At 41.1% G+C, this 72,089-nt stretch overlaps 2 protein-coding genes across 11 annotated transcripts in view; one reads left to right on the top strand and one right to left on the bottom strand.

The window, feature by feature from the left end:
• Positions 1 to 7,952, top strand: part of sybl1 (synaptobrevin-like 1) — a 19,531-nt gene extending 11,579 nt beyond the window's left edge. For 7 of the 8 annotated variants that reach the window (XM_068047611.1, XM_068047615.1, XM_068047613.1 and 4 more), the window contains exons 6-9: positions 1,126 to 1,193; positions 2,564 to 2,656; positions 5,414 to 5,478; positions 7,559 to 7,952. In XM_068047611.1, coding sequence (XP_067903712.1) covers positions 1,126 to 1,193; positions 2,564 to 2,656; positions 5,414 to 5,478; positions 7,559 to 7,640 — 308 coding nt within the window. In that variant the 3' untranslated portion in view covers positions 7,641 to 7,952. Of the gene's footprint in view, positions 1 to 1,125; positions 1,194 to 2,563; positions 2,657 to 5,413; positions 6,671 to 7,558 lie in introns of those variants that run through there. The other variant, XM_068047617.1, reaches the window with a different exon arrangement.
• A 22,554-nt stretch (positions 7,953 to 30,506) lies between these two features.
• Positions 30,507 to 69,264, bottom strand: zgc:66447 (SLAIN motif-containing protein-like). Of its 3 annotated transcripts, XM_068047605.1 has the most exons (8): positions 68,675 to 69,264; positions 63,236 to 63,381; positions 47,468 to 47,617; positions 38,373 to 38,513; positions 37,865 to 38,170; positions 37,336 to 37,473; positions 34,349 to 34,673; positions 30,507 to 32,928 (listed from the first exon to the last, which is right to left on the bottom strand). In XM_068047605.1, exons 1-8 carry the CDS (start codon positions 69,154 to 69,156, stop codon positions 32,862 to 32,864), a joined length of 1,755 nt encoding a protein of 584 aa, XP_067903706.1. In that variant the 5' UTR covers positions 69,157 to 69,264; the 3' UTR covers positions 30,507 to 32,861. The 3 variants fall into 3 exon arrangements, with proteins under 3 accessions (XP_067903706.1, XP_067903707.1, XP_067903708.1); XM_068047606.1 differs by lacking the exon at positions 37,336 to 37,473; XM_068047607.1 differs by lacking the exon at positions 47,468 to 47,617.
• Between the last annotated feature and the right edge of the window lie 2,825 nt (positions 69,265 to 72,089).

Here is a 72,089-nt window from a genome sequence, read left to right as displayed (position 1 = left end):
ACCTTTTCCTTCCTCTTCCCAATGCTCCTGACCCACCTATAATCCTCCTGTAACTATGCAGTTTTTCTCCCATTTCCTCCTTCTGCTTTAAGCTCATCTCTTCTGAGATTCACCAGCTGATTCTGTTCCCCATTGAATTCTTGATCACTCAATTGGGCTTCCTGAATCTTAAATGGTTTATCTCCCTTTTAAAACTAGGGTATTCACCTCATCTTCTCGGGTCTACCCTCATATATGTGTACAGTTCAATTAGCATGCCACCTCGAACATCCCTTCCATCTCTATGGCCCTCAAATGTGTTCTGCCACCACCCAGCTCCATCCCTGTCTCTCCCAAAACTCTCTTCAAATCCCTTCTAACCAGTTTCTGTCTTGCTCACAGCACCAAGATTACCCTTGGCATATCAGCCATCTGACCTGTCCATAGCTTTTACTAAATTCAACCACCATACTTTCCTTCATCACCTCTATGTTGCCCAAATCCATGGGCTGAAATAGCATTGTTGCACTTCTACATATCTGAACTCAACGAACATATCTCCCGCCATGCCTTCTCTTATTGTGTTATCCAGAGATGCATTTTCCCCCATAGAGGGCCGAAAATCTTGCTCTTTATTTAACATAGTGGCACTTCAAATCCAACCTCTTAATCACCTTTTTAGATTTTTTTTCAAGTCCTCCTTGCTGGTCCCCATTCCTACCCAAACGCTGTGAATTGTCAAAACTCACCTGCCTGTAGTCACTCTCACACTAAGGCCCACTCCTGTCCTTACAGACCTATGTTGGCTCCCTGCCCAGCAGTGCATTGAATTTTAAACCCCTCCTCTTCAAATCACTCCATGGCCTCTCACTACCCTAATTGTGCATCCTGTCCTGCACCCTTCAATATTCCCCCACCACCCCTCAACCAAATAAAGCACCATGGTATGTTTTCTACATTTTAAGGCAAGTTTTTAGAATTCTATTTTAAAATCTGTTAGCATAAACAAGTTGTTGCAAATTATACACTGGGTAAGAAAATTAGATTTCAATCTGAAATATGTTAAATGATTTCATAAATCTTTTAAAACTTTGCTTTGATTTCTTCTTAATATGACTTGACCTGGAAACTTTTCCAATGTTCTAGATTTGGTGGCACAAAGAGGAGAAAAATTAGAGTTGTTGATCGACAAAACTGAGAACTTAGTAGATTCTGTGAGTATCAAGTGTCTTTCTTATAACTTGCACTAAAATACAAAGTAAACTTTTGAACTCTAGGATTCTTTCACTCAAGTAAGTACCTTCTAAAACTGGGTGAATTCTGAATAACCAATGTTTATACTTGAGAGGGTGGGCAAGAGTATATTATTCAGTGTTGTCCATTAATGGAAGGGGGCCACTTCTGAGTTTTCAATACATATGCTCAGTTCCTTTTATAAAAGTTATCCTTTGGTCTCTGATCATTTAAGCTATGAAGAGAGGTTGGATAGGCTTGGGTTATTTTCACTGGAGCAGAGAAGACTGAGGGGTGACCTGATCGAGGTGTACAAGATTATGAGGGGCATGGACAGGGTGGATAGGGAGCAGCTGTTCCCCTTAGTTGGTCAGTTACGAGGGGTCACAAGTTTAAGGTGAGGGGCGGGAGGTTTAACGGGGATTTGAGGAATAACTTTTTTACCCAGAGGGTGGTGACTGCCTGGAATGCCCTGCCTGGGAGGGTGGTAGAGGCAGGTTGCCTCACATCCTTTAAAAAGTAACTGGATGAGCACTTGGCACGTCGTAACATTCAAGGCTATGGGCCAAGTGCTGGCAAATGGGATTAGGTAGATAGGTCAGGTGTCTTTAATGCATTGGTGCAGACTCGAAGGGCCTCTTCTGCACTGTATTATTTGATTCTGTGATCATTTTCAAAAACTTTATTTCCTATGGAACAGGGCAAGTTATAATCCTGTCCATTTTTATGGCACCTCTCCATTACCAGGCTGGCACTACCTTGATTTACAGTGCTACTACCAGCGTAATAAGGTGGAACCTTGCCTCTTGAGATGGCAAGAATTACCTCGGTGACATCACTGCAACCCCTCCCACCCAAACATCTCTGGAGGCAGCCAATAACTGCAAATATAAATATTGGTTTTGTTTTCCTCTTAATGACTGCAATCTTCCCTCAGACCCTGGGAAGTTTTAGTGGTCAGAAATCAAGTCATGCATTCAGACTTTTAAGCAACTGGATATTCTGTCTGTATAAATACAAGATTTGTCCACTTATTCCCTTTGAGTTATTTTGAAGTGCCACCGTGTTCTGAAAATGAGGATTGAGGGTGAGAAAAGAGTTTGAAACTGCAAGTGTCTACTACATTATTTTCTTGCCGTGTTGATTTTTCTCCTTTTGTAATCTGCACATTCATTTTATTTGCGTTTGCCCTTGGTTTTTCAAGCACTAAAAGAAAAGGTGACTAGAGAACTAATTCACCGCCCCCCCTCACCCCCCAACTACCGCCACTGCTCCCCCAAGCATTCATTTTACATGTTTTCTGCTCTGTTTGCAATCAACCATCAAATGTAACTTTTAATTGTTTTTGTAGTCAGTCACATTTAAAACCACCAGTAGAAACCTGGCCAGAGCGATGTGTATGAAAAACCTCAAGCTGACTATTATTATTGCCATTGTAGCAATCGTAAGTATATTTCTCTATTGTTTGTAATGTGGGTGCCTTTAGGGTTTACAAACAATGTTAATGAACTCTCACATTGGACAATGCTTCTTCTATGAAATTAATTAGTATCAAAAGGTCTCATCTAAAATTCTGTGCATGATGCATGGAGTGTCAGGCTAAAAATGGCTACTCAGCTGCATTACAAAATTGGTGATCCTTCCTTCCCCTTATGATGTGACTTGCAAAGGGGCTTGAGTTGCTCATAGAACAGAATGAGTTTAATTTTAATAAACAGCTACAGGTTCACAGTCTCCCGAATTTGTACAATTATCGAATGACCCCAGTTAAAGAAAAAAATCTGCACTCAAATCACTTTCCATTCATCAAAAGTGCTTATTGACTGTGAAGCAATTTAAGATGTCCTGAGATCATGAAATGCACTATATCATTTGCAAGTTTTCTGGATTTTTTTAAATTGTAATTTTAATTTTTTGTAGTCTGTAGCTCAAAACCAATATTTCTTTATCTTCCTGGGAAATGGGATTGCTACGAAAGCCTCATTCAGAGTCTTTGGGTGGTGGGGGAGCTGGTGGAGATGTAAACAAGGGCTGTCTCGTGCTGACTCATGTTGGTCAAAAGACTGCTTGCTCCAAGTTAGAACTTCAGCAGTCCCTCCTTGGAAAAATGCTAAAGTTATTTTCTGTAGCAGGGGTGTCCAACCATTTCACGTAAGGGGCAGCCACATATTTTTACCAGTGAGAGAATTTCAGAAAGAATATAAGCATTAAAAAAAAAAAATCTTGCTATTAAGTAAAACAACAACACATTGCATTTTTGTGAAGAAGCTTTAAATGAGAAGACTAACTTATTGACTTACTTTCTCATCACTATATTGAACACTGATTTAGTGACATAACTGGCATTGTTTTTGCTCACATAAGTGGTCAATCTCGGCCCGCACACTTGATGTAACAATGTAGAGTATCGGGGAGGTGGGGAGATAGAGACACACGGGGGAGGAACTCCCTCCTCCCTCCCCCTCCCTGTGTGTGCGTATCTCCCTCTCCTTTCTCCTTCCCTCCCCCCTTCACTGCATGTTAAAGCAGAGCTACGTTTGACATTCTAATCAAAGGAAAGGACAAAGCAATTGGCTGAGTTCAGACCCTACGCAGCCGACCAGATGGAAACCTATAGCAGGCTGGCTTCTGGCCCGTGGCTGAATCTTGGACAACCTTGCTTTCAAGCTCCCATGTCCTCACAGCTTTGTAATTTATATTTAAATCCTTCTTGTAATGGGATTGCTTTGAGCCTTTAAAGTGGTATTTTTCCCTTTTTCAAAGATGCCTGATTTCCTTGGTGCTAAATGGAGTGGGACTGGGAAAATAAGTAACTATGTAGAGAAAAGCACCAGCAGGAATATTAATTTTTACCACTACCAAGTTCCCACAAATGTTATGAAAGATGTTCTTGCTGGTAGTGAAATCTCTCTAATGTTAAGCCACCCAAGTGTTAGTTAAGTCCCTATTCAAAATGTTGGGCTTTCCTCAAACATAACCAGTATTTGAAGTCAGTTAGAGTTTTAAAAAATGCAAAGAGCATTAAAAAAGAAACATCCTTCAATTCGTTAGGCTTGTCAACTCTCTTGGCTGCGTGGGTTTTCTCCGGGTGCTCCGGTTTCCTCCCACAAGCCAAAAGACTTGCAGGTTGGTAGGTAAATTGGCCATTATAAATTGCCCCTAGTAGAAGTAGGTGGTAGGGAAATATAGGGACAGGTGGGGATGTGGTAGGAATATGGGATTAGTGTAGGATTAGTATAAATGGGTGGTTGATGGTCGGCAGACTCGGTGGGCCGAAGGGCCTGTTTCAGTGCTGTATCTCTAAAACTATCCAACTCTTAAACAGAGTGAACAACTGGCAGTTTTATTAACTACTAGTAGAAGAAGCAACCAGTTGTTCATGGCTGAAGGTTCTTTAAATGTATCAAGTTCTTTAGTAGGGACTTTTTTATTGGGGAAAAGTGCAGTTCAAGAAGACAGGAAACATGGTGGTAGTATTTCTCAGATTCAGCAGTAAAATATTAGAACTTCACAAATTAGTGCTGTGGAACTTCAGTATTTGTCTTGAAGTTGCGCAATCTTATAGCTTCCAATTGTATGATTTGCTCCTACTTTACATGTAATGTTGACAAGTGTTTTCTGCTTTCATCTCCAATGTGCTGCTCATTTGTCATGTTTTTTATTCATTAGTGCGAGGTGGGTGCCGCTGGCTAAGCCAGCATTTATTGCCCATCCTAATTGCCCTCAAGAAGGTAGTGCTGCCCTGAACTGCTGCAGTCCTTGGGGTGTCATTGGTCCGTCCAGTTTCATTCCTTTTCTCAGACTTTGATACAACTAAGTGGCTTGTTAGGCCATTTCAGAGTTAACCACATTACTGTGGGTCTGGAGTCACATGTAGGCCAGACCAGGTATGGACAGCAGATTTCCTTCCCTAAAGGACTTAGTTTTTACAACAATCGACAATGGTTTCACTGTCACCATTAGACTAGAACTTAATTCCAGATTTATTAATTAAATTCAAATTTCACCAACTGCCAGGATTTGAACCCATGTTCCCAGAGCACTAGCCTAGGCCTCTGGATTACTAGTTTAGTGACATTACCACTGTACCACTGCCTCCCCTGTTGAGTATATTGTTTAGTGAAGATGGTAGGGTGGGTGGAGGAGAAAGAAATCTATGTAAATCTGCTTTGTAATACCAACAAAATATCTTGTGTTGCAGGTTGTCATTTACATCATTGTGTCAGCAGCATGTGGTGGCCTCTCATGGCCAACCTGCATCAAGAAGTGAGTAAGAACCATTGTCCTATTCATTGGAAGGAAAAGCTGAGAAATCTAGTTTTAACCACTGGCATAAGGATTTCACTGGAGATCTGCGTGTAATGTTTCATCTTTTCTGCCTTCAAATACCAAGCATTGAAAGGGTCTAGTTTCTGCTTGCCTTATATTTCAGACATTTTTATACTTTTCATAAACTGAAGGAGTTACTGCATTACAACTGAAATACAAAACCATATTTTATTCTTGATTGTATTCAGTGATTGTGAAATAATTGTTCTAATTACTTTTAAAATTAATATAGTGCATTACTTTGAGTGACTTGAATCAACCTGTTGAGCACTTTCTAAAATTGTGTGCAGGGATTCTCCTGACATCACTATCCTTTAGAGTAGCACTAAGTCGATTGTGATTTGTCTTTCTTTTCTCTTCAATGCCCCCTCCCTAACCCCAGTAAAATCTGAGAATTATGTAACATCCTGAGTTGTATTGGTGAGAACTGGTAATAATGCCAATGCTTCCTCGGAACCATCCAGGGGTGTTGACCATCTATCCACCTCCCAATGCAAGTTGTGGAGCTGTAATGTTAAATAGGTCTGTTTCACAACTGTTTGGAAAGTGTATGAAGTGTTGCATATCTTCAGAACTGAGGCACAGTGTTAAGTAAAAGTAAGGACATGCGGAAAGAAGCCGTAACGAATGGAAATCCTTACTGGACCAATGTAAAAATGTAAATAAGTTTCTTACGCCGGTCATGTGGCCAGTATTTATGTACAGTACATCCGAGGAAGTTATAACAGATGTGGTACAAATACTGGGTGATTGTGTATCCAAAGGGTTACTAGTAATGCTGCTGTACGTAGAGCTTTTGTTAACCAAACTTTGTATATTTTTTATGCATCACATTGTGTGTCTTTGTGCAACTTTGATCCCTTTGCAGACTGTGTCAATTTAAATGTTTATGAAACTGAACCTGAACTGGCTTCTGAGCAGCCTCCATGATGCAGTCTCTATGCATAATTCTAGAACCAGACACACACAGCTCCTTTTATAAAATCATGAAACCATAAGTTCCTATCATTATATGGACTTGAGCAAGTCACTGAGCTCTTAAATAGATAAAGATTATCCAGGGATTCATGGTTTCATTTTTTTTTAAGCAGAGTGATGGCACTGTCTTTTCATTTCTTTGATCTGGATTTGCATCGATTTCAAGAGAAGTGAAAGTCATCCCTCTCTTCAGCTCTCCATATTTCTGATGTGAAGGACTGGATGACTGTGGATAAGAATGCTGCTCCTCAAATATGTGGAATATGGATTTGTATCTAGCCCAGCTACATGAGATGGTACTAGTAAGGCTCCTAGCTAGAGTGGGCTTGAACAGTTTAATCCAATTCCCAGGGCATATATTATGCTGATGTTGGAATCTCATCAGGACTAAGTGCAAGAATGTCCTTTTATTTCTCATTTGATTTGTATCGTCAAAACACTTGGGTCACAGTTGTGCCAGTCGTCAGGTAAAATGCTATGGAGAATGGTTCTTAGCCAATTGGTCCATGTTGGGTAGAGAGAAATGTAGCATTTATAGAGCACAGTATAAATTTTATACTGTGTTCTTTCAATATTGGATTAACAAAATGGGAGGGTTGTATCAAAGTGTCAACCTGTAATTATAAGCATTATTTCTTCAGAGCTATTGTCGAGTATAAATCATAGCCTGCCTACAACTGGGTTCTCACAGTTGGAGCTAAAACACTTTTTCACAAATACGATACGCTTGTATTTTAGTTCTGTGTTTTAATGGCAAATCTGTTAATGAACACCCACCTCCTAAAGAACCTGCACAATAGGCTGTCATTAGTTTTGCAACTTGTGTTTGAACTGCCATATTCATAGCCTTTTAACAAGCACAAATTTACAGAAGGAAGGCTTTGTTTGAGTTAACTTGTGATTTCTGGAGCAAGTCAGTGACTTATTTGCTTTACCCAGATTTATCCTTGCGTTCCTTCTATTTGTATTCTTCATACTTTGCGGAGTGTAGACCAAAGCACTCCTAGATGTCATAAAAGCTGTCTTTTTTAATTTACAGGGTAATAACCCTACTCCTTCATGTAACTCGCTGGTACATCCCAAGCCTCATCTTACTGATATGTCCAGACCCTTCACTGTAACACTTTCCAATATACTCCATGGTTTATGGAATATGGTCTTCTCGCTAATAGAAGATTCGTGTCAAATACTGTCCTCTGTAACCAAATTCCACCTATCCCACACCAGACTCGTATAAAGGATGAGTATCCAGATCACTGGCCAAGTTTTAAAACTGCATAAAATGGGAATATATTAAATAAAAGAATCTTGTTAACATGTATTAATCACAACTGTAATTATATATAAATTGTGGCTGTGTACAAGAAGCTTTTGCTCTTGTACTTTGCATTATATTGAATGGTAAAAATAAATGGTTTAAACATAAAACTTGTGTAGATTGAATTTCAGTAGTTTTTGTTTTGACAATTATTGCTGTACAGTTAAATTTAAGTTTGTGAAGCTGTAGAGTATAAGTCCCATCTGGACACTCTGGATTTTCTAGACAGCATTGGTGACACTATATAGAGTAAAAACAGAAAGTGCTGGAAATACTCAGGTCAGGCAGCATTTGTGGAGAGAGAAGCAGAGTTCTGATGAAAGGTCACAGACCTGAAACTTTGTTTTTATTTCAGATTCCAGCATCTGCAGTATTCTGCTTTTACTGTATATGGAGTGTTGTCCAATTCTGCACTTAATCATCCTTTGTGGGGTAATTTTATTACATAGCCACACATTGGTATTGGTAATAGCTATTGCTACAATCCATCTTTTAATTTGTTTATTTGTAATGTGCAGTGTCAATTATTGAGGTATTTCACAAAGCAATGATCTTTTGTGTGCCTGAATATCAAGCTTCCAGCAGGATTTAATATTGCCTCTCTTCACAGTTGATGTGTGCATGGACTTTCAAAAGGCTTTTGATAAAGTGCCACCCATGAATAAAAAGGAACGAGCATAGTAGTTTTTCAGATTGGAAGAAGGTATATAACGGGGTTGTTCAGGGGTCGGGCTTTTTTACTCTTTCAAGGGATGTGGGCGTCACGGCCAGCATTTGTTGCCCATCTTTATTTGCCCTTGAACTGAGTGGCTTGATTGGCCATTTCAGAGGGCATTTTAAGAGTCGGTTACATTGATGTGGGTCTGGAGTTACCTGTAGGCCAGACCAGGTAAAGACAGCAGATTTCTTTCCCTAAAGGATGTAAGTGAACCAGATGGGTTTTTATGACCATGATAGTCTCAGTAATGCTGACATGAAACTAGCTTTTAATTTCAGATGTTTTTAATTAATTAATGTAAATTTCACCAGCTGCAGTGGGATTTGAACCCATGTCCCCAGGGCATTACCCCAGCCACTGCAGTACTGGTCTAGTGCCATTACTACTATGCCACCATCTCCCATTAGGGTCACAGCTTTTTTTAAAGGTGCCATGAGGAAAAACACTTTTACACTGAGTTGTTAGTATCTGCACTGCCTGAGAGTGTGGTGGAGGCAAATTCAATCATGGCTTTCAAAAGGGAATTGGATAATTATCCGAAGAGTAAAAATTGAAGGGCAATGGGTAAAAGGCAAGGGAGAGGGACTAGCTGAGTTGCTCCTGAGAGCTGGCAGACAGGCTGGGCCAAAAGGCTGCCTCCTGTGCTGTAACCATTCTATGACTCATATATAGCTGTTAAATCTGTGCCAGTTTGAATTATGGAAATTTGAGACTCCTTGCAATCTCCAATGTATTTGTGATTTTAGCAGCTTGAATTTCAAAATATAGTTAGATTGCTGGAAAGCATGAGGGAATAATTGAGTTAACTGGTTTTGTAAGTTTTCAGTATGTGCAATGACAAACTGCATTTACACTACAATTGTAGCATCAATGTGATAGCAGTGCAGTTTTGCACTAACCCTCTAAATATCGCCTGAATCCAGAGTCATGGCATGACTTGATGGATGAGGGTGAAGCAGGACTACATGGAGGAGGACATCTTGGTCTGTTGATTTCCTTGTTCTCAACTTTTCTTTAGCTTTCAAAACAGTTGACCACACTATGCTCCAATGTCTGTCCTCTGTTGTCCAACTCCCAGGAACTACCCTTGTATGGTTCTACTACCTTTTGCAGAACAGCTCCAGCAATTACTTTTTTACCCTCCTTTTTTTCCCACCATTACTTCCAGATCCCCCAAAATTTATCCTTTGTCCTATCTTGCTTATCCACATCCTACCCTTTGACAGCATCTATAAGTCTGTAGTTCACTTTCACACAAACAATGATGCCTGGCACTATATCTTCTCCACTTCTCAATCTTTCAACTAACTCCATGCTGTCAGATTGCTTGTCCAACATCAAATTGTATTTATATAGTGCTTTTAACATAGCAATGAACCACTGATTCCTCCAGCTGAATGTCAGGAAAACTGAAGCTATGCTCTTTGAAGTGACCCCTTGCTGCTCCATTGTGGGGAGGCCCTTCTGTCTGACCAAACTGCAAATATTAAGAAAAGAGCCTATAGTTGCTGCCTCCCTAATGTCAATTGATTGCTAGAAGGTCAATTGCTATTGGGCAGGGGGGAAGCATTATGTGTCCCACTTGCACCTCTAACTTAGATTAAATTAGGTTACACATAATTGGACAACACAAAACATAAGACGACTCGATTGTTCTTGTTAGGGGTCCATGGGCATCAGGCACTTTTCCCCTACTGGTTGTGGTCATTACTGATGTGTGAGTATTAAGTGTTAGGAGTTTGACAATTTGGGGAGATTGAATTTCTTTTAAAATAGTAAGATTGGATTACTTGACAAATGAAAGCTTATTTTCATGTAATTTCTCTCCATTTTCCATATATAGTTTATCCTCAACATGTCCCCTTTCTCATGTCCTCTCTAAGGCATTACAACTTGTGAATTATTTGTTTCTCAACCTTCTGCATTGAAGATAATGGGAACATCCAGTTATTTTACATTAAGATGTAACAGCTTTCAATGATGTATGCACTTTTTGTTTTAACAAATGGTATATTTCAATTCAAAAGAGTGGCATTCAGGAAGCTACAGTAAAACTAGGCTGATGATCCTATAGCAGTCTCTGATAATGGCTTGGAGCAAGAAGACAATGTCTTGCATTACATAGTATGTGCAGTGCAAAATGAGGCCATTCAACCCACCTGGTCCATGCTGGTGTTCGTGCTCCTTACACCTTTATTCTCTAACCCTGTTAGCATAGCTTTCTACACCTTTGTACCTTGTGTTTATCTAGCTTTGCCTAAAATTCATCTATTCTGTATGCCTCAACTAATCCTTGTGGTAGCAAGGTCCACATTCGTTGAGTTATTAGTGATTATATTTATGGCCCCTAACTTTTTGGTCTCTTCCCCTTAGCTTCTCCCAACACTCCTCTCTCTTCCCCCCACCCACCCCACTTCCCTAGCACATGGGAATATCATCTCAACACCTACCCTATCAAATCCTTTCATAATTTTACAGGACTAGTAATTCAGAGGTCTGGACTAATCCTCCAGAGGCATAGCAGTTGGGAATTAAAATTGAATTCATTCATTAGATCTGGGGCATAAAATGCTAGTCTCATTAATAATCATGAAACTATTTTTTTTTTGTAAAAACCCATCTGGTTTACCAATGTCCTTCAGGGGAGGAAATCTGCAGTCCTACCAGTCTGGCCTACATCTGACTCAATCCCACAGCAATGTGGTTGACTCTTAACTGCCCTCTGAAATGGCCTAGCAACCCATTCAGTTGTATCAAACAGCTACAGAAAAGTCAAATAACAGATGGACAGACCACCCAGCCTCAACCTAGGCACGAGCAATGACATAGGCACACCCTACCCCTCACTAACGTCAGGGGACTTGTGCTAAAGGTGGGACAGCAGTCCCACAGACTAGTCAAGCAACAGCCTGACATAGTGTGAGGATGACTATCATATCTTACAGCCAAAGTCCCAAACACCTCCATCATGATTCCTGGGTAGGTCCTGTCCCACTGAGAGGACAGACCCACCAGAGGGGGCAGCGCATTGGTGTACTGGAGAGAGGGTCTCCAGCCCCCATGAAGTCTGATGGCATCAGGTCAGACATGGGTAAGGAAACCTCCTGCTGATTACCACCTCATTGAGCTGATTAATCAGTGTTCCTCCATGTCGAACACCATTTGGGAGAAGCACTGAGGGTAGCAAGGGCACAAAATGTATTCTGGATGGGAGACTTCAATGTCCATTGCCAAGAGTGGCTCAGGAGCACCACTACTGACTGAGCAAACAGAGTCCTGCAGGACTTATCCGCCAGACTGGGGTAGTGGAAGAACCAACAAGAGGGAGAACCTACTTGACCTCCTCACAAATCTGTTGCAGACACATCTGTTCATAATAGTATTGGTAGGAGTGACCACTGCACAGTCCTTTGGAGACGAAGTCTCATCTTCACACGGAGTATACCCTCCGTCATGTGTGGTACTACCACTGTGCAAAATGGGATACATTCAGAATAAATGTAGCAGCTCAAAACTGGGTATCCATAAGGTAATCTAGGCCATCAGCTGCAGCAGAATTATATTCAACCACGGTCTGTAACCTCATGGCCTGGCATATCCCACATGCTACCATTACTATCAAGCCAGGGGACCAACCCTGGTTCAATGAGGAGTTTAGGAGAGCATACCTGGAGCAGCACCAGACATACCTAAAAAATCATGTGCCAAGCTGGTGAAGCTACAACACAGGACTACATGCACTCTAAACAGTGGAAGCAGCGTGCAATAGACAGAGCAAAACAATCCCACAACCAACAGATCAGATCAAAGCTCTACAGTCCTGCCACATCTAGTCGTGAATGTGATGGACAAATAAATGGAGGGGGAAGCTCCACAAATATTCCCATCCTCAAAGATGGGAGAGCCCAGCACATCAGTGCAAAAGACAAAGCTGAAGCGCCTAAAGCAATCTTCAGCCAGGAGGACCGAGTGGATGATCTATATCGGTCTCTGCCTGAGGTTCCCAGCATCACAAATGCCAAACTTCAGCCAATTCAATCCACTCCACGTGATATCAAGAAATGGCTGAAGGCACTGGATACAGCAAAAGCTATGGGCCCTGATAACATCCCAATTATAGAGTCAGAATTATACAGCACAGAAACAGGCCCTGAGGCCCAACACATCTGTGCCGACCATCAAGCACTCATCCAATCTAATCCCATTTTCCCACACTTGGCCCGTAGCCTTGTATGCTATGGCATTTCAAGTGCTCATCTAAATACTTCTTAAATGTTGTGAGGGTTCCTGCCTCTACCATCCCTTCAGGCAGTGTGTTCCAGATTCCAACCACCCTCTGGGTGAAAAATGTTTTCAACTCCCCTCTAAACCTCCTGCTCCTTACCTTAAATTTAGTTTAGAGATACAGCACTGAAACAGGCCCTTCGGCCCACCAAGTCTGTGCCGACCATCAGCCACCCATCCATACTAATCCTACACTAATTCCATATTCCTACCACATCCCCACCTGTCCCTATACTCCCCTACCACCTACCTATACCAGGGGCAATTCATAATGGCCAATTTACCTATCAACCTGCAAGTCTTTGGCATGTGGGAGGAAACCCACGCAGACACAGGGAGAACCTGCAAACTCCACACAGGCAATACCCAGAATTGAACCCGGGTCGCTGGAGCTGTGAGGCTGCGGTGCTAACCACTGCTCCACTGTGCCGCCCATAATCTATGTCCCCTGGTTATTGACCCCTCCGCTAAGGGAAAAAGTTTCTTCCCATCTATCTTTTTCAATGCCTCTCATAATTTTGTATACATCAATCAGGTCCCCCCTCAGCCTTCTCTGCTCCAAGGAAAACAACCCCAGCCTGTCCAGTCTCTCTTCATAGCTGAAATGCTCCAGCCCAGGCAACATCCTGGTGAATCTCCTTTGCACCCTCTCCAGTGCAATCACATCCTTCCTATCATGTGGTGACCAGAACTGTACACAGTACTCCAGCTGTGGCCTAACCAGCGTTTTATACAGCTCCATCATAACCTCCCTGCTGTTACATTCTGTGCCTTGGCTAATAAAGGCAAGTATCCCATATGCCTTCCTAACCACCCCTTATCTACCTATGCTGCTGCCTTCAGTGATCTATGGACAAGTACACCAAGGTCCCTCTGACCCTCTGTACTTCCTAGGGTCCTACCATCCATTGTATATTGCCTTGCCTTGTTATTCCTCCCAAAGTGCATCACCTCACTTCAGGATTAAATTCCATCAGCCACTGCTTCGCCCATCTTACAAGCCCAACTATATCATCCTGTAATCTAAGGCTTTACTCCTCACTATTTACAACACCACCAATTTTTGTGTCATCTGCGAACTTACTGATCAGGCCTCCTATATTCACATCTAAATTATTAATGTACACTATGAACAGTAAGGGTCCCAGCACCGATCGCTGCGGTACATCACTGGTCACAGGCCTCCAATCGCAAAAAAACCCCTCGACCTTCACCCTCTGCCACTAAGCCAATTTTGGATCCAATTTGCCAAATTACTCTGGATCCCACAGGCTCTTATCTTCTTCACCAAACTCCCATGCGGGACCTTATCAAAAGCCTTGCTCAAGTCCATGTGGACTACATCAACTGCTTTACCCTCATCTACACATCTAGTCACCTTCTCGAAAAATGCAATCAAATTTGTCAGACACGATCTCCCCCTGACAAAGCCATGCTGACTATCCCTGATTAATCCCTGCCTCTCAAAATGTTTTCCAATAGTTTCCCTACTACTGATGTTAGACTCACTGGCCTATAATTACCTGGTTTATCCCTGCTACCCTTCTTGAATAATGGTACCACATTTGCTGTCCTACAGGCCTCTGGTACCTCTCCTGTGGCCAAAGAGGATTTGAAAATTTGTGTCAGAGCCCCTGCTATCTCCTTCCTTGCCTCACATAGCAGCCTGGGATACATCTCATCCGGGCCTGGGAATTTATCCACCTTTAAGCCCGCTAAAACAGCTAATACGTCTTCCTTTTCAATGCTAATTTATTCAAGTATATCACAATCCCCCTCCCTGATCTCTACACCTATATCATTCTTCTCCATAGGGAACACAGATGAAAAGTAATCATTCAAAACCTCACCTATGTCCTCCAGCTCCACACACAGATTGCCACTTTGGTCCTTAATAGGTCCCACTCTTTACCTGGTTATCCTCTTGCCCTTAATATACTTACAAAACGACTTGGGATTTTCCTTTATCTTGTCTGCCAGTGTTTCTTCATGCCCCCTCTTCGCTCTCCTAATTACTTTTTAAGTACTCCCCCTACACTTTCTATACACCTCTAGGATCTCCGCTGATTTCAACGCTCTGAATCTGCCATAAACCTCTTTTTTTTTTCTTATCCAATCCTCTATATCCCTTGACATCCAGGGTTCCCTGAACTTGTTGGTCCTACTCTTGAGCTCTATGGGAACATGTTGGAAGTGAACTCTCACTATTTCCTTTCTGAATGACTCCCACTGGTCTGATGTAGACTTTCCTACAAGAAGCTGCCCGGTCCACTTTGGCCAGATCCTGTTTTCTCATATTGAAATATGCCTTCCCCCAATTGAGTACTTTTATTTCCCGTCCCTCTAAGTCCTTTTCCAGAACTACCTTAAATCTTACAGTTATGGTCACTATCCCCGAAATGCTCCCCCACTGACACTTCCACCACTTGTCCAGCTTCATTCCCAAGGATTAGGTCCAGTACTGCCCCTTCTCTTGTAGGACTTTCTACTTGCAGGCTCAAAAAGCTCTCCTGAATGCACTTTAAGAATTCTGCCCCCTTTAAGCCTTTTGCACTAATACTATCTCCTCTAATATGGGGGAAGTTGAAACCCCCTACTATTATTACCCTATTATTTTTACATCTCTCAGAGATTTGCCTACATTGCTCCTCTATCTCTCCCTGACTGTTTGGAGGCCTGTAGTACATGCCCAGCCAAGTGATTGGCCCCTTTTTGCTTTAAGCTCTACCCATATGGCCTCATTAGAGGAACCTTCTAAGATATCATCCCTCTTTACTGCAGTAATTGACTCCTTAATCAACAGTGCACTGCCACCTCCTCTTCTACACCCTCCCCTATCACATGTGAAGATTCTATACCCTGGGATATTGAGCTGCCAGTCCTGCCCTTCCCTCAACCATGTCTCTGTGATAGTAATAATATCATATTCCCACGAGTTAAACATCGTCCTCAATTTATCTGCCTTACTAGTAAGACTCCTTGCATTAAAATAGATACAGTCCAGCCTTGTATTATTCACTTGTGCCTTAACAGGTCTATATTTACTCTGCCTTCCAGACTGACTTAGTTTCTCTTCTATATTTGATTGTTCATTGCCCCATACTGTACCTCCACTCTGTATCCCATCCCCCTGTCAAATTAGTTTAAACCTTCCCCAACAGCACTAGCAAACCTCCCAGCCAAGGATGTTGGTCCCGTTCCGGTTCAGTGCAACCTGTCCAACTTGTACAGATCCCACCTTTGCCAGAAACAGGCCCAGTGATCCAGGAAACTAAAGCCCTCCCTCCTGCACCATCTCTTCAGCCATGCATTCATCTGCTCTAACCTCCTATTCCTATACTCACTAGCCAGGCAATGACCATCTCCAACAAGAGAGAATTTAACCATTTTCCCTCGACATTCAATGACATTACCATAGCTGAATCCCCCACTATCAACACCCTGGGTGTTATCATTGACCAGAAACTGAACTGGACCAGCCACATAAATGCTGTGGCTACAAGAGCAGGTCAGAGGCTGGGAATTCTGCGGCACATAACTCACTTCCTGACTCGCCAAAACCTGTCCACCGTCTGCAAGGCACAAGTCAGGAGTGTAATGGAATACTCTCCACTTGCCTGGATGAGTGCAAGAAACTTGACACCATCCAAGACAAAGCAGCCTGTTTGATCGGCACCCCATTCACCAGGTTAAACATTCACTCTCTCCACCACTGGCGCACAATGGCAGCAGTGTGTACCATCTTTCTACAAGATGCACTGCAGTGACTTACTAAGGCTCCTTTGACAGCACCTTCCAAACCCTTGACCTCTACCACATAGATGCATGGGAACACCATCACCTGCAAGTTCCCCTCCAAGTCACTCACCATCCTGACTTGAAAATATATCGCTGTTCCTTCACCATCGCTAGGTCAAAATCCTGGAACTCCCTCCCTAACAGCACAGTGAGTGTACCTACACCACATGGACTGCAGCGATTCAAGAAGGTGGCTCACCACCACCTTCTCAAGCGTAATTGCGGTGAGCAACAAATGCTGGCCTTGCCTGTGATGTTCACATTCCAAGAATGAATAAAAAGAATCTTACTAACCACCATGAGGTCACACCTCAGCCTTCTCTTGACTGGAGAAAAAAGCTCTAGCCAGTTCAACCTTTCCCAATACAACCTCTTAGTTCTGGTATCATCCTTGTGAATCTTTTTGCATTTTCTCTAGTGCCACCATATCCTTATAAGCTGGAGAACAGTATTCTGAACATATTTAAATGTCTGAATTTTTATTATTAAGAACTGATTATCAACAAAACTGCTATCAGTTACAGCAATCTATTCTGTGCCCATATCAAGGGAATACTAAAAGTACATTAACAAGTTAAAATTCTACTGAGACTTTGTTTTTGTACTTCTGGTCTTAAGTTTATTTTACAAACATAATGATCTTCTCTTCAATTGTAATTAGCTCCATTCTATAGCACTTTTTATATCTCCATGTTATTTTGTATATTTCTGGTGACGTGTTTAAACTCAATTTAAGTAAAAACTGTGGGCAGTATTAAAACTTAACTGCAATTGGCCTTCTCATGCTAATGTAACAAAGTATATATATATATATAAATAATTGATAATAGGACTAATTCAAACGAGACACCCTTTATCTATCTCCCTTTCCTTTTCACTAATCATTGCCATTAAGCTCCTAAACCAGGGTTTGTAACAATTGTTCAAAGTACCTTCCCAATCTAAAGTGTTATTTTCTGCTTGAGACAAAAGTAAGTACTAAGATATTAACTAATCCAAAAATGTTGCCAATTGAAGCACATATCAAGAGGTTATAAGTTGAGAACCATAACCACTTTTGCATGAAATTAGTCAGACCTTTTAAGGAAGATCCAAGTCAGCAGTTGCACCAAGAAAGTTCAAGCTACATTAGGTTCTGTTCGAAGTGGCACCTACCAGTTCAGAATCTCAAAACCAGGACATAGTCATGCTTCAGTTCCAATTGAGGGTCAAGAATGATCTGGGTAATAATAACTACCTTTATAAGTAAAATGCTGACTTAACTTTGCAGTTGGGATGCAGGAACTGTGTGGCACTAATTCCTTGATGGAGACCAAACATGATCAAAAAATTTCATTATTGCTTTGTAATATCGGACACTGAACTAACTACGTAGTTTAACTGGCCGAGTACCACACTTTAAATGGCTGGTTTGAAGGCCATACAGAAGTCTCCAAAGAGCTTTTGCAACTGTTAATACAGTTGGAATTTTCTATTGGTGGCACACTGGAATACAATTTCTATAGAATTTGTTTTCATATGTACTGTACACTGAAAATTTCAGCTTCTGTGTTTCAACTATTATTTGCTGAGAGATTATCTGCTTGTCTTCTCTCAGCCATTACCAGACTGCTTTAGGATCTTCACACAAAGTAGATTTACAGACACTTTCTGGATGTCACTGTCTTCATGGATGAATGTTTTTTTTAAATCACAGGTGCTAATATCAATGTTGTAAACCTAATTATATTATATCTTTCAGCTGGATGTTCCTGTTTTAATCCATTTTACTAGAGTATGCAAGGAATCATCTTTTATCTAACAGGCTTGGCTACATTCATCAACAGCTGAAATCAAGTTAAACAAATTGTCTCTCTCATCTCTGTATAAGATGTAGATGTACCATGCCAAAGATCTGCCATTTTAATATGCCATCCTCTATGTTAGCCCCAAGTTTAAATTCAGCATTGGTACAAGTCGGGTTTTTTCCATTTCCTAGCTGCAGTGCAATTCCGAAAAAGGGGGACATTTTCAGCCCTATTCTTAAGAAAAAAAAAGTTCACAGCTAAAGCAGATTAGTACAAAATATTAAGGAATAGAGTACAAATCAAACATTTAATCAAAATATTCAGAATTTCACTTTCCCTTCTCCAGTTCCTAAGATAACTTAGCATTTATAAAGTATTGAAACTTTAGCGGTGGTGTTATCTGATTGTTTTACAGTTCAATGTGCTATAATGAGGCCATATTCTGAAGTCAGCAATGAGTGCTAAAGCTAATCAAGAAATGACAAGACAATTAAACAAAATGATCAACAGTAAACTAATGAATCTTCCACCCTCCATAAGCTTGAGTGTATCCTAACTCGCACCAAGTCCTATTCACCCATCGCCCTTGTGCACGCAACCTACATTGGTTCCCACTCCACGAACACTTAGATTTTAAAATTCACAACCTCATACTGAAATGCCCCTTCTCTAACCTCCTTCAGCCCACGAGAAATCTGCATTTCACCAACTCTGGCCTCATGTGCATAGCCATTTCCTTCACCCGACCTTGGTGCCTGTGGATCAACTGAGCTGTGGAATTCCTTCCCTAAATTTTTTCACCCCTCCCTCCTCAAAATCTAGCACTTTCATCAAGTTTTCAGTCACCCATCCTACTATCTCCTTTGTCTCAGTATCAGATTTTTGAATGATTACACTCTTGTAGAGTGCCTAAGGACATTTTACTATGCTAAAGGTGCTATATAAATGCAAGTTATTGCAAACTATTTCTGTTGAATAGCAAAAGTTCCGGTAATCATTACAACTTTTAAGTTTGTTACTTTTTCTTTTAAAAGGATTTTTAGTTTGGAAGCTTTAATTATAAGAGCTTAGAGTGCCTCTTAAAACTAAGAAAAATTGTATCCATAAAGTGCATTTCATGTCAAGTGTTATGGAGCCAATAAATTATTTTTCCAGTATAGTTACTGTTATGTAAGCAAACATACCCTTGCACTAGTATGGAATGACATGGGAAGAAATAGCAATAAGTCTGAAGAAGCAGACCAAATTCTTTTCTTCCTTATCTGGCAAAATCTAACAACCAATTTTGGAAATGAAGAACCAGAACCAGAACGATCTTGGACAATGCTGTCAATTTTAATCTCAGTCAGTAATGCACTTTAGCCAAGTTGGGTTATCAGCTAAATGACTCAAACATCAGGTCCACATCCATTGAATGACAGGGTAAACAATATCCACACTTGAAGATGTGCAACGTTTGGTGTTTTAGGAAAAAAGGAACACAGGAACAGGAGTAGGCCATTCAGCCCATTGAGCCTACTCCGCCATTCAATTAGATCATGGCTGATCATCTACCTCAATGCCACTTTCCCACGCTATGCCCATATCCCTTGATGTCATTGGTATCCAGATATCCATCAATTTCTGCCTTGAACATGCTCAATGATTGAGCTTCCACAGCCCTCTGGGTGAAGAAATTCCTCCTGATTTCAGTCTTAAACGGCCTGGCCCTTATTTTGAGACTATATCCCCTGGTTCTAGACTCACCAGCCAGAGGAAACATTTATCCACACCCACCCTGTCATGCTCTGTAAGAATTTTGTAAGTTTCAATTAGATCAACTCTCATTCTTCAAAACTCTACAGAATACAGGCCCAGTTTCCTCAATCTCTCTTCACAAGACAATCCCGCCATCCCAGGGATTAGTCCGGTGAGCCTCAAAGAACAAAGAAAATTACAGCACAGGAACAGGCCCTTCGGCCCTCCAAGCCTACGCCGATCCAAATCCTCTATCTAAACCTGTCGCCTATTTTCTAAGGGTCTGTATCTCTTTACTTCCTGCCCATTCACGTATCTGTCTAGATACATCTTAAAAGACGCTATCGTGCCCGCGTCTACCACCTCCGCTGGCAAAGCGTTCCATGCACCCACCACCCTCTGCGTAAAGAAATTTCCACGCATATCCCCCCTAAACTTTTCCCCTTTCACTTTGAACTCGTGTCCCCTTGTAATTGAATCCCCCACTCTGGGAAAAAGCTTCTTGCTATCCACTCTGTCTATACCTCTCATGATTTTGTACACCTCAATCAGGTCCCCCCTCAACCTCCATCTTTCTAATGAAAATAATCCTAATCTACTCGGTTGCACTCCCTCTATGACAAGTATATCCTTCCTTAGATGAGGAGACCAAAACTGTTCACAATACTCCAGGTGCGGTCTCATCAAGGCTCTACACAATTGCAGCAAGACGTCTTCACTTCTGTACTCAAAACCCCTTGCAATGAAGGCCAACATACAATTTGCCTTCCTAATTGCTTGTTGCACCTGCATGCTAGCTTTTAGTGACTCATGAACAAGCACCAAAGTACCTTTAGACATCAAGACTTCCCAATCACTCACCATTTAAGAAATACTCTGTCTTTCTACCAAAGTGGATAACTTTACTTATTCATATTATATTCTGCCATGTTCTTGCCCATTCACTTAGCCTGCCCAAGTCCCCTTGAAGCATCCTTGCAGCCTCCTCAACTTACATCCCCACCTAGTTTTGTGCCATCAGCAAATTTGAAAGTGTTATATTTGGTTCCCACATCCAAATCATTTATATAGATTGTGAACAGCTGTGGTCCCAGCACTGCTCCTTGTGTTAACCACTAGTAACAGCCTACCATCCTGAGAATGACCAGTTTATTTCTACTCTCTCTTTTCTGTCTGTTAACCAATTCTCAATCCATGCCAGTATATTACCCCCAATCCCATGTGCTCTAATTTTGTTTACTAACCTCTTGTGTGGGATCTTATCAAAAGCCTTCTGAAAATCCAAATACACTACATCCATTGGTTCTCCTTTATTTATGTTACAAGCAACATCCTCAAAAAACTCCAACAGATTTGTCAAACATGATTTACCTTTCACAAATCCATGTTGACTCTGCCCAATCATATCATTATTTTCTAAGTGTCTAATTATCACATCCTTTATAATAGATTCTAACATTTTCCCTACTACTGACGTCAAGCTAACATGTCGGTAGTTTCCCGTTTTCTCTCCCTCCTTTCTTAAATAGTGGGATTACATTCGCTACTTTCCAGTCTGCAGAATCTACAGAATTTTGAAAGATAACCACCAAAGCATCCACTAACTAGAGCCACCTCCTTCAACCCTCTGGGATGTAGCTCATCTGGTCCAGGGAATTTATCAACCTTCAATCCAGTTAATTTTTAGAGTCCTACTTATTTATTAATACTAATTTCTTTCAATTCCTCATTTTTACAAGTCCCTTGGTTCCCTAGTATTTCTGGTAGATTTTCTGTATTTTCCTCCATGAACACAGACACAAAGGGTTGGATTCTAAGAGTCCTCTGCCAAAGTAGGCAGCATTGTAAAAAAATTCAGCCTGCCCACATGGGCACTGCGTCACGGAACCACCACGATTTCAAATGCGGCTTCTCATTTGCATGGCCGTGGCGTCCGCACCCCGCGATGATGTGGGGGGGGACGGGCGAGCCGCCATAGGCAATGGCGTCCGGTGCCAATGTGCAGGCACTATCACCATTTTTAAAGGGCTTACAGCCCTTAATGGACATTTAAAAATTAAAGGGCCAGATAAGTTACATTGCAGCAAAACAGAATTACATGATCTATGATTGCATTTTCCCACCACCAACAACCCCCCACCCCGCCCCCAGTGGCATTTCCAGCCATTCGTGCCCTTTCCCCCCACCAGAATGCAAATACTGAGAATTTGCCCTCCCCACCCCCCCCTCCAAAGTTCAGCAACTTTGCCCTTTATCCCTTCCCACCACCACACCCCCCCCCCCCCCCCGACCAATGAGCATCGTTTTAACCTCGATCCCTCCCCCACACCCCCCACCCCCAACCCACCCTGAGAAAAAATCCTCCTACCTCCTCCCCACACCACGTTTCCCCGAATAGTGATTCGAAGGCGCGGCATTGTCGGCCACCCGATTGAAGATCAGTACAGCGATACAGGAGGCGACAGGACCCTCATTAAATCAGGTATGTAAATGAGTTTACATATTGAAATGGGGGTCCCGTCGCTGCGCAGTGGGGTGGCTGCCATGAAACCTCGTCACCGCCACCAAGATCAGCATAAGGCCTGTCGCCATTGGCGTCGGGCCTCCGCCGCACCGATCTTCAATGCCCCCCCACCAATGCCCCTGACAGCGGAGGGGCTTTAAAATCCAGCCCAAAGTAATTGTTTTGTTTCTCTGCCATTTCCCTATTCTCCATTTTTAAATTCTACTGCCTCTACCTGTATTGGACCCACAATTGTCCTTGATAATCTTTTCCTTTTCACATACCTAAAGAAACTTTTACAGTCTGTCTTTATGTTTCTCACTAGTTTGCATTCATATTCTCTTTTCCCTTTATCAGTTTTTTGGTCATCCTTTGCTGGATTCTAAATTGCTCCCAATCCTCAGGCTTACCATTTTTTCTGGCAACCTTATAACCCACTTCCTTCGATCTAATGCAATCTTTAACTTCTTTTGTTAGCCACGGTTAATTCACCTTTCCTGTTGCGCTTTCGTGTCTTAGAGAAATGTATATTTGTTGTAGACCATGTAATACCTCTTTAAGTACTAGCCTTTGCCTATCTACTGTCAAATCTTTTAGTGTATTTTCCCAAACCACCATAGCCAACTTGTCTCTCAAACCTTCATAGTTTCCTTTGTTCAGATTTAAGACCCTAGTTTCAGAATGATCTATATCACTTTCAAACTTAATGCAAAATTCTATCATATTATAATCATTATTTCCCCAAAGGCTCCTTTACAGCAAGGTTATTAATTAGCCCTTTCTCATTACATAATACTAAATCGAAAATAGCCTGATCCCAAGTTGGTTCTTCAATGTACTGCTCAAGAAATCCATCTCACATACACTCCAGGAATTCATTACCCAGAGCATTAGTACTGATTAGGTTTACCCAGTCTACATGCAAATTGAAGTTGCCCATTATTATGGATTACCCATGTTACATGCACCTCTAATTTCCTGATTTATACTATGTTCAACATTACCGCTATTGTTCGGTAGCCTATAATGAACTCCCAATGTTTGCTGCCCCTTGCTGTTTCTTAGCTCCACACAAACTGATTCTACATATTGATCCTTCGATCTAAAATCCGTTCTCACTAATGTACTGATCTTGTATTACCCCACCTCCTTTTCCTTCCTAAATGACACATATCCTTAAATATTCAGTTCCCAATCTTGGTCCCCCTGTAACCACACCTCTGTAACAGCCTATTCACTTCCATGTTCATAAAGTACTAACTGCTTTTAACTATTAAATAAAATAGTGGAAGTTATAACTACTCTTCCAGGGGATTGAAACCTGAGTTGTGTGCAGGGAAAGCCATGTTTGTTTGGTGCTCTATAGGCCAAGGTAATGTGAGCCTTCCTTCCAACCCTTTTCTTACCCCTCGTGCAGAGCCACCCTGTGTCGGATGGAAGCCACTCACACATTTGAGAAGAGATCACTTGATTAATCAGGTGTTTGAGATGGGGAGGGGGGGTCACTGCTAATGGAGTGCGCGCGCTGTATGACCTGGGAGGGGGAAGGGGCAGAAAAAAAGAGACTTTCCAGGCTTGTCCTATAGCAAGGCTGCAACTTGTGTTGGGATTTGGTATGAAATAAAAAGAAACAGTGGCTTTGAAACCAATTGTAGCATTGCTACTGCCACTACAGCTCAATCTGCTAACTCCGCATAGGCCAGATATTAAATGCAGGCACCCTTCTGCTCTAGGAACATAGGACTTAGGAGCAGGAGTAGACCATTTGACTCCTCGAGCCTGCTCCGTCATTTGATAAGATCATGGCTGATCTGGTTGTGGTCTCAACTCCACTTTCCTGTCTTCCCCCATAACCCTTGACTCCCTTGTTTATCAAAACTCTAACTCAGCCTTGAGTAAATTCAATGACCCAGCCTACACTGCTTTCTGGGGAAGAGAATTTCACAGACTAACGACTCTCAGAGAAAACATTTCTCCTCATCTCTGTCTTAAAAGGGAGACCTCATTTTTTCTTAAACTGTGTCCCCTAGTTCTAGTCTCCCCCACAAAAGGAAACATCTTCCATGTATCCACTCTCTCAAGTGCCCTCAGGATCCTATATGTTTCAATAAGATCACCTCTCATTCTTCTAAACTCCAAAGGGTATAGGCCCAACCTGTTCAACCTTTCTTCATAAGACAAACATTCATCCCCAGAATGAGTCCAGTGAACCTTCTCTGAATTGCTTCTAACGCAATTATATCCTTCTTCAAATAAGGAGACCAAAACTGTACACAGTACTCCAGATGTGATCTTACCAAGGTCCTGTACAGCTGCAGTAAAACTTCTCTACTTTTATACTCGATTCCCCTTGCAATAAACACCAACATTTAATTTGCCTTCCTAGTTACTTGCTGTACCTGCATACTAACATTTTATGATTCATGCACAAGGACACCCACATCCCTCTGTACTACCAAGTTCTGCAATCTCTCTCCATTTAAATAGTATACTATTTTTCTATTCTTCCTGCCAAAGTGGACAAGTTCACATTTTCCCACATTATACTCTATCTGCCAAATTTTTGCCCACTCACAGAACCTATCTATATCCCAAATGAAAAAGGCATGGCTAGAGGTGGCAGAGATAGTGAGCAGCCGTGGGATATTTCCAAGTACCTGGATCTGGTGCAGGAAGATATTTAATGACCTGCTGTGGGCTGTAAAGGTGAGTGGCATTTAGAATTGCAAACTGGAAGCCCAGCATGAATTAAAAAGTGTCCATGAAATGTGAGCCCAGGTGATCGGCCCATGCATGGGGCAACATCAGGCACCATGTCCACATTGAGGCACCCACTTCACGTGCATCTGAATCCCATGGTCAGTGATGGCTGATTGGCTGCAGCACCATGCCATCCCAGTGGTGCAGTGCTGCACACAGTGCCTTAGAGTGACCAGCATAGACTGGCCATGAGTCAGGCGTGACACTGCATATAATAAAAGCAAAATACTACAGATGCTGGAAATCTAAAATAAAAACAAGAAATGCTGGAACCACTCAGCAGGTCTGGCAGCATCTGTGGAAAGAGAAGCAGAGTTAACGCTTCGGGTCAGTGACCCTTCTCCGGAACTAGCAAATATTAGAAATGTCAAAGGTTATAAGCAAGTGAGTCGGGGGTGGGGCAAGAGATAACAAAGGAGAAGGTGTAGATTGGACAAGGCCACATAGCTGACCAAGAGGTCATGGAGCAAAGGCAAACAATATGTTAATGGTGTGTTGAAAGACAAAGCATTAGTACAGATAGGGTGTTAACGGACTAAAAATTGAGCAAGTACAAACATGAAAAACAACAGTGGGTAAGCAAACTGAACAAACTATGATGAAGTGAAATAAACAAAAGAAAAAAAATGTTAAAAATGTAAAAAAGAACAAAATAAAAGTAAAATGGGGGGCCCGTCATGCTCTGAAATTATTGAACTCAATGTTCAGTCCAGCAGGCCGTAGTGTGCCTAATCGGAAAATGAGATGCTGTTCCTCGAGCTTGCGTTGATGTTCAGTGGAACACTGCAGCAAGCCCAGGATAGAGATGTGAGCATGAGAGCAGGGGGGAGTGTTGAAATGGCAAGCAACCGGAAGCTCAGGTTCCTGCTTGCGGACTGAGCGGAGGTGTTCCGCCAAGCGGTCACCCAGCCTGCGTTTGGTCGCCCCAATGTAGAGGAGACCACATTGTGAACAGCGAATTGTGACACTGCATATGTCTGTGTTTACTGGAGAAGCATGTTCATAATGCCAGGGAGCATCAACGCATGGGAAGTGGAGTGCCGTTCATTACTGTGGTGACACCGATGGAGGAAGAGGCCATTGACATTGGATGGTTCATAGCAGGGCAGCCTGTCGCTGAGGGTGAGGCAGGTGTGAAAGCAATGGAGAGCAAGTAGAGCAATGGTTGCGTCCATCATTTCCTTGATCATGTGTAAGTTGTGGCATCTGTGTGAGCCTTTAATGCCACTGGAAGCTACTGTTCCATGGGAGGAAGCAGGGTTTGGTTGAAGGAGCAGCTGTTTCACTTAGATCTCTGCAAAACTCATACGCAGTGAGAATGGCCTTTTTGCCATCTCAATCTGCAGAAGCCACCTCAGAATATAGAACATGAACTTCATGGTGCTCTGCCCACCAACCTGCTTTGCATAAGCAGTATCCAGCTTTGGTCACTTTAACTGTTTGGCCATCTTTTCAAAATAAATGAAACATGCCTCTAAGCCCCTTTCCTCAAAAGTAGGGAGGGCTTGTACAAATTTAAACAGCTCTCCACTGGGTCCTGGGCTAGAGTCAGATCTTTCCTCACCAAAACTTTTACTTGAGTCAAGGCCACTTTTATCTTAGTTCCATGAATTTGAATTTAAAAATTACTTTCCTGCTCATTCTTTTTCCTCAAGTTCAAGTTTCTTCATCAATTCTCTGTCAAGTTCTTTTAATTATTTTGCCTCCTTTTTCTGGTCAAGCATAAGTTTTTCTATTTCCTGTTCCTGCTCAAGTTTTTTTCAATACTTTTTCCTGCTCAAGCTGCTTCATCTGTAACTGAATTTTACCTAATTCAATTGCACTACCCTCTGGTTTGCTTTCTTCTTCCAATTGCAAATGTTATGATAATACTTCAATTATGTCTGCTTTCTTAGCTCCTGGTTTTAACTCAAACCCCAATTTTGCTGCCAATGCCTTTAGCTTGACCTTGGTTAAGTTTGTCAAATCACTCATGGATTCATCATCCGTCCCCAGAAACATTGCAGCAACTGCTAAAGACATTCCAGTGTAGACTTTAGTCTATTACACAAGAAACCTGGTTCTTTTTATTTTTCCTTTTTCAATTATTACTACCCAACTTACAATTGTACGTAGTCAGCATTGGGTTGATTCCGCAAAGAGTCCCCAATTATATGTTACGACCGAGGGGGAAGGCGTGCACTGTTTATTCTAGCTCCACTTCTCCACGGGTCACAACATATATTTAAATTTTTTCCCCACTTACCGACATGGTCAAAGACTCTATTTTTATCCCAGAATAAAACACACCAAACAAGTTTCTGGAATAAATAAAATTATCAATTTATTATAAACCAAGCCTTAACCAATAATTAAGTAAAGCATAAACACCCAGGTTGAAGTGTAACAGTTCCTTTTTTACCTTAGCCCTTCACACACTCACACATACACCGGTTAACCGAAAAAATAAAACTGATTTTTGTTTAGAGCTGTTATTTAAAAAAAAACCCACTTAGGCTGAATACTTGCTTATTCTTGAAGAAAAACAAGATATGGAAAGATGTCCTTTGTTTTGGTTTGGCGTCCCAAATGCACATAGACAGCTGTCATTAGAATCTTCCTAGAACAGTTCTTCCATGTGATGTTGAAGATCAGTTTGGGTAGGCTTTCCAAGAAATGCAGGTACAGAGGCTTCAGACAGGCCTTTCAGCAGAAATGCGACAACAGGGGTTCCAGTTCCCACACGTCCGATACGCAGAGTTTCTTCAAATACAGGAGGAAAGAGGAGACTGACACACTGGATAAGCAGGCCTTCTTTTGAAGAGAGAAATGAGCTAGGTTCTTCTTGGCAGGCAAAAACCATTGACAAAAAACTAGAAAGATGCCCTGAATGGCAGGTTATTCATTACCCTTAAATTCCAAATTATCCAATGTAATTTTCTGCCAAAACAACATACGGTGAGAATAGGAGCCATTTCTGTGAAACTGATTTAACAGAAGAAATTCTATTTGAGGCAATCATAATCCTGATAAATCAGATGCAACAAACAGAATTGTATTCACAGGCAGCTTCATGTCTTGGATTACCGCGAAGATGGATTTGTAAAGGGTAGGTTATGTAGAAGAAGCCTAACTGAATTGTTGAAGAAATAACCATTAGTAGTAGACAGGGGAATCGTTATTGATGTCATTTATCTGGACTTCCAGAAGGCATTCAATAAGGTTCCACACAAGACTGTTGGCAACAATTAAAGCTCATGAAACTAAAGGCAAATCTATTGACCTGGTTAGGTGGCAGAAGACAGTAGGGTTGATGGGTAGGTACTCTATTCGGAAGGTGGTGATAGTGGATAGTGGGTGTCCCACAAGGATCTGTGTTGGGGCCCCAACTATTCACTATATTTATTCATGACTTAGATAATACAATATAGAGCCACATATGCAAGGTTGTTGATGGCAGAGATTGATGGTGTAGTAAATAGTTTAGACAGGGTAATAAAATTACAGAGACACATTGGGCAAAAATGTGGCAGATGGATTCCAGCACAGCTAAGCAAGTTCATGCATTTTGGACACTAAAATAGTGAAGAGCAGAGGTCCAAGGAGATTTAGATGTTCATGTACACAGATCAAAATACAGTGGTCAGGTACAGAAAAAAAAATCCAAAAGGCTAATGGAATGTTTGCTTTATATTCTGGCCTCTAGCTACGAAGGCTAAGTTTTTCTATAGCTCTACAAAGCCCTAGATAGACCACATCTGGAGTGCAGGCTACAGTTTTGGGTACAACACCTTAGGAAGCCTTGGAAGTATAAGCATAGACTCAACAACTCACATTCATAGCACTTTTAATGTATTAACATGTTCCAAAGCAGTTCATAGGAACATTAAACAAAATTGGACACTGTGCCATAAGATATTAGGAGTGGTGGCCAAAAGCTTGGTCAAAGAGGGAAATTTAAAGGAGTATCTTAAAGGGTGAAGAGGTAGAGATGTTGAGGGGAAACGGGAGATAAATCCAGAGTTCAAAGCTTAGGCAGCTGAAGGCACAGGCATTAGTAGAGGAACAAAGCAAAATAGGGGATGTGCAAGAGGGTAGAAGAATTGGAAGAGTGCAGAGATTCCCAAGGGTTGTAGGGCTGGAGGAGGTTACAGATAGGAAGGGGTAAAGCCATGGAGGGATGCGAACACAAGGATGAGAATTTTAGTATTGAGGCATTGCCAGATGAGGAGCCAATGTAGATCAGCAAGCACCTGGGTAATGGGTGAATGAGACATGGTGCAAGTTAGGACAAAGGCAATAGAGTTTTGGGATGAGCTGAAGTTTATGGAGGGTAGAAGATGGAGGCTGGTAGGACTACACTGGAATAGTCATCATTTACCCAAATGTTACCAGGGCTCCAAGGATTAGATTATAAAAAGGGGAGATAAAAATAGATTAGCTTTCCCTGGAATATAGAAGTTTAAGGGCAATTTGATTGGGGATTTTAGGATTTTGAAAGGAATCGATAGGGTAGACAAACTTTTCCAGCTGGTAAAGGAGTCCAGCTTAAAGGGGACATAATCTTAAACTTACAGCCAGGCTATTCAGGGAAGTTAGGAAACACCTCACACAAAGGGTGGTAGAAATGTGGAACTCTATCCCACAAAAGGCAGTAGATGCTAGCTTAATTAATAATTGTAAATGAGATATTGATTTTTGCTAGCCAAGGGTATCAAGGGGTGGATCAAGGAGGATAACAGCAGCAATGTCATGGGAACACCATACCATCATGGACATATTGCCATTTCTTTATTAATGCTGGGTCAATATCCTGGAAGATCCTGTAGCAGTTCAAGGAAAAAGGCCCACAAGCCTCGCAATGGCAACTAGAGACGTGGGCAATAAATGCAGCATTATCAGCAGTGACTGGAGAACAAATGGGAAAAGTTATTTTGCTTTCTGTATATTAATGATAACACTTTTTCAATGCCCCCCATTGTTATATGGCAATTAGCTTAGATCTTGAGAATATCAATATTTGAGGGGTTCAATTGAGGTTTTTTTTTAAAAAAAAGGTGAAAGTCATTGCTGTAAATAAAGTTTTAAAAAAAAGGACTCAAATTTTAATTTAAAAAATTTCATTTAACTAAGAAAGTCAAGTGGAATGCCTTTTACACTTATTGACATTTACCCAATCGATGCCAGCAAAGTGAATAAAAACACATACATGACTTAATGCTAGCATACAAATGAAAATAAACAGACTTTTAAACGCTTCTATCTTATAAAGACTCCGCAATACACGAGTTCAAAGATTCTTCAGTGACGTCCTTTAAGAACTAAAATACAAAATGAAAACAAAGCTGGTTGGGTAAATCAGCTGCTTGGGAATGGCAACAGTAAAATTTACATCACAGCATAGACCTTACTACTAACTCACAGGGAGGATCAGTTGCATAAGAAACATTACTCCAGCCAGTTTGCTACTAACCATCACACAATTTTAATATTTTTCCTCAGCTCCAAGGAAATAGAGTGCAATGAGGCATTCTACCCTTCAAATCTGGCTAGGAAAATTGTATATGAATGGGTCACACTGACTAAATTAAAGTCAGTATTTATCAGTTTAGAATTACAACATGCTATAGACTCCAGCAGCACATTATTTTCCTTTCCACCAAGCTGATTCTTTAGCAGTTTAAGCTTTTCAGAGTGGTGGCACCTTTGCCCAGCTGCAGCAACTTGTCTGTTTGATTACTTGCCAAGTTCATTAATGACTCAGTTACAAGTCAAGTGTGCAGTACTTTTAATGAGATGAGATGACATTTTCAGCATTTCATTATGCATCCCCAATTTTAACAACCAGCTTCTTAAGTGAATTGGCCATGGGGCACAGGAGGCAACAAATGATTACCCAGTGGAAGAACCACTCACAATGAAATTCCTTTGCATATGCAGCAACTAAATGTTAAGACATTGCCCGGGGGTGGGCAGCAAAGGGGAAGGGTGTTGGTGACAGGGTAGAGCTCAAATATTGTATCTTTAACCAGGAAAAAAAAACAACTTTGGTTGATGCCAAATTAACAGTCCAATAAATGATCAAATAGAATCCATTTCAGGTATGCAACCAATTCAATATTTGCCAAACAAAGCAAACTTGGATATTAATGTTAGACTGTCATACTGTCATCTAAAGTGGTACTGGTTAATGACTTGAATTATTTAAATAAATTGAAAATTTCATGCTGAAACAGTAAGACTGATGGGTTGAGTTTCTCTGTCTTTCCCACCCCTTCATTCTTAGACTTTACAAGCATCGTCCCCACTAGTCTTCCAACTTCATTTCCAGGTGGCAAGTGAGTGTGATAGTCAATTTCCCTTTGGGTTGAAAGCACTCCAGATAATCAGAAATTCAGGTACAAATGTGAAACATCTTCCATCTCGGTGCAGTAAGGGTCTCTGCAATAAGAAAGGTAGTTAACTTGCCTGCTGTGCCAAAAAAAACTACCAGCAGCTGGGAAGCATGAAAGAATAACCAACATTGATTGATCACCTCCACCACAAAACACAGGATATAATAAGTCATTAAGCCCCCACTTCTGTCACGCAGTAAATTTACAAGCCCCTGAAATTGTTAAGGGGGACAGTAGTTTAATGCTTTTGAAACATCTTGGTACTTACTGTACCATGTCTCTGCTAATTAATGGTGTCTTTCAAACTTTCACTTCTTCACACTTGGACATTTATCTACATACCTTAAGGAAGTGGTCAACAGTTTAATTAAACATTGCAAGGATATCAGATACTCTTCAATCTTGTAAGAGTTAAGGAATGTTCGCAGTTGTTCCAGTACAATGCAACAAACACTTTAACAAAGTCCTGCTGTTCATACAACATATCCTAGCTAACTGCAACACTAATGTATAAAAAAAAAAGCTATGACTTTTGTGAAACAATCTTTACATAAATTGAGCCTCAGAATAGAACTGAACAAAGGAATATTCAAATACTGGGCAACTACAGACACCTCCAAGCACGCCCCAGTTATTTTGCCTTCTTCTGTTATACACTTTCATTTTTTTTTTAAATGAAGTTTTGGATGATAAAGCATCAAGACAAACTGTGATTGGTTTTGCTATTTAAAGGTTTTGATTGTTACATAATTTTACCTCATGTTCAGTCAGTTTAGAATTTGAGTTTGCAATGCCTAAATATGTAAACTATCAAATTTAAAGGTACCTAATGGCACAACCTGGCTTTATACGATTGAGCTGATGATGCAACCAACAGGAACCCAGGAGTCAGAAACCTGGCACAGATGGCCACGAACATTTAAAACCAGTCTTTACAAAATATTGTTCCATTGCTGGAAACTGGACATTTTTCCCCCATGTTTGATTTAAATTGGACTTCTGCCCAGCCAGCTGGGCTCGCACTTCATCAGGTGCCAGCAGTTTGTTAATCTTTGGGCTTTCCTCAGTAACAGCCTTCTTTCCACTTGTCTTCTGTCACAGTGCTGTGTGTCTTCGGTAGTTGCAGAGTCCTAATAACAGAGTAGTTCAGTTAGTTCCAATCATATTAAAACCGAACAGAAAAGCAAGCTCACAAAACAAAAACAAAAAAATTAAAGCAGCTAATCTGGCTTCAATAAACAAAAATGCCCAGTATATTGTAGAAATCTACTGGTTGTCAGTCCCCAAGCAGCTTCTTACTGGCACAAATCCACTACCCCCCACCCCTTTCCCAATTACATGTAGGATAATCTTTCCTTTCCTTGCATCTTTAATCATTTTACTGTATTTTAACTGCCTGCCTATCTGGATATTCTCCAATTACCCTGCCTCTTATTTTGCATTCTTTGCCATTTTTAATTTTCTGATTTTTAAAAATAATTTGTATGATTTATTTTTAGTGGCCAATAATGGGTCAGAACTAAAAAAAGGTAGGAAAAGAGGGAAAACAACTAAGCACATTGTAAGTTATAAGATCAGTATTAATTTGATTAAGTACTTTTTACTTGTACATTAGTGTTTTGGCAGGTAAAACTTCCATGTGATTATTTTCTTAAGAGCCCCATGTCTGCTTGGATGGAGCACCTTCTGAAATCTGGTTACAATGTGAAGCAACATCATTATTCCTACAGAAAAAATATGGCAGTACTTTGGCAGACCATCGACAGACTGCTTGGACACAAATGATTCCTCTTATTTAAGCATCTAGGTCTAGGAGGCTGCATCTCAAGAATCTCCAGCTGGGGTAATGTGGAAAAACTACAATTGACATGTTCTCTAAGAATTCACATCATGCTCTGTATAACAGTACTCCTGGGTACCTTAGTTATTTTTGATCAAGACAGATGAAAATGCTTTACTTTTAACTATTTTAAATTAAAAAGGGACACAAGGACATGTCAAGGATAAATCAAATTGAGAGAATTGGGGCAAGCCACAGGTTGCCCTATTCATCGGAGAACAGTTGAAACTCTATACATGTTAAATAGCCTGCAACACCATCAAGGTTCACATATGAACAGCCAGGGTAGAGAACACCTGGCGCCAATATAACAAAAGAGGCAATCCTATTCGAGAGAATATTGGTGTTTAAAGAAAATACCCTAACAAATTTGAGTTAGTCACTAAACCATATATTTGGGGAGATTATTTGGAACATTGTCTGTTCAAACAGAAGTCTCACATCTTTAACAAGACGATCCTTTCCTATTCTTATTCCCAAGGACCAAGATGTTTAGCACGTAGCTGCACAACCTTTAAATATGCTTAAAAGGTTCCTGATCAGATAGCATCAGAAAATGCAAGGACAGTCATAATAAAGGAAAGCAAGTCAAGAGCTAAATTAACTTCAATCATGAGATCTGCACAAATTCACAACACTTAAAAGGAACTCCCAAGAACATTTACCATTCTTTTATTTTTGAACTGAAATCACCAATATTTTAGACTTGCCTCCTTGTTGTCTGTAAAAGTTTGCTCTTGGAAACTGTGGCAGTGCAAGTGCCAGTAACTCGTGACTTCGTCGGGGTGCTCCTAGGTACAGGAGCTGAGCTAGAGGATCTTCCAGTTGAGGCAATGCTAGTTGAAGTGCTTGAACAAGTGGGAGACTGGATTCTACGAACATTGCTCCCAGAACCTGGGTATCCTGTGGTTTTCATTGGATGCCTCTGCATCAATGGAGAGTTACTGTTAGCAATAGCTTTCACTGGCTGTCTGTTTGAGAGTGGAATCTGACTGCTGTTACCAGTAGTATACCTGAGCTTACCAGTAGATGGACCTAAACAAAATGAGAAAAGAAATGACCAATGCACTCTCATTGTTCTTCTTAGGAGCATTTTTTTATTTTTTATTTATTTAGAGATACAGCACTGAAATGGGCCCTTCGGCCCACCAAGTCTGTGCCGACCATCAACCACCCATTTATACTCATCCTACATTAATCCCATATTTCTACCACATCCCCACCTTCCCTCAACTCCCCTACCACCTACCTATACTAGGGGCAACTTATGATGGCCAATTTACCTATCAACCTGCAAGTCTTTAGCTGTGGGAGGAAACCGGAGTACCCGGCAAAAACCCACGCAGTCACAGGGAGAACTTGCAAACTCCGCACAGGCAGTACCCAGAATTGAACCCGGGTCGCTGGAGCCGTGAGCTGCGGTGCTAACCACTGCGCCGCCCAGTAGTATGAAGGGTAAATCATGTTTGACTAATTTGCTAGAGTTCTTCGAAGATGTAACAAGCAAAGTGGATAATGGGGATCTTCCACGTACCTTTTGAATGTGACTGCTAAATTTAAAATGTGGATTGAAGTACCAAGAAATTTTCAAGAAAGGTGAATAGCATTACCACAAATTCCCACCATAAATAGGGTAAACATATAGCTGAATGGGTACAGCTCTAGTAATAAACTTAGTAGATAAGCATGTGTAATAAATTTAATAGATAAGCATGTGCCGCTCTAGCATAAGTTAAAACTTCTAGAAAATTTACCATAGTAGGGTCCCTTGCAATTACTTTTTTGCTACAATTTGCAAGTCTAAAAATTGTTGTATGCTTTACACGCATCTTTCTTGCTAAAACTAAGAAAAGTACAACTCATAGCCTCTCCTTTAAAAATTAAAATTCACCTTGAACAAACAGATTTGCAAAGTATGAAGTTAAAATGCAGAGAAATGAACAAGAACAAAATTCTCAATTCAGTTGAACAACTGATTTTAGTGCACTCAAGGTGCATGAAGGTGGTCAGTACTGGGGAACAGAACACTTCTTCTACTTTCTGTTACTAAGTCAATATCAAGTAGCCCAGGTCAGCTGCAGTTGGATGCGGATGTGCAGCTGTTTCTATATTCCAGAAAAGAGGGGCTGCTTTTAAATTGGAGTGGGTGTCTTTCTTTACCTGGCTACCCGAGGGCAATGGAGAGTAGTCTGCTGAGGATACTTTTTCCATTCCTAGGCAGCACAGCTCATATAGACAACTTGACAGTGACAGATTGAATCTGCATTCTCCCACTCTGTGGCACTTCGTGTACAACTATTTTGCTGTTTTTAGATATAGTTTGTCTTAGCAGCAAGTGCTGCTGGCATCTGATATACTGACTTGAATGTTACTTAAGTAGGCTGTGAGGGAGCTGAATTTATCAGTCCAAATCAGCTACTGATTCATGGCTGGTTCAGTGGATGTGGCTTCACAGCACAACACTGTCCATAACACAGGATGAAAGGTCATCGGCCTGAAACGTTAACTCTTACTCTCTCCAAAGACATTACCGGACCTGCTGAGTATTTCCATCATTTTGTTATAATAATGCAGAGATTTATTTATACTGTAGTTAAAGACTATCAAGGGTTGTCAAAAGCTTTTCTTTCTCCATATCAATTACACTTCTGCTCATCTTTGAAACCTATTCACACATTACTGTAGGGTTAGTATAAATGGGTGGTTGTTAGTCGACACAGACTCGGTGGGCCGAAGGGCCTATTTCAGTGCTGTATCTCTAAATATAAATAAATATAATACATTTGCAGTTGGTCTACTTCAGCAGCAGCTTCCTTCACATTTCTTGCCTCAAGACTACACAGCCTTCATTTCTCTTGGCGGAATGGTCAAATAGTAGCATCTTTATCTCTTCCATGATACCCATTAACAGTCATTTTCCTCCAACAAGGAGGAATTTATTTTCAATCTGTCAACCCATCCAGCAGTTGCCTCTTATAGCCTTTGGGTCCCATCTACTCTTTCCCCAATTTGTTGACATTGTTTGCCTCACTATTTGCACTGATCTTAAGGAATTGTGACAGGAAATCCATCTCACCATGGTTATACATGTGAACACTACATTCAGACCCAAGTTTCCAGGTCAGTTGGCACAGAGTCTTACTTTGTATCCCCCCAGGCTCATTTAACTATTGGACCACAATAAAGGATGATGACAATTTAGTCCTAGAACAAAGACCTACTCCATCAGTGAGGGGGACATTCTCAGAATCCTTTCCAATTGCTGGATGTGAATTTTGTCAGCACCAAATCTATTATCTCGAGGAAAGGAAAACTCAAGAGTTTGGTTGCAGGAACAGCAGACGACATCAAATCTGATGCCAAAGCCGTACAATCTAAATTCCTTCAGATATCCAAATCCCACAGGGTGTGAGACCACAAATGTTGCTCAAAATCGATTGATGGCCCTGTGATTTTTCTTTTAAAGTTAGGCTGGCCGTTGTTACTTACTGTTATTGAAAGCAAGACATGAACGGAAACCTCTTTTGATGTTTAATATTACATTGAAATTTTCAATGAAAACAGAAAGCAAGGGAGTTTAACATACCATACATTTGTTCTGGGTTTTCACATCTGAAAAAACTGAAGATTGAAGCATGGCATTGGTGATCAGTTAAAGGTTTTCCCTACTGCTCAGAATAGATCTAATGTAACATACCAGCTGGAGACTGCTGCAACCGTGAAATTCGACTGCTGGGAATTTGCAGATTAGATTCAAAGCTTCGACTGTTTCTGCCAGAGTCAGAACAGCGAATCCCAGACTTGGCCAGGTTGGGCATACTACGGCGCATTTCCTCTAATGAAGTGAAACAAGACTGTTAGCCAATCTAACCTACGTGCAACTTCAGTTCAAAACTATGCGGTTGATTCTAATGCTCTCAGGGAAACTAGGAATGGGCAATAAATACTATCTTGTTACTGATGCCCACATTCCAAGAACAAAAAAATTGCTTTGCACATGCAACATAAAAGAACTCAGGGTAGAAGATAAACACTTTATACACAAAATAATTTAAAAGTGTGGGTGTTTAAAACAAAGTATGCATATCTAAAATACGATTCACTGAAATGACAAGTTCAATGTAGAAAGAACTGTACTAAACGTAATGGAAATTTTTCACTCCTTAAAATAAAAACTGCAGGAACGTCTCACTTAATTTAACCATAGATTAAAACTCATATGGTACCTTGATTCTTCGTGTAACTCATGAGCTCAGACACACGACCCTGCAAACAGCGTCGTGAAGGCCGAACTCTGCCTGCAGTGGCTGCTCCTCTAACTGGAGACTGAGATCGAGGTGAATTCCGTGGAGAAGGAGAGTATCTGTGCACACTGTGTTGGGGTAAAGAGTAATCATATTCATCTTCATCATCCAGACTATAAGTGTCAAACTCCTGATCACTGTAAGTACCTCGCCTGAGGGAATTTAGAGAGGCACTGGAGCTACGGCGGGAAGCTGATGCTGAACTGGAGGCATAATCCTGACGAAGACCTTTACAAAGAAAGCACAAGATTTTCATAAGCGCGTACGGTTTTATTTCTCCCCTTCAACAAACTGCAATCTCGAAAGGACATCCAGACAACCATTCATACCTGATGCAACGCACCAAATCTGCCACAGCCAGCTGTCCCACTTCAGACACATTATACAATGAAAATAAGTTAATGTTGTGCTACTTCATATTTCCACTTACTTTCTTCCTGTAATCGAGCCATGATCTGGACATCGGTCAGATCTTGCAATTTATACCCCATGGAGATAGAGTCATCAGAGGTGCTTAACTCACTGTCAATGGATGACTGGGAACTCAGTGTTGAGTGAATGGTTGGATAGCCTTCAGGAGAGATGGATAGAACAAACATGAAAAGTAATTAGCCGACAGAAGGCAGTGTTACAGGAAACAAACAGAAGTAGTCAAATCCAATGGTTGGATATTAGGCAGATGCAAATACACAGTCAGGTGCTTAGTTTTGCTACATTACTTTGCTAGCAGCACATGCAAACAAAAAGATATTATAACAGTGCTTTAACTCAACTTCAGCCCGATACCACTGCCATGCTGGCCCAACCAAACAGTGTCTTTTCAAATTAGCCTTTAAAACCATTAGAAATAATTAACACTGCAAATTCATTAAAAACCTAAGCTGTGAAACATATAGAAATGATCAACAAGGCCATTCTATAAATGGCACATTGGACTCCTTGTACTTTTTAAAACCAGAATGAGATTTACAATAAAAAGGTAAATATATTGAAACATGTGCATTGGATGGTGCAATGGGTTAGAAGCTTGCCTTTCGCTATGGAGATCGGAGTTCAAGTTGAAACCTGGACTGGTGAGAAATGTTTTCTCCACCTGCAAGACTTCCATTTGAAATGAGCATGGACCATTGAAATCCATTTGGGCGAGAACCAAGAGAATAAACTGCGGCTACCTGGGCAAGCTCAGCCAGGATGGCTGGTGTAAGCTATAAGCGACAAAACAAAAGTCACAAATCATAGCAGGAGGAGCAGGAGAGACTCAGGTTTGTAGAGCTAAAGGATATTATTTTCTGCTCATCCAGTACTGGATGTTAGACAAACTCTGACAATTTAGAGACAGTGAAGGAGTTGAGCCAAGTCATAAAGATGCAGGCTGAATGCTGTCATGAGCTGGGAAATTGACACTCTTTTTGGACAATGTTGCAAGGGATAGCATGTAGATGAGAAATAGGAAAGAAGGGCCAAGGATAGATCCTTGAAGGACACCAGAAGCAACAGTGCGGAAGCAGGAACAGCAACTGTTGCAGGTAATTCTTTGGCTGTGACTGGATGGATAAGAATTGGATCAGCTGATGCAGTCCCACCCAGCTGGATGATGGTGGAGAGGTGTTAGGTGGTGGTGGCATGGCCAACCATGTCGAAGGCTACAGACAGATTGAGGAGGACGAAGAAGGATATGGCCATTGTCAGTCAAACAGCAAACTCATAAATGACATCCTAAGAGCCGTTTTGGTACTGTGATAGCAGTGGAAGCCTAACTGGAGGAATTCAAACAGAGTTCCAGGAAAGATGAACATGAATTTAGGAGGAGACAATATGGTCCAGGACTTGAGAGAAAAGGGAGGGAGTTTACTAGGATGGACAGGTCAAAGGTTTTTTCTTTTTGAGGAGGGGGTGATAGTGGCAGATTTGAAGGAGAGGACGACAGTACTGGACAAAAGGGAACAATTAACATGTAAGTCAGGAGGGGAGGTCAGCAGTTTAGTGGGAATAGGGTCAAGAAAGCGAGTAGAGTCTCATTAACGAGATAAGTTTGGATAGGACATGAAGGGATATGGGACAGAAACTAGAGAAAGATCAATAACTTCAAGAGGAGGTTGGATGGCAACGCGAGAGAAAGAGACTTGCAGGGCTATGGGGATCGAGCAGGGGAGCGGGACTGACTGCATAGTTCCTTGGAGCCAGCATAGACTCAAAGGGCTGAATGGCCTCCTTGTGCACTCTAAATGACTCTACTGCAACAGAGTAGAGGGAGCTAGATCTTCCATCCAGCATGTGCACTCTTGGTGTACCAAATGTGATTTGTTACCTCTACTAAAATCACGAGCACACGGATTATAAACTAAACACTATGACAAAGACTTCTTATGCACTTCAGAATGCTACAATCTGATAGAGTATTACTTCACAATATTTCAGCCATTATCTTGGACCGACATCAACTACAAAAAGTCAGCTCGTTAACCATATCTAGAAGAACAGTTCTATCCATGGCCTACTATGTTAACAGCAAATACAAGTGGAGCACAAAGTTCAACTACATGGATTATTCGTAAATTAGATCTAGAATTAAAAATGTAAATCAAATCAAAAGACACTCATTTTATACAGATGCATGTTTAAGATAGAGGCTATTAGATTTTATTTCCAGCAACATTTAACTGAGCCTGGCGAAAGTTTTTGTAACATCTTTCAAAATCCTCTGCCTGCATCCCAGCCTCTAGCTTTTTATTTTGTTTTGTTCACAAACAGGGATCAAATTACTTTCCAAAACAATGGATATGGCATTTCGCAATTACTTAGATAAGTTAATGAATTACTTGTTTAGTCTTTCCTCTAATATTTTAATCCTTGTATTTTGAAAAGAAAACTTGAGAATACACTGCTTAATGAAAATAAATCAACACAAGTAACTTTTCCACCCAAAATACTGTGCGACAAAAATGGAGACATCACTCAGATAAGAAGAATGGAAATGTGGGCGAATTATTGGAGGGCTATCACCCATAAAGCTACCTTAGCAAAAAGTAAGTAACTTGGGGACAAAAATGGGGGGAAAAAAAATTCTCAATGAAAGTCTGGTCCAAGTATAGTACCCACCTCAATTGAATCAGGCCAAAATTTCACTAGGTATGGTCTTCCTTGTTGGAATGCTTGGATAAATACAACAATAAATTGATCATAAAATCTACTCTGGCATCACTTGCAGTATGACATCACAGCGGTATCTGGATCTAAGGGGTTCTAGGTCCTAACCTCAAGTAGCTGGAGTGAGATCCTAGAACCTCTGTCCCAATTATTACCCACTTTTAAAATAAAAAGAAACTTGTGAATGTTGGTCAAAGACTGAACTGGACTCTGCTATGTCGGTTTAGCCACAGATCATCAATACCAAGACTCACATGTGAAGAATGGATACATTGATTAATTGTTGTTGGATGATATGACCATACTACAAATAAAAGTAACACCTTTAGAAGAGGAAGTGTGATACCATAAGATCAAATATTGAAAAGCTCTCATTTTCAAATTTTCCTTTATATTAGAAAGACAGTTCAAAAATCTCACCGGGTAGTGTGGAGAGACAAGATTTCAAAATAAGGTTAAGTATAAATGCCTTATCTCATACCAATACCCTGTCCTTTCGCTTTGTTTCAAGACTAATTTTGTTGTAAAAGTGCAATCTTAAGGCACTTTCTTCATTAATTACAAAAAAACACAGAACATTTAGCACACCGCAGGTCAGACAGGATACCCACCCACACCACTCTTAATGTCAACATCAGAATAGCAAACCTTATTGCAACTGTACAAGATTTTAAGTTTACTTCCACAGCCATCCTTGAACATAAGGGCAAGTAATATTCTACTACCCCTTCAAATGTAACTCAAATTTGCTTTTAATGCATAGACCACTGAAGAGCAAGTACACATCTATAATTAAAATAACTGAAATGAGACAGCATTCTGCCATTTTTAAATCCAATGTCTAATTTTGAGACAATATATATCTAATGTGTTATCAATATTCAACACTTTAAATAGTTGAGCACAGAATTACTCAAACCACAAATGCCTACATTCAATTCTTAATCTGGAAGTTGACATGACTTAATTGATCCCCAAAAGAGAATAGCAATGGAGACAGCATATATCGTATTAGAGTCCCTGACCATGTGAGTACTATTTTGTTCATTAGTCCATATTCCCAATGAGAAATTATATGTTGACATCTGGTAAGGACAGGATAGGATTCAGAAATAATGCCAAGGTCAAAACAGCATTTCTGATATTCACCACCTGGGCTTTCACTGAATAAATAGGTCAGCCGAATAAGGTACATCAGGACAGCCACGGAACCACGCATGAGTTAGTACCTTCAGGAAAGACTGGGAAATAACTGCTGCAGCAGCACAGGTCCTGCTTTTGATGAGCTTCTGGATTGTTAGGACCAAGGCAGGAGTAATGCACTGTTAATTCAGTCCCACTACTCCACAGGTCATAGCATATCAAATAAAGTTTCCCACCTAACAAAGACTAGCCAAATTAAACACTCCAGAATAAAGCACAACAAACCAGGTTTCTTTATTTTTTTTTATTCATTCATTGGATGTAGGCGTCGCTGGTCAGGCCAGCATTTATTGCCCATCCCTAATTGCCCTTGAGAAAGTGGTGGTGAGCTGCCTTCTTGAACCGCTGCAGTCCATTTGGGGTAGGTAGACCCACAGTGCTGTTAGGAAGGGAGTTCCAGGATTTTGACCCAGCGACAGTGAAGGAACGGCGATATAGTTCCAAGTCAGGATGGTGTGTGACTTGGAGGGGAACTTGCAGGTGGTGATATTCCCATGTATTTGCTGCCCTTGTCCTTCTAGTTTGTAGAGGTCGCGGGTTTGGAAGATGCTGTCTAAGGAGCCTTGGTGCATTGCTGCAGTGCATCTTGTAGATGGTACACACTGCTGCCGCTGTGCATTGGTGGTGGAGGAAGTGAATGTTTGTGGATGGTGTGCCAATCAAGCGGGCTGCTTTGTCCTGGATGGTGTAGAACTTCTTGAGTGTTGTTGGAGCTGCACCCATCCAGGCAAATGGAGAGTATTCCATCACACTCCTGACTTGCGCCTTGTAGATGGTGGACAGGCTTTGGGGAGTCAGGAGGTGAGTTACTCGCCACAGGATTCCTAGCCTCTGACCTGCTCTTGTAGTCACGGTATTTATATGGCTACTCCAGTTCAGTTTCTGGTCAATGGTAGCCCCGAGGATGTTGATAGTGGGGGATTCAGCGATGGTAATGCTGTTGAATGTCATGGGGAGATGGTTAGATTCTCTCTTGTTGGAGGTGGTCATTGCCCGGCACTTGTGTGGCGCGAATGTTACTTAAACATTAAACTATTTATTAGAAAAAAAAAGGTCTTAACTACTAACAAGATAAATACATGAAAAAACCCATATTTCCTTAACCCTCATGCAGCCACATACATTCAAAAAGAAACAGTTAACCAGTTTCAAAATGGGATTTTGGATTATAACTGTTTCTTAGGAATAGAAGGAATAATAAAAATAATTGAGGTTCATGTTCTAGTAGGATATTTTTGGTACGATGAGGCGTCCCAGGGTCGAATATTCGAATGCCACTCAGTCTCTCCAGGCGAGACTGAAGAACAGTCTGTAATGGGTAGGTGTTCATGGAAATTTAACTGCAGCAGGTATCACATAGGTCTTCCATCAGGGGTGTAGCAACAGGTCTGCCTGGGTTTTGAAGCAGCAGTCTAGCAGAAGAAGAATTAAGATTTCAGGAGTTTCTTAGAACACAGGAGGCAGCAGGAATCTCACTGGAAGTATAAATTCTTCAGAGATTGGAGGCAACAGCAATCTGCTACCTTTCAAATGCAGGATTTCTTTTCAAGAGAAGAGAGTCTCCTTTACAGAGAGGTAGCACTTTTCTGGGTTCTTTTGCTACAGGCAGGTCAAGAAAAGATCTTAAATGTCTGCTCTTTCTCCAATTCACAGGCTTTTAAAAGGATCCAAAGTGAAAAAAGAGCCTTCCTGAACATGGTCACATGTCCAGACAGTGTCTCACCCTGATCACAAACTGTTCTAAGAAAGGTCAAGCCCCTGTGATTTCCTTGAAACTGCTGACCTTCCTGTCCTTTTACAAGTTTAACTTCCTTTCAAAACATCCATAAAATTCAACTATGCTCTGAACTTCCTTTCAAAACATTGCTGGATTCCAATTATTTTTGCAGGTGTCTTTCACTGAGCAACATCCTTTTTTCAGTTTTTTTTTGGAACATATAGAAGTCCAAGATTTTAGTACAAAAATAAAATCTTTTGTGACAGGAAGAAAAAATTAAGTGTACAGGACAAAATAGCATGCTCCATAGGAACAGCAGGAAACAATTCTCTCTAGCAAGTAAATATTTACATTTAATAATGTTTTGGAAAGACACAGGAAATTAACAAGTACATCAGACATACAAGGTTTTGACAAAGAATTTTTCATCTGAATGGTTAAAAGTTCACTCATCACCTGGATAAACAGTGCATTGCCTCAAAGAGAATGTATAGCAGAAATTTAACTGGGGTTTTCAATTTAGAAAAAAATACATGCTCCTTATGGTAAAAAAGTATTAATGACCAAGTACTCAACAATACTTGCACCAAAATAGCTATCAAAATAAGTTGAATCTCAGTTTGCCTAAAAAGAAAAGTGAGAGGGAGGTAGAAGAACAAATATGTAGGCAAATTTCTGAGTGCAAAAACTATAGGGCAATAATAGTTGGGGGATTTCAGCTACCCGAATATCAACTGGGATACAAACAGTGTGAAGGGCAGAGGGGACAAAATTCTTGTACTGCGTTTGAGAACTTTTTAGCCAGCACGCAACAAGCCCAATGAGAGGGGGCACAATTCTAGATTTAGTCTTCAGTAATGAAGTTGGGCAAGTGGAGGAAGTAACTGTGGGTGACCATTTTGGAGATAATGACCGTAATACAGTACGTTTTAACATAATCATGGAAAAGGACAAAGATAAAACAGCAGCAAGAGTTCTAAATTGGAGGAAGGCGAATTTTAAGAAGCTGAGAGGTGACCTGGCGAAAATGGACTGGATAAAGCTACTTGAAAGAAAATCAGTGGCAAACGAGTGGGAGGCATTCAAAAGCGAAATTCTACAGGCACAGTGTAGGCATGTCCCCACAAAAATAAAGGATGGTACTGCCAAATATAGAGCCCCTTGGTTATCTAGAAGCTTACAGGGCAAGTTAAAGCAGAAAAAGAGAGCTTATAATGATCAGAAAAATCTTAATATTTTAGAAAGCCTAGAGGAGTATAGAAAGTGCAGGGGTGAAGTAAAGAAATTAGAAAAGCAAAGAGAGGTCATGAAAAATTATTGGCAGGTAAAAAAAATCAAGGAAAGCCCAAAGATGTTTTATCAGTACATTAATAGCAAGAGGATAACTAAAGAAAGGGTAGGGCCCATCAGAAATGTACAAGGGAACTTATGCGTAGATGCAGAAGATGTGGGCAGGGTTCTTTGAGTTTTTTTGTCTGTCTTCACAAAGGAGAGGGCTGATGTAGACATTGTAGTTAAAGAGTGTGAAGTATTAGATACGATAAGAATAATGAGAAGGGAAATACTAGAAGGTCCAACATCCTTAAAAGTGGATAAAATCGCCAGGGCCGGATGGATTGCATCCTAGGCTGTTAAAGGAAGCCAGGGAGGAAATAGCGGATGCGCTGAGGATCATCTTCAAATCCTCAAGAAAGGTACCAGATGATTTGAGGTCTGCACACGTTGTTTAAAAAGGGTGCAAGGGATAGGCCAAATAATTATAGGCTAGTCAGTCTGACCTCGGTGGTGGGTAAATAGTTAAAAATCTATTCTGAGGTACAGGATAAACTGCCACTTAAAAAGGCACAGATTAATCAGGGATAGTTAGCATGGATTGCTTAAGGGAAGGTCATGTCTTACTAACTTAATTGAGTCTTTTGAGGAATTAACAAGAAGGATTGATGAGGGAAGTGCACTGAATGTGCTTTACACGGATTTTACCAAGGCATTTAACAAGGTCCCACAAGGCAGACTGGCCAGTAAAATGAAAGCCCATGGGATACAGGGGAATGTGGCAGGTTGGATCCAGAATTGGCTCAGGGACAGGAAACAAAGGGTAGTAGTCGACAGATGTATTTGTGAATGGAAAGTTGTTTCTAGTGGCGTTCCACAGTGCTCAGTGTTGGGTCCCTTACTGTTTGTGGTATATATTAATGATTTGGACTTAAATGTGGGAGGCACGATTGGAAAATTTGCAGATGACACAAAAAATTTGCCATGTAGTTGATAGTGAAGAGGACAGCCATAGACTCCAGAAAGATATCAATGGTTTGGCTGAGTGGGCGAAAAAGTGGCATATGGAATTCAATCCAGCCAAGTGTGAGATAATGCATTTGGGAAGGGCAAATAAAGCGAGGGAATATACAATAAATGGGAGGATACTGAGAGGGGTAGAAGTGAGACACCTTGGAGTGCATGTCCACAGGTCCCTGAAGATAGCAGGACAGGTAGATAGAGTGGTGAAGGCAGCATATAGAATGCTTTCCTTTATTGGCCGAGGTATAGAATTCAAAAGCAGGGATGTGATGCTGGAACTGTATAAAATACTGGTTAGGCCACAGTTGGAGTACTGCATACAGTTCTGGTCACCACATTACAGAAAGGACATAATTTCTCTGGAGACAGTACTGAGGGGATTTACAAGAATGTTGCCAGGGCTCAAAAGATGCAGCTATGAGGAAAGACTGGATAGGCTAGCATTGTTTTCCTTAGAACAGAGGAAGCTGAGGGGTGACTTAATAGAAATATACAAAATTATGAGTGGTCTAGATATAGAAGGACGGACCCGTTTCCCCTAGCAAAGGGGTCAATTATCAGGGGGCACAGATTTAAGGTGAGTGGTAGAAGGATCAGAGGGGACACAAGGAAAAACTTTTTGACCTAGAGGGTGGTGGGTGTTTGGAATTCACTGCCAGGAACGGCAGTTGAGGCAGAAACCCTCAATTCTTTTAAAAGATACCTGGACATGCACCTGAAGTGCTGTCGCCGGCAAGGCTATGGACCAGGTGCTGAAAAGTAGGATTAGACTGGGTGGCTAGATTTTCAGCCAGCACGGATGCAACAGGCTGAATGGCCTCCCTCTGTGCGGTAATTTTTCTATGGTTCCAAGTCCTGACTGCTAACCAATGCTGGTATAGTCTGCCCTCTTGAGTTTCTAAATTAAGACTCAGATTTTCTGTTTTGAAAGAAATAGAATATGCAATTGTCCTAGGACTAATAGACCAGTGAGTTTTCATGAAAGCCATGCAGCTAACCAAAAAGCAATGCCCATCATGCATTTTTCAAATCTTACACTGATGAAACCTGGAAGAAGCTCCAACAGAACATGCATCAGTCTGTACAAAAGGAAAAAAAGCATTGTTAACAGTTTAAAATGCTTTATAAAATCTACACTTCATTAATGGACAGGTGTACCATACCTGAACTGCCATAGGTTAGTACTGGTTTAGTAGACGTTTTGAGGAAACCGGAAGAGTTTAAGAGATTGCTACACGAAGTGACATCTGTATTGGAGCTATAAGTACAGGCTGAAGAAAACGGAGTGCAATAGATGTTTCTCCATCTGTTGGCTAGAATGGAAAAGCAGAAATGCATGCACAATTAGACACAAATGCAACTGGCACGAAGGTTGCATCGACATTGTACTTCAAAATGTAACCTGGCTCTGTGCACATCTAGTTTTAGGTTAGTGTGGATGTACTCACACTGTCTTTATGCTACAATGAGACAATTCATGATTTATGTGACAGGCTACACTTGATGAGCAATCTAGGGTTGCTCCTTACTTACAAGTTGAAGAAACATTGATCAAAACTGATTGTGGTCAGAAGCAGGTGGATTAACTCCAACCAGATTACTTCAGTGTTTCTAGTAAACTAATGAAACAAAATCTTCCCACCAAGTAACACATTTTAGAAGCTACATTCTATGGACCACTGGTACAAATACAGATTGGCTGAAATGGTAGCACTCAGTTAAAAGATTGTGAGCACTAATCCCACTCCAGGACTTTAGTGCACAATTTAAACTGACACTAGTGCAATATGGAAGCAGCACATTGAGGTGCTGTCCAAACAATGTTCTATTTGCATATGCCAGCAGACATTAAAAATCCTTTGGCACTAATAGAAAATGAGGCAGTTCTCCTGTTGTCCTGGCCAACATTATTCATTTAAAATCAACACCAAAAAAATATTAACTGGTCATATTTCTACTTGCAACTACTGTACAAACCAAAGCATGCCATGTTCACCTATATGATTGACACAGTGCTCCAAAAGTAATTCTAAGCACTTTGGAACATTTATGGAAGATTCAGAAAGGTCCAAGTTTTCCTTTATGTAAGGATCAGTCCGCTATATTTGCCTTCAAACCCAGGTAATTACACTCTACTGCATTTGTAGGTTGAACTGGAATTGTATTAGTGTTGCAGGGGTTTCAAAGACTATGTTAAAAAAGTTATAACTCATGCAAGAACTGATGTTGGACAAGCATTTTGACAGTTGAGGAACTGAGTTGTAGAGGTAGAGAAAAGCAACAACTTTTTCTGCATTCCTCATTGATTAATTCTTCTTGGATCAGGATGGTAAGCCTGTCAGCTCTCCTGCTGAATCGCTACCCTATAGATGAGTTATAACATTCCAAGTAAGTCTTCCAAATACACAATAAGTTGCAATTGGTGAAATAAATTTGGACTCAACAGCTTCAAGATGATATTCATCCATCCAAGCAATATAGAAAACTGCACAATTTAAAATCCAGGTAGAGGCGTTTTGTTTAAAGAAAAAGATTTACCTACAAATGTGAAATTACCATTTATGGTTTTATATTAAATTGACAATATCCCACACACTTGGATTTACTGCATTAGGGTAGTTAAAAAGCAACCTGAAACTACCCATTTGCTATATCAAGGCAGTTAAATGAATCTTTTATTTGCAGAATTTAAGAATATTGATGAGGAACCTTTCCTGTAAATCGTGGTACAATCGAGATTTTTTTTTTTAAAAACACCCTGCTGGCCTCTCCAAGTACATCAGGATAACAGTAACTCCTTCCCACCATCAAAACAATGGTAAAACACAGAAAAAGCAATCCCTCTTTGCTTTTGATATCTTGGACCCAAATAGCTAACTAGCACTTAATTTTTTGTACTCTGGGTGACTGATATCCCCTTTCCATCTGATCTTAAATAAAGCACATAACTAGAAGTTAAATAAAGGATATGGGAGGCAAACTCCGTATGATTAACCAAAAGGTTTGCTCTTAGCTGAAGACAGTTATCCTCCATACAGAGTGTTATTCACTCAATTAAATACAACTAAAGAAAATACATACAAGCACTTGCTCGATCAGAAAGCCAAGTCTTAAGCTGGGGCTCTAACAATTTGGAAGGCCCCTCTGGACTAATATCTTACTACATTTTCAACCCAACCTTCACCACAGTTACTCCAGACATAACCCAAGTTTAGACAGACAAAATCTATTATTTATTGGCTTTCACTATTCAGGTGAAAATTATACACATCTATTGTCAGGCTATATTGAAATAAGGGCGACAAACATTTGAATGAGATTTTATAGCTATCGTGAGCTTTGGTTTGTGGTAACCCTGGCTTGAGAAATTATTTCTGGGTGGGTGCGAGCAAGTATGTGTTGATGGAATTGGTTAAGTGTGGCAAAATGGCAGGGACAATTATTTGATACAATTATTATTTGAAAGCTGTTCGTTGTGCTAATAAAGATTTGCTAGTTTTGAAAAGGTTTTCAAAAAGCTGTCAGGGGAAAATTAGGAGAATACATTAACTTTCATTCTATTGACAAAGACTGTGCACTCCAGAGTTTCCACACAATCCAACTCAAGACTCAAGTAACAAACAGTTATAATGTTGCTACGAAACATGAATCCTAAACAAGGACTTTGTCATGGAACAAGATTGGTAGTTAGGCAGCTGCTTTTTTGATATATTTTCAGCATCTAAAAGGCAGATTTCAAGAAAATTAAGTGCTTATTCCTCGAATAGTGTTGAGTCCATCAGACGTATACCTGCCTTTTCAACTCAGGAGACAAACAATTCCCATTAGACTTTACATTCCATGACTATAAACCAGTCACAAGACCAGACTTTTGAAAAAAAATTTGTATTTATATCCCTCGGCCTATTTTTATACATGGGCAGCTTTGTGTAGCTTTTTCCAGAGTGAGAATTTTTGATTGTTAATTCTTTGGTGAAATAACCAGAAACTCTGTATTTTTTTTTTTTTAAAAAGTACTGTTGCAATTAAGATACCAATTTCACCACAAATATTTTGTGGGTTTCTGCTAGTTTATAAATATCTGTAATGGAATGCAATATCTATGTAGGACTGTTGCATGTTTGGTAACTACACCTAATGAGCTGGTAATCTTCTACCTTATACTTGAACAAATACAAACTATTACATTTCCCCCACTACAAAAAAAAGTGCGCAGTGCAAGAATCCAAGCCATAGTAGTATATGGTATTGAAACTCCCTTCAATACATTAGAGGGCATTCATGCCACAATAAATTTTGAAAATATATTTTGTCCATTGAATGCCAAATCAACTTTCATTTTTACACATTGTTTTGAAATTCACCTTGTAGGCTACTCTTGCGCAGATTATGCATATCCAAAGCTGAATTTTCTGTGTTAGATTTTTTCAGATCCAATCAATGCTGGGGCCTCAGCTACTTACACTCTATATTAATGACTTATCTAATTGAGGTATACAAGATGATTAAGGGGATTGACAAAGTAGACGTAGAGAGGATGTTTCCTCTTGTGGGGCAATCTAGAATGAGAGGTCATTGTTTTAGGATAAGGGGTAGCAGATTTAAAAAAAGAGATGAGGAGAAATTACTTCTCTCAAAGGGTCAGGAGTCTGTGGAATTCACTATCCCAGAGTGCGGTGGATTGAGTAAATTTGAGAATATAGACAGATTTTTAATTAGTAATGGGTTGAAGAGTTATGGAGAACGGGTAGGAAAGTGGAGTGGAGGCCCAGATGAGATCAGTCATGATCGTATTGAATGGCAGAGCAGGCTCGAGGGGCTGAATTGCCTACTCCTGCTCCTAGTTCTTAGATACGTTACTCTGTCATAATGCAAAGCTCAGTGAAAAGGTAAGCTGCAGGGAGGATGTAGAGAGGCTGCAAAGATATGTAGACAGGTTAAGCGAGTGGGCAACAAGATGGCAAATGGAGTATAATGTAGGAAAGTGTGAAGTTGGTGACTTTGGTAGTAAAAATAGAAAAGCAGAATTTTTTTTTTTATAAAACAGGTGTGAAACTGGCAAGTGCTGATGTTTAAAAGAGACTTGGGGGGTACTTGTACAAGGAACGCACAAAGTTAACATGCAGGTGCAGCTGGCTATTAGGAAGGCAAATGGCATGTTGGCCTTTATTGCAAGGGGATTGGAGTACAAGAATAAAGAAGTCTTACTAAAATTGTACAGGGCTTTGGTGAGACCGCACCTGGAATACAGTGTGCAGTTTTGGTCTCCACATTCCAGAAAGGATATACTTGAACTGGAGGCAGTGCAGCAAAGATTTACTAGATTGGTCCTTGGGATGAAGGGGTTGTCCTATGATGAGAGACTGAGTAAATTGGGCCTATATTCTCTGGAGTTTAGAAGAATGAAAGGCGATCTGATTGAGACATACAAGATTCTGAAAGGGTTTGATGGGGTAGAAGCTGAGAGATTGTTCCCACTATTCAGGGAATCTAGAACATGGGGACACAGGCTCAGGATTAGGGGTCAATCATTTAGGACTGAGATGAGGAGAAATTACTGCACTCAAAGAGTTGTGAACCTTTGGAATGCTCTACCCCAGAAGGTTGTGGATGCTCCATCATGGAGCACATTTAAAGCTGGGATAGATATATTTTTAGTCTTGCAGGGAATCAAGGTATATGGGAAGCAGGCAGGAAAGTCGAATTGAAGCCCAAGATCAGCCATGATCATACTGAACAGCGGAGCAGGCTCGATGGGCCATATGGTGTACTTCTTCTCCCGTTTCTTGTATTCAACTAAAGTAGCTCTTGCCTAGTTGTTTTGAATATTCTACACAGATATTTATATATTTGCGACAGAGACAAATACACTGGAGTTATACTCGAGGCAGTGGTTCAACTTTAGCCCAGATTAATGAGATAAGCCTCCTTCGCCAGATGCTAGTCGCCCTTGTGAAATAATTCACAATCCTGGTGGCTACAGGCTCACAGCAAAAAACAACCTAGAGTGGCATGTGCAGTGTTTTAAAAAAATTATAATCTCACTGCTGCAATAAGATGCTATCTGAGTTTAGATTTAAGACACCTTTGTGACAGAGGAAGAAGGTGCCTTTCGTGCGACTACATACCTGGGAACACACCATGCCGACACTTAAATGGGAAATTATTCCATTCTCAAAAAATGGCATTCCCACTTTGAGCCCTCATTGCACACATAGAAAAGTTCAGACGTCTTGTCACAATTTTCTGTTCACAAATGGACAAAAATATTGTAGACAGCATTCCTGCACTTTCCCAGCATGCATTGGTACTTTGCAAGATTTATAATGACCAGAATATACTCAACATGTAGTCAATCCAGAAAGCTTAAAAAGATTATACTGTCATTCGAGTTAGAAGTAGCAAGTGCAACTCCTACACCATTTTAACAGTTACACTCAAACACAGTGAAGTAATTTTCATTACAACTGAATCTTACCTTTTTCAGAACCATATGTACACTTACTATAGACTGCACTATTGATCCGTGCATCTGGAAGCTTGCAAGCCTATAAAACTGAATTTTATTCAAAGAAGCAAATCTTACTGACAGACAGAACAGTTATATACTTATTCAATTAGATCAGTAACTAGAGTCCATTATCTTCAGAACATTTTAGACATAGGATTAGATCTTCCTATCAGAAAAATCTGTGAAAGGAAAATGATTAAAAAACAGACTAAAACACAATGGTAATACTAGGCTCAAGTACAGTAACCAACTAACCAAATCACAAGAACACAAGAAATAGGAGCAGGATAGGCCACATGGCCCATCAAGCCTGCTCCGCCTCACAGCTCCAGCAACCCAGGTTCAGTTCTGGGTACTGCCTGTGTGGAGTTTGCAAGTTCTCCCTAAGTCTGCGTGTGTTTCCGCCGGGTGCTCCGGTTTCCTCCCACAGCCAAAGACTTGCAGGTTGATAGGTAAATTGGTCATTGTAAATTGCCCCTAGTGTAGGTAGGTGGCAGGAGAATGGTGGGGATGTGGTAGGGAATATGGAATTAATGTAGGATTAGTATAAATGGGTGGTTGTTGGTCGGCACAGACTCAGTGGGCCGAAGGGCCCATTTCAGTGCTGTATCTCTAAATAAATAAAATACGATCACAGCTGACCGTGGGCTTCAACTCCACTTCGCCACTCGTCATATCCCTCGATTTCCTGAGATACCAAAACAAAAATCAGTCTTTTCCAGCCTCAAGTGTATTCAACCATGGAGCATCCAGAACCCTCTGGGGTAGAGAATTCCAAGGACTCAGAACTCTTTGAGTAAAGTAATTTCTCCTCATCTCAGCCCTAAATGATCGAGCCCTTATCCTGAGACTGCCCCAGCGTTCTAGATTCCTCGACCAGGAGAAATAATCTCTCAGTACCCTCTCCGGCCCCTTCAGAATCTTCAGAGATCGCCTCTCATTCTTGTAAACTCCAGGAGAATATAGGCTGAGTAAACTTGTCATATCATAGGCCAATCACCTCATCCCAGGGACCAATTTAGTTAACCTTTGCTGTACTGCTTCCAATGTAAGTGTATTCTTTCTTAAATGTGGAAACCGAAACTGCAGTACTCCAGATATAGTCTCACCAAAACCCTGTACAATTGCAGCAAGACTTCTTTATTCCTGTACTCCAATCCTCTTACAATAAAGGCCAACATGCCATTTGCCTTCCTAATTGCTTGCTGTACCTGCATGCTAACATTCTGCAAGTACAAGTACACCCAAGTCTCTTTGAACATCAGCACTTAACAAGCTGCACACCTTTTAAAAAATTATGCTTTTCTGTTCTTACTACCAAAAAGTGAATAACTTCCCTACATTATACTCCATCTGCTATCTTGTTGTCCACTTACTTAATCCATCTATATCTCTTTGCAGACTCTGTCCTCCCCACAGCTTACTATTCCACCTACCTTTGTATCATCAGAAAACTTCAATACATGACTCTGTTTCTTCATCCAAGTAATTAATATAGATTGTAAATAGCTGAGGCCCCAGCACTGATCCTTGCGGCACTCCACTATTTACTGCCTGCCAACTTGAAAATCCACAGTTTATGCCCACTCTTTGCTTCCTGTCCATGAACCAATCCTCTATCCATGCTAATATATTACCCCCAACTCCATGAGCCATTATCTTGTCTATTAACCTTGTGTGGCACCTTATCAAATGCCTTTTGGGAATCCACGCAGACTACATTTACTGGTTCCCTTTTATCTACCCTACAAGTTACATCCAAAATACTAAAATTTGTCAAACAAGATTTCCCTTTAGTAAAACCATGTTGACTTGTTCTAATCATACTGTACTTTTCTAAGTGCATTGTTAAGGCTTCCTTAATAATAGATTCCAACATTTTCCCCCAACGACTGATGTTCAGCTAACTGTCCTGTAGTTCTGTTTTCTCTCTCCCTCCTTTCTTGAAAAGCGGTGTAACATTTGCCAACTTCCAATCCGATGGGACCATTCCAGAATCAAAGGAATTTTGAAAAATAGCTAGCGCATCCACCATCTCTGCAGCTATCTCTTTCAGAGCCATAGGGTGTAGGCCATCAGGTCCTGGGGATTTGTCAGATTTCAGTCCCTTAAGTTTCAGCAATACTTTCTTCTCTGCTGATATTAATTTCCTCACTCTTTTTAGCCCCTAGGTTAGTGTCTATTTCTGGTATGAAAACTGGTGTCTTCTACTGTGAAGACAGACAAAATATTTGTTCAATGCCTCTGCCATTTCCTCATTCCCCCATGATAATTTCTCCTGTCTCTGCTTCTAAAGGGACCAACATTTACTTCAGCTACTCTCTTCCTTTTTATATACCTATAAAAGCTCTTACAATCTGTTTTTATATTACTGGCTAGTTTACTCTCATATTCTGCGTTCAACTAACTTGATTTGAGTCTTTTGATGAGGCAATGGAGAAGCTTAATGAGGGTAATGCGGTTGATTTGGCATATCGGGACTTCCAAAAAGAGCCAAACAGACTTGCCAGCAAAGTTGAAGCCCATGGAATAAACGGGATAGCGGCAGCATGGATACAAAATTGGCTAAGTGACAGGAAACAGTGGTGATGAACAGTTGTTCTCTCAGGCTGGAAGAAGTTATAAAGCGGGGTTCCCCAGGGGTCAATACTAGAACCACTGCCTTTCTTGATCTCCATTACATGACCTGAGTTTGGGTGCACAGGACACGATTTCAATTTTTTTTTTAATATATTTGCTCATGGGATGTGTGCTGAGGTCCAAGCACTGATGTTCGCGGTACTCCACTAGTTGTACTCTGAAATCCTGTTGATTCCTACTGTTTTCTATCCGTTATCCAACCCTAAAGCCATGCAACTATATTATGCCCAATCTCAAGAGACCTAATCTTGCACAACAGCTTCTTGTGAGGCATTTTATTGAATGCCTTCTGAAAATCCAAATATAGTACATCCACTGGTTCCCCTTATCTATCCGGCTAGATATATCCTCAAAAGATTTAATAGATTTGTCAAACACAGTTTCCCTTTCATAAACCATGCTGACTCTGCCTAATGATATGATTTTCCAAGTGCTTAGTAATAGATTCTAGCATTTTTCCTAGTACTGATGTCAGGCTAACTGGCTTATAGTTCCCGGTTTTCTCTCTCCCTCTCCTTTCTTGAACAGCTCTACTATTACAGATAGCACAATGGATAATTAATTGGATAAAAATCACCTTAGTCCTGGAAGCCAGAAGTTGTGAAATGAAAAAGCACTGGATGGGGGATCAGCAGTGACTATGGATTTCTGAAACACACTTCTGGGTGCCTTGTGTTTAGTTTATGAAGAACTTAAATAAGGGAGGATACTTCTTGTTCATTTTATAACATGGGAAATAATGTTTAACCAATTTATTGGAGCTCTTTGAAGGAGTTATATGTGCCGTGGATAAAGGGAGAGCCCCTTGACCAACTGAAATTGGATTTCCAGAAGGCATTTGACAAGGTGCTTTTGCTAACGCTGTTGGGGAGGGTTTAAACTAATGTGGCAGGGGGATGGGAACCAAATGAGGATGTCAGTGGACAGTAAGGAGGTAGTAACTAAAGCCTGTAAGGAACTAGATAACGAAGTCAGAGTGACTAAGGGAAAGAGTAGGCAGGGAGCAGATGATGAACGCAAAGGGACTGGTGGTCTGAGGTGCATTTGTTTTAATGCAAGAAGTGTAGTAGGTAAGGCAGATGAACTTAGGGCTTGGATTAGTACCTGGGAGTATGATGTTATTGCTATTACTGAGACTTGGTTGAGGGAAGGGCATGATTGGCAACTAAATATCCCAGGATATCGATGCTTCAGGCGGGATAGAGAGGGAGGTAAAAGGGGTGGAGGAGTTGCATTGCTGGTCAAAGAGGATATCACAGCTGTGCTGAAGGAGAGCACTATTGAGGACTCGAGCAGTGAGGCAATATGGGCAGAACTCAGAAATAGGAAGGGTGCAGTAACAACGTTGGGGCTGTACTACAGGCCTCTCAACAGCGAGCGTGAGATAGAGGTACAAATATGTAAACAGATTATGGAAAGATGTAGGAGCAACAGGGTGGTGGTGATAGGAGATTTTAATTTTCCCAACATTGACTGGGATTCACTTAGTGTTAGAGGTCTAGATGGAGCAGAATTTGTAAGGAGCATCCAGGAGGGTTTTCTGGAGCAGTATGTAAATAGTCCAACTCGGGAAGGGGCCATACTGGACCTGGTGTTGGGGAATGAGCCCAGCCAGGTGGTTGAAGTTTCAGTCGGGGACTACTTTGGGAATAGTGATCACAATTCCGTAAGTTTTAGAATACTCATGGACAAAGACGAGAGTGGTCCTAAAGGAAGAGTGCTAAATTGGGGGAAGGCCAACTATACCAAAATTCGGCAGGAGCTGGGGAATGCAGATTGGGAGCAGCTGTTTGAAGGTAAATCCACATTTGATATGTGGGAGGCTTTTAAAGAGAGGTTGATTAGCGTGCAGGAGAGACATGTTCCTGTGAAAATGAGGGATAGAAATGGCAAGATTAGGGAACCATGGATGACAGGTGAAATTGTGAGACTAGCCAAGAGGAAAAAGGAAGCATACATAAGGTCTAGAAGGCTGAAGAAAGACGAAGCTTTGAAAGAATATCGGGAATGTAGGACCAATCTGAAACGAGGAATTAAGATGGCTAAAAGGGGTCATGAAATATCTTTAGCAAACAGGGTTAAGGAAAATCCCAAAGCCTTTTATTCATATATAAGGAGTAAGAGGGTAACTAGAGAAAGGATTGGCCCACTCAAAGACAAAGGAGGAAAGTTATGCGTGGAGTCAGGGAAAATGGGTGAGATTCTAAACGAGTACTTTGCATCGGTATTCACCGAGGAGAGGGACATGAAGGATGTTGAGGTTAGGGACAAATGTTTGATTACTCCAGGTCAAGTCGGCATAAGGAGGGAGGAAGTGATGGGTATTCTAAAAGGCATTAAGGTGGACAAGTCCCCAGGTCCGGATGGGATCTATCCCAGGTTACTGAGGGAAACGAGAGAGGAAATAGCTGGGGCCTTAACAGATATCTTTGCAGCATCCTTGAACACGGGTGAGGTCCCGGAGGACTGGAGAATTGCTAATGTCGTCCCCCTGTTTAAGAAGGGTAGCAAGGAAAATCCAGGTAATTATAGACCGGTGAGCCTGACATCAGTGGTAGGGAAGCTGCTGGAGAAGATACTGAGGGATAGGATCTATTCCCATTTGGAAGAAAATGGGCTTATCAGTGATAGGCAACATGGTTTTGTGCAGGGAAGGTCATGTCTTACCAACTTAATAGAATTCTATGAGGAAGTGACAAAGTTGATTGATGAGGGAAGGGCTGTAGATGTCATATACATGGACTTCAGTAAGGCATTTGATAAGGTTCCCCATGGTAGGCTGATGGAGAAAGTGAAGTCGCATGGGGTCCAGGGTGTACTAGCAGGATGGATAAAGAACTGGCTGGGCAACAGGAGACAGAGAGTAGCAGTGGAAGGGAGTTTCTCAAAATGGAGACGTGTGACCAGTGGTGTTCCACAGGGATCCGTGCTGGGACCACTGTTGTTTGTGATATACATAAATGATTTGGAGGAAAGTATAGGTGGTCTGATTAGCAAGTTTGCAGACGACACTAAGATTGGTGGAGTAGCAGATAGTGAAGGGGACTGTCAGAGAATACAGCAGAATATAGATAGATTGGAGAGTTGGGCAGAGAAATAGCAGATGGAGTTCAATCAGGGCAAATGCGAGGTGATGCATTTTGGAAGATCCAATTCAAGAGTGAATTACAGTAAATGGAAAAGTCCTGGGGAAAATTGATGTACAGAGAGATTTGGGTGTTCAGGTCCATTGTTCCCTGAAGGTGGCAATGCAGGTCAGTAGAGTGGTCAAGAAGGCATATGGCATGCTTTCCTTCATCGGACGGGGTATTGAGTACAAGCGTTGGCAGGTCATGTTACAGTTGTATAAGACTTTGGTTCAGCCGCAGAGGAGGTTCACCAGGATGTTGCCTGGTATGGAGGGCGCTAGCTATGAAGAGAGGTTGAGTAGATTAGGATTATTTTCATTAGAAAGACGGAGGTTGAGGGGGGACCTGATTGAGGTGTACAAAATCATGAGAGGTATAGACAGGGTGGATAGCAAGAAGCTTTTTCCCTCCCCAGAGTGCGGGATTCAATTACTAGGGGTCACGAGTTCAAAGTGAGAGGGGAAAAGTTTAGGGGGGATATGCGTGGAAAGTTCTTTACGCAGAGGGTGGTGGGTGCCTGGAACACGTTGCCAGCGGAGGTGGTAGACGCGGGCACTATAGCGTCTTTTAATATGTATCTAGACAGATACATGAATGGGCAGGAAGCAAAGAGATACAGACCCTTAGAAAATAGGCGACATGTTTAGATAGAGGATCTGGATCAGCGCAGGCTTGGAGGGCCGGAGGGCCTGTTCCTGTGCTGTAATTTTCTTTGTTCTTAGGTAGCACATAAAAGGTTATTATGCAAATTAGGAGCTCATGGTGTAGGGAGTAACATTTTAGCATGGGTAGAAGATTGGCTGGCTGGCAGAAAACAGAGTATGCATAAATGGGTCCTTTTCTGATTGGCAGGATGCGACGAGTGGAGTCCCGTAGGGGTCTGGGCCGGGGTCTGGAATTTTTACACTCTACATCAATGACTTAGATGAGGGGAGCGATGGCTCAGTAGCTAAATTTGCAGATGACACAAAGATAGGTAAGAAAGTATGTTGTGATGAGGATATAAGGAGTTTGCAGACCAATATAGGTAGGTTGAGTTAGTGGGCAAACATCTGGCAGATGGAGTATCACGTTGGAAAATGTGAAGTTGCTCACTTTGGCAGGAAGAACAAAAAAAGCAGAGTATTACTTAAACAGCAGAATTTCGAAGTGCAGAGGGATCTAGGTGTTCTAGTACATGAGTCACAGCAAGTCATAAAGGCGGCTAATGGAATGCTATCCTTTATTACGAGAGGAATTGAAAATAAAAGTAAGGATGTGATGCTTCAGTTATACAGGGTATTAGTAACACCACATCTCGAATATTGCATGCAGTTTTGGTCTCCTTATTTAAGGAAGGATGTAAATGCATTGGAGGCAGATCAGAGGAGGTTTACTAGATTGATACCTGGAATGAGCAGGTTGTCTTATGGGGATAGGTTGGACAGACTGGGCTTATTTTCATTGCAGTTTAGAAGAGTAAGGGGAGACTTGATTGAAGTATACAAGATCCTGAACAGTCTTGACAAGGTGGATGTGGAAAAGATGTTTCCTCCTGCGGAGGAGTCCAGAACGAAGGGGCACAGTTTTAAAATTAGGCGTCACCCTTTTAGGACAGAGATGAGGAGAATTTTTTTCTGAGGGTTGTGCGACTTTGGAACACTGCCTCAGAAGGTGGCGGAGGTAGGGTTATTGAATATTTTTAAGGCAGAGGTAGATAGATTCTTGTTAGGCAAGGGAATTAAAGGTTATCGGGGGTAGATGGGAGTGTGGAACTCGAGACACAAACAGATCAGCCATGATCTTAGTGAACAGCGGAGCAGGCTCGAAGAGCTGAATGGCCTACTTTTGCTCCTAATTCGCATGCTCGTATGTCACCTAGCAGCTTATGTTGATGTGAAGTACAATTGACTGGCATTAATTGATAAAGAAAGATTTCTGCCCTGAAAATAGAAAGACTTGCATTTATATAGCACTTTTCATGACTACCAGATGTCTCAAAGCACTTCACAGCCAATGAAGTGAACTTGAAGTGTAGTCATTGTTGTGATGTAGGAAACAGCAGCCAATTTGCACACAGCAACCTCCCACAAACAGCAATGTGACAATGAGCAGATAATCGGTTTTTGTGATGTTGACTGAAGGATAAGTATCGGCTAGGACATAGGGGATAACTCCCCTGCTCCTCTTTGGAATAGTGCCATGGGATCTTTTACATCCACTTGGGGGGTGGGGGGCAGCTGGGGCCTCTGTTTAAAATCTCATCCAAAAGACAGCACCTGCGACAGTGCAGTACCCCCCCCTGCCAGAACTGCACTGAACAGCCAGCCTTATTTTTGTGTTCAAGTCCTGGAGTGGGACTTGAACCCCGAACCCCCGTGACTCAGAGGCAAGAGTGCTACCAGCTGGGCTAACATGCAAATTGGGAAACTGCTTGGCATTAGGACAGTTTCGTGACTGAACTTTAAAATGGAAGCAAAATACTGCAGATGCTGGAAATAAAAACAGAACGTGCTGGATATACTCAAGCAGATCTGGCAGCATCTGTGGAGAGAGAAGCAGAGTTATCATTTCAGTTCTAATGAAAGGTCACTGATCTTAAACGTTAGCTTCTCTCTGTACAGATGCTGCCAGACCTGCTGAGTATTTCCAGCACTTTGTTTTTAACTCTAAAATAGAGTTTGGAGACCAGTTATCTGTAAGACACATACTTGGTTGGTTGCTTTGTAAATTAGTTAGCTTTATTATTAGGTCCTAAACAAATTATACATGGTTAAAGCATTAGATTGGAAAGACCAGGATGAAGCATCAACATCCATTTGTGAAGTCATTTTATACACTGTATGCTTCATTATAACCTTGATTCATGGATAATCATGGCCTTTGCACCAAGATAAAGCTCAGAGAAGGGTCACTGACCCGAAACGTTAACTCTTTCCACAGATGCTGCCAGACCTGCTGAGTGGTTCCAGCATTTCTTGTTTTTATCTCAGATTTTTCATGTCTTGCATTGGTTTTGAATCATCAGGACACCCAAAAGGTCAAGACCAGAATCATTTTGTGCATCTATAACACTATCTGAACTGTTGTAAAAGTATATTTTAGCCACTTGGAATGATTTTATCTTTCCTTAAGTAGAGTACTACTAGCTCATTAGTTAACTGCTTCAGTATATTTTCTTGTAATTAAATACATCTTCTGGTCTAACATAATGGACTTAGTGTGCTATTTACCAAATTTCAGAGGTGGCAAGAGATCATAATTAATCTGTAGTGCACTTTGCAATAATTCAGGGTAATTCTTCTGTGGCAGGATGTGTCAATCACAGAATTTATAAAAGTACAAGCTTTGGTTTATAGAAACCTGTACTTACAGGAACTACTTATCAGCAAAGCTAAGAGTTTCGGAAAAATCCAAACTATAACAACCAAAAAGGGAAGACAAATTAAGTGAGAATAATTTTAGCAAAAAAAATTAAAACTTACTTAGTGGAACAAGAAAAGTTACAAGATGAAAATCCTATTTTCATTTTGTTTACAATATAACACTATTTATGTGTGAAGCACTCAAAGCTACTTATTATACTTGCCATGTCAACTTTGCAACAGATCCATGTCACTTAATAGCATCCTTGCTGCTAAATCAGGTGATGTTGGGTTCAAGCTCCATTCCAGGACATTGGCTAGGCTGTCGCTTCAGTGCAGCACTGAAGGGGTGCTGTATTGAAGGACCCAGTCTACTTGCTCCTGTGGAAGCAAGAGATTCCATAGCACTATCTGAAGAGCAGAAAGTTCTGTCCCCTAACCATTCCTCCTTCAACTATCACTAGGGCAGATTAATTGGTTAATTTCTGATTTGTTGTTTGTGGGATTTGGCTCTGCACAACAATTACTCCAAACCTCAATTTTAACAACCTATTCACCCAAAGACCCTTTCATTAATAGGGAGAAACTAGGAGATATAGAGAAGCATAGGCAATTAAATCTTTATGTACAAAAATTGAAAGCTACATCCTAGTTAATATAAAAACAAACAGGACCGAAGAAGAGAACAAAAAGTTGCATCTGCTAAAGACTGATATCATGAACTTCAAAGCAAGCAGATTCATTCTTGAGACAAAGAAGGTGCCATGCTGATATGTGAAAGTTTCAGGATTGGCTCAATGCACTCAAGAAACTAAGATACCTTTTCTCTACATTATCACAGCTGCCACTAAATTTTGCTATCAACTGAAAAAGCTTCACAGTAACTTGTACAAGACAAATGCCAGAGACAGAATGACTGAATAAAGTAAACTGACTTGCAAAAAGAATTGTTTTTAAAACAGCCTGCAATAAAAAATATCTGCTGCGGTATCAGGACAATAGTGACCAAGTAGAATAGACATTATTTACATAGCATGATAAAGTAGTCAAGTGGTTAACATCTACAAATCATGAAGCAAGGCAAAAACATCTTAAAAGGGGACTTGCTAGTTAAGATTTTACTAAATGACAATTTGGGCTTTTACCCACAGTTGATATTTGATTAACTCGAGATCAAATGTAGATCTCAATAAAGCTAGACAATTTCTCCTACAAGACCAGCAGATCCACCTAGAAGTGCATAACTTTCTATCATTTGTTAATGGGTCTTTAATCATCTGTGGAAAAAACATACGCATAACAACTTACCTTGATCAAGTCTGCACATGAGACTACGACAGGCAGCTTCAGTCTCTGGGCTAGGATGATCAAGCACTTGCCTGCACCATTTCAGAGGGTTTTGTGCTTTCTGATCTGGATCTGTTGTTGCTGTCTTCTTTGGTGAAACATACAACCTTTTTTTAAAAAAAGAGAAAATTATTGAAGTTCTTTCCCCTAGAAAGACAACTTCAGAACAAAACTTGCATTACGAGTAGACAGCAGGAAACTACAAAGGTGATCATGGGATTTGTCTTAAACCCCAAAACAAGAAATAAGAACAGAAGTTGACCATATGGCCCATCGAGCCTGCTCTACTAGACAAAACGATCATGGCTAATCTTAGGCCTCCACTCCACCTTCCCACTTGGTTGCCATATCCCTTGAATCCAAGGCACCAAAAATCAGTCTATCCCAGCCTTAAATGCATATCTATAAACCCTCTGGGGTAGAGAATTCCAAAGATTCACAACCCTTTGAGTGTAGTAATTTCTCAACTCAGTCCCAAATGATTGGTTGTTTATCGGTGACTGTGCTAGTGTTCGAGATTCCTCAACCAGCAGAAACAATCTCAGCGTCTACCCTATCCAGCCCCTTCATAATCTTGTATGTTTCAGTGAGATCGCCTCTCATTCTTCTAAACTGCAGAGAATATAGGCCCAATTTACCCAGCATCTCATCACAGGACCTCATTATCCCAGGGACCAATTTAGTGAACCTTCGCTGTACCATCTTGAATGAAAGTATATCCTGGATCTGCTGGTCTTATCGGAGAAATGGTCTAGCTTTATGGAGACCTATATTTGGTCCCCTCAATTAATCAAATATCAAACTGTAGACAAAAGCCCAAATTGATGTTTAGTAAAATCTTAAATAGCAAGTCCCCTTTTAAGATGTTTTTGCCTTGCTTCAGATGTATTCTCACCAAAACCCTGTACAACTGTAACATCCTAATGTCTCTACCAATATAGTTTTCTTAGTTTATGTTCATCCATCTTAACTTTTGACTGCACAATTGACAATTTAAGCTTTTAGCAGTTTATGGATTGACCAGAACTAATCAAAGGGCTTTCAATTTGACACCTGTAAAATAGATTTTAAGAATCATTGCAATTGTGCTTTAAGCTTTTAAAATTTCTCAATGGATTTTGTTCAAAACAGTGCAATGTTGACATATTCCTGTTAAAAGATTACAATCCGTGTGGTTGAAGTCTACAGCAGATGGTTAGTGCACATTCCAAAACTACGATAGGCAAGAATTCAGGACCGGTTCCTCAAAATTGTAAACAAAATGCATTTCAAGATAGCAATGTATGGAGCATAAATATCCAGATATTAGGTTTTGAAACATATTGAAGCCACTTATTAGCAGCACTATTGGATATTATATACAAAGTTAGTGAGCACAAAGCACCATTTTTAGGATTTGACAATCAAAAGACACTTTATGAACATTACAAAGCTATACTTCTTTGCAACCAGATTGTGCACATACTCAGCTGCACTTCATCTACCATCTAAACTTTGATAAATTCTGGCTTTAATCGGTGGCAGCGGCAGTGGTGGTCAACTGAAGTAGGCTCAATTAATGACCCGGATTTTGGGTTAAGAACAGCAGTTGAGCCAACAACGCTCACTGCTATGATGGAGTAAGTTGGACAGCAACTTCCAAAGCACACACATGCACAGTTAAATGCAAAAATCCAGAAGTTGTAATTACCTTGCTTCTCCACAGGATGCGTTACAGACTATTCAGTGTAATCAAGGTAAGGGCACGAAGTCATGGTACTTACCCACTAGTTACGACAGAAAGAAATTAGGGCTGGCACTTTCAGGTGTAAGTGAACTTTAACTGGCACGATCAAACACTACCAAACAACCTTCCTGGCCCTGAAAATTTTATTTTACAAGTGTGGAGTTGAATTCCTTCAAAATTTAATTAAAGAAGATTTAAAAAGTAAAAATTATTTTCTTTTTCTGTCTGTCTTTTATATCTCTCGCAATCCCAATCTTTCTTTCCTAATATTTATTTTGCTCTCTGTATATGATTTAAATCCAATTTGTATTTGCTGCCTTATAATTCCTGGTTTGGACTCTGAGGATTCTTCAATCTGATTGGTTGAAGAGCCCTGCTGTTTCTTGCCCTTCTCAGATGCCAGATCCCCTGTGGAGCGTGCCTCAAAAGGCCCAAAATGAAAGAAACTCTATGCTCAAAAGCCTGCAGATACTCTATGGGCAGCTGTCAGAGTAGCAAATGACGAGTACCGATCCTTTGCCACGGACTACAAAATCCAGGCCGAGGTTACAGCAAAGTCAAGAAAAGAAAACTAACTTTATGCAACACATTTCACACCTTCAGAAAATCTTAAAGTAATTCACAGCCAAAGATTTCCTTCTGATGTACAGTCCGAAAGCATGACCCCGAGCTTCCGGTTGCTGGCCATTTCAACACACCCCTCTGCTCACATCTGTCCTGGGATTGCTGCAGTGTTCCAGTGAAAATCAACACAAGCTCAAGGAACAGCATCTCATTTACCGATTAGGCACACTACAGCCTGCCGGACTGAACATGGAGTTCAATAATTTTAGAGCATGGAAGGGCCCCCCCCCCCCCCCCTTTTAGTTTTATCTTTAGTGATTTTTTTCTTTGAGTTTATTTTAGTTTGTTTCTACTGTGCATACCCACTGTTTTTTTCATGTTTGTGCTTGTGGCTGTTCAGTTTTCAGTCGATTAACGCCCTATCTGTACTAATGCTTTGTCTTTCATCACGCCATTAACATTGTTTGCCTTTGCTCCATGGCCTTCTGGTCAGCTATTCTGTGACCTTGTCCTATCAATACCTTCTCTTTTGTTATCTCTTGCTCCACCCCCGCTTTATTTGCCTAACATCTTTTATATTTCTTATATTGACCAGTTCAAAAGAAAGGTCACTGACCTGAAACGTTAACTCTGCTTCTCTCTCCACAGATGCTGCCAGACCTGCTGAGTTTTTCCAGCACTTTGTTTTAATTTCAGATTTCCAGCATCCACAGTATTTTGCTTCTATTTACATGCAAATTGTTGTATCCCAGCAGCTATGTCCTACCAGTAGAAATGTGTTAGTCTAATCTATTGGAAGTGGTTAACAAATGTTGCTACGTTGGGTCCACAGACAATCTGTCCCTTAATGCAGAGCTCGATACATGCATAGGGAAAACAGCGATCACCTTTGGCCGACTTACGAAACTTGCATGGGACACCACCAAACTGATGGTTTATAAGGCCTGTGTTCTCAGCAGTTTGCTGTATGACTGTGAAACATGGGCGACTTACAGCTACCAGGAAAGGAGGCACAATAATTTCCATCTTCACTGTCTGCAACACATGATGGGTATATCCTGGCCGGACAAAAATCAAATGCGGTAGTCCTCCCAAGTGTGTTGGTACTAATCAAACAGAGGCGGCTTCAGCAGACCGGACTCGTCGGCAGGATGGAAGACGGTTGCTTACCCAAGTACCTTCTGTATGGGGAGGCAGCCGGGACCAGACGACCAGTGGGGCACCCAAAGCTACGCTTCAAGGATGCTTGCAAGCATGACATGAAGGCTCTAAATGTCGACTATCGCAACTGGGAGTCACTCGTTGATGAGAGGAAAATGGCAACGCATCCTGCGGACTGGTGTGCACTACCATGACGACCAGTTGCTACAGCAGCTTGGTAACAGGCACCAACTTCAGAATTACTCTCAGTATCACTTGGCAGCTTCACGTGCAGAATCTGTCTCTAAGATTGTTACAAAAGTGCATCAGAAAAACAATTTTTTTTTTTATTTGGTAAAACTGAAAAGACTCCATGGATTTTTTTTGAAAACAAGGGTCACAGAGGTCTTGTTTGAAAACAAGCCTTCACTGGATATCACATGCCTTAAGCTCATTAAACAGAAACCTTGGTGATTTGGGGGGAAATGGTTACAGCAAAGTGACGTGTCACGATTTATGAGGGTCATGAGTTGGTTTCGCTTCTGAGATGTTACTTTGGTTCAGTTGGGATGTGGGCTGTTGTTGAAGGCAGTTGGAGATCAACCTGCCAAGAGAGAAACACCCAGCTCATTTCTTGCCTCCTATCTGTGAAACCCTGCAACGATCCAGTGCGTGAGAGCTAAAAACCCCAGACGCTGCATTTCGAGAAGCTGGAAAAACCTGCCAGATTAATTCTCAACGCCATGTGAAAAGAATGCTCCAGAAAAGATCCCAGTGACCCGTCGTGCTCAGATGCCATAACGTATGCCATTTTGACACAACATATCTCATCAGTTTTATTCAAGAATTAAATATTTGGTCAAAGTATTATTTTGTCTGTTTTTTGTAAAAGAGTGCTGCAGAGAAAATTTCTTTATTTTTTTTCTCTTTAACCAGAGTGAGAGATAGTGTGTCTGGGGTATTTAAAAAGGGAACTTTCATATTTCAATCAATGCGTTAATGCTTTGCTTCATTACTGGATAAGTCTTGTTTGACAAGACACATAACTTTGGTGTTTATTAAAGAAACCTGGTTGGTGTATTTTATTCTGGGATAGAGAGTAGAGTATATGATTGACCGTATCAGTAATTGGGTAAACATTTAAATATATGTTGTGACCTGTGGAGAAGTGGAACTAGAAAAGACAGTGTACTCCTCCCGCCTTGGTCGTAACAACTGGCCTTCACAGCCATCAGCAAAGGTGCATCGAGAAGACACCCCACCTAAATGAATTGTTTGCTGCATATCCATCATCTTTCGTAGATGGAAAGATACCAATCAGCCAATCTTATTTCAATTTTAGCTCCAAATCCCTACATTGGTGAAGTCGAGTTAGCAGATAATACCAATACTTAGCAAAAAAAGTAGGCTGCATCCCTAGGTTTAAACAGAGGAAAGGGAAAAGAAACTTCCTTTCCATTTTTAAGAACTCTCTTTTAGATGATCAACTGGCCAATGAACTAAAATTTATGTAATAAACTTCTTCCACGATATTAAACCTGAGCACACAACTTCACGGATTTAAACTACCAACACCATAGAGATTTACCACCACAGCCAAGTTTAGTACTATAACTTTCCCAATACCGCTCACTTAAAAACACGTGCCTTATAAAGGCCTATTTGCGCATATTAAATGAATCAAAATCTACAACCGGATTAAAATACTGAAACCAAGTAGCGAACAAATTATGTTCCAGTTACTCAACGGAACATGTAGGAGGTTTGAAAGTCAAATCACCCAAGACAACCCCAAACATTTGACCAAAACAATTCTGCTTCAAGGAATGCGTCCTCGACAATGTCCTAAAACTGACCTGGGAGGATACTGCAACAGTAGAACAGCAATTTTCCTGAATTTGATAACAGGAATTTTATGAGACAGTTTAAAATATCAGGACAGTGTACAGTTGTATATCGATGGTACTTACCAACTATCCTCCTCCACGGTGTCCGGGTCCGGTTCCAGGTCCAGAACATCCTCTTCCAGGTATACCAGCGGCAGCTGCTGTTCTTCATCCCCATCCGGGCAGCGCAGCCAGCACCTGGGGACGCCCGGGAGGACGCTACTCGGTATCTCCGCCTTCCAGCTGTTCAACAAGGCCTCACAGTCGGTCAGGAGCGAGTCGTCGGAGCTCAACTGCACATCCAGGATGTCCCCGGCACATTCGGCCGGGGCCCCGTTGGCGGGAGACAGCGTCCCGTCCCCGCCGCCGAGCCCCTTCCCGCCGCGGCCGCTCCGGCACCGGAGCTGCTCATTCTGCAGCTCCAGCTTTTTCACCAACTCCTGCAGCTTCTTCACCTCCTTGTCTGCATCAGGCAACGCCGTCACGATGGCGGCAGTAAAGCTCGAGCCGGCTGGTACTCCGGCATCGGTTCCTCCCTCGGGCTCGGTTACGTTGGGCCCCACCATTTACTGCGCAGCACCAACTCCTTATGCACGGCGGCCGGAGTTACTCAATAATCCTCACCATCCAACCGTCCACATCGCTCTCGCCACCATCTTAGATAAAGGCGACCTCTGACCCCCCCCCCTGTCATGCGCAGAGCCCAGGAGTGCCACGTACGCCTGCGCAGTCGCCGCCGGTTGGATTTGGCGCCAAATTGGTCCATGGTTTCAAAAAATGAATGAAGAGCTGCTGGCCCAATCAGAAAACGGGGAAGATGCATCATCTCATACTGCATTGCCGCCAATTTAGGACACGTCAAAAGTCAAACATTGCACTTGCTGGAAACAAGCAATGGTGAGAACACAGAGTGGGTCATCCGTCCCGGAAAACAGACAAGTTTAGATTTTGAGGTGTGGATTCTTCTTCAGAACTATCGGTTACTGACCAGCCTTTGTACAGCTAGTGATACATTGCTCAACCTGTGATTAACGTAGTCAGAAACAAGAGGACAGCATTATTTTACTGTGCAACTTTCAATTAATATTCCAATAACTGAACAGGTTCAGTTCTAAAATCATTTAGGTTTTTACAAATAATTTAAGAGCGCATAATCTTATGTGTACTTAATTTCCTCTGTCTCTCCAAAATGTTAGTACCTTATTGTACTCTGATGGTAAATAGTTTGAAGATAATGCTATGTACTATCAACAACACAACTTGGATTTATAGGGTGCATTTGACAAACATCCCAAAGTGCTTTAGCAGACAAAACGTGGCATTGAGCCACATAATGATTATTAGCACAGGAAATCCAATTGGAAAGGTTCATACATGGAGTTGTGGAGAAAGATGGGCACGATTTTAGGAGTTGACCACGTTCAGGGAATTCGGAGATATGATGGTGTTTGCAATGACAGGGTCCATGGCTTTCTTTTGAGGAGGGGCGATGACAGAATATTTGAAAGGGATGGGATAGTGCCAGATGAGATTAAATTAAAATCAGTTTTCTATCTAGTGAAAAAAGGAGTTCATCTGTACAGTCATTTTAATGCAGCATGATTAGTTCATGTTGATGGCACTGACTTTGTCACAGTCCTGATCCAGACGGATTCAAGAGCTGAATGCCAAAGGAGAGGTGTGAGTAGCTGCTATCACCATTAAGGCTGTATTTTACCAAGCAAGGCACCTTGGAGCGACAACAAAGTCAAGATCCATGGCTGGGGAGGGGGGTAATAGGAAAACCCCTCAGTGACTGGAGACAAACCCAACACACAGCAACATGGTCATGATTTTTGGAGGTCAATTGTTGCAACCCTATGCCATCACTGTAGGAATTCCTTAGGAAACTCCTCTGTCCAATCACTTTCAGATGCTTCAATGTTTTTTCCTCCATTGTAAGGTCGTGAATGGGAGTCTTTGCTGACAATTCCACACTGTTAAGCACTGTTCATAACTCAAATAAAAGCAAAATATTGCAGATGCTGGAAATCTGAAATAAAAACAAGAAATACTGGAAATACTCAGCAGATCTGGCAGCATCTGTGGAGAGAGGAGCAGAGTTAACGTTTCAGGTCAGTGACCCTTCATCAGAACTGGCAAATGTTAGAAGTGTAATAGGTTTTAAGCAAATAAAGCGGGGGTGGGGCAAGAGATAACAAAAGGCAAGATGTTGATAGGACAGAGGATCACAGAGAATAACTGACCAGAAGGTCATGGAGCAAAGGCAAACAGTATGTTAATGGTGTGCTGAAAGACAAAGTGTTAGTGCAGAGAGGGTGTTAATTGACAGAAAAATTAACAGCCCTGGCCCAATGTACAAACAAGTAAAAATACAGTGGGTAGCAACATGGTAAAAAAATGAATGATGAAACAAACTAAAATAAATAAAAAAAAATAACTAAAAATAAAAAGGGGGGCCGTCATGTTCTGAAATTATTGAACTCTTAAATTATTGAACTGTTCATGACTCCTTTGATAATGGAGCAGCTGTTACAAGACCTGGACAACATTCACGCTTGGGCCAACAAGTGGCAGATGAGATAAGCTTCCAACCCCATATCTGCTCCATCACCAAGATTGTCTACTTCTGCCTGCATAACATTGCCTATCTCTGCCTCTGTCTCAGTTCATCTGATACTGAATCTTTATCCATGTTGTATTCTAGTCTCGACTATTCTAACGTTCAACTGGCTTCCCACATTGTACCTCCGTAAACTTGAGTTGATTCAAAACTCTGCTGCCCATAGTCTAACTCGCACCAACTCCCATTCACTCATCACCCCTGTGCTCACTGACCCATTAGCTCCTAGTCTGGCAATGCCTCAATTTCAAAATTCTCATCCTCATTTTCAAATCCCTCCATGGCCTTGCCCATCCTTATCTCTCTAACCCCCTACAACCTCTAGCATCTCAGCACTCCTCTAATTCGGACCTCTTGTGCATTCCTGATTTTAATTTCTCTGCCACTGGCGGCCATGTCTTCAGCTGTCCATACCCTAAGCTCTGGATTTCCCTCCATAAACCTCTCTACCACTCTATCCTCCTCTAAGTCACTCCTTAAAACCTACCTCTTTGACCAAGCTTTTGCCACATGTCCTAAAATTGACTTATGTAGCTCGGTGTCAAATTTTGTTTGATAAAACTCTGGTAAAGCACCTTGGGACATTTTACTATGTTAAAGACACTATATAAATGCAAGTCGTTGTTGGATCTTGGGACTATTATGCTATTCCGGTCAGAAAAATATGACCTCCAGAATCATTTAATCCTACAATTTATTTAGAGATAAAGAGGTTACATAATCCTGCATCCTTCTACTGAATTCAGAGTACAAACAAAAGTGATAACTGGCTCAATTTTTTATTTTGTGAGCTGGTTTCTGAACACAATGAAAATGTTAGATTAAATTGCTTTATTTTATTTTCTGTTTTGTCTTTAACAACTTTCCAAGTTCCAT

The sequence above is a fragment of the Heterodontus francisci genome, chromosome 15, assembly GCF_036365525.1.
Source record: "Heterodontus francisci isolate sHetFra1 chromosome 15, sHetFra1.hap1, whole genome shotgun sequence".
Lineage (NCBI taxonomy): Eukaryota > Metazoa > Chordata > Chondrichthyes > Heterodontiformes > Heterodontidae > Heterodontus > Heterodontus francisci.
Note: the sequence above shows the minus strand (reverse complement) of the source record. Positions and strands in the feature narration are given on the sequence as shown.

Bases quoted from the DNA above. Each gene is read 5' to 3' on its own strand.
- zgc:66447 (XM_068047605.1), bottom strand. From the start codon at position 69,156: ATGGTGGGGCCCAACGTAACCGAGCCCGAGGGAGGAACCGATGCCGGA. The intron at 63,382-68,674 runs GTAAGTACCATC...TTTTAAAAAAAG, and splicing joins ACCGTGGAGGAGGATAGTTG to GTTGTATGTTTCACCAAAGA. The intron at 47,618-63,235 runs GTAAGTTGTTAT...TTTCCATTCTAG, and splicing joins CATGTGCAGACTTGATCAAG to CCAACAGATGGAGAAACATC.